Source organism: Dermacentor andersoni, chromosome 4, assembly GCF_023375885.2.
Source record: "Dermacentor andersoni chromosome 4, qqDerAnde1_hic_scaffold, whole genome shotgun sequence".
NCBI classification, from domain to species: domain Eukaryota; kingdom Metazoa; phylum Arthropoda; class Arachnida; order Ixodida; family Ixodidae; genus Dermacentor; species Dermacentor andersoni.
The window spans coordinates 130317571-130389659 of record NC_092817.1 but is presented as its reverse complement, the minus strand read 5'-3'; the positions used below and the strand labels follow the sequence as shown (position 1 = coordinate 130389659).

The 72089-nt window shown below is 45.0% G+C and overlaps 1 protein-coding gene across 2 annotated transcripts; it reads right to left on the bottom strand.

Annotated features, from left to right (window-relative positions):
• Window positions 1–27023: 27023 nt before the first annotated feature.
• Window positions 27024–67656, bottom strand: LOC126537703 (uncharacterized). 2 transcript variants are annotated; one of them, XM_050184794.3, is made up of 8 exons: window positions 67357–67656; window positions 66894–66952; window positions 56699–56714; window positions 47116–47205; window positions 44169–44258; window positions 40750–40888; window positions 32442–32718; window positions 27024–27300 (listed from the first exon to the last, which is right to left on the bottom strand). In XM_050184794.3, exons 2-8 carry the CDS (start codon window positions 66933–66935, stop codon window positions 27091–27093), a joined length of 864 nt encoding a protein of 287 aa, XP_050040751.1. In that variant the 5' UTR covers window positions 66936–66952; window positions 67357–67656; the 3' UTR covers window positions 27024–27090. The 2 variants fall into 2 exon arrangements, with proteins under 2 accessions (XP_050040751.1, XP_054930428.1); XM_055074453.1 differs by lacking the exon at window positions 67357–67656 and having other exon boundaries at window positions 66894–67163.
• Window positions 67657–72089: the final 4433 nt, after the last annotated feature.

Sequence of the window (72089 nt, the reverse complement as noted above, 5' to 3'; positions counted from 1 at the left end):
AAAAATGGAGCGCTAAATATGTTATACGCCCTAATGCATGTAGATGCTGAACGCTATTTTTTGAAACAGCAACTTACATTGCAGCCGAACGCCGGTATTACTGTCAATGCGATATGTATCATAAGCAAACAAATAATAATCTCATTTGCATCGAATCCTCTAATGAGGTCACGATGCTCCGATGTGACCGTTTGCTATCGCGGCTATATGTCGTTACTGGGGCCGTTAATGTGTCGAACCTGGCTGTGTGTGTTTTAGTCCATTTCGATTACCAATGCAAAAGGAGCTTGCTGGCCGGTAGGGACAGACAACATCAGAGAAAATGCGGGCGCCACTGCCCTGCGGTTATCTAGCATCAGCGGTTTCCTTCCTGCGCGTTTGTATAGCGTTTACGATTTCCTATACAGAAGCATGCCCGCTTACGGAGTGAATGTGCCGTGTGCATTGCCACCGGAGTCGTTCAGTTATAGCCACGACCATATTGCCTGTGGTTTGGGCAGACATCAATAGGTGAGCGCTTCCAGTGAATACCGGGGGACAGTTGTTAAGCAGATATCCTGATTTTATAAATAAATAACGATGTGCATCATACTACATAGGTGCAGTGCAACTGAAAAAAATCGTTAACATAGTCGCGCAAAAAGCCAGACAAGGAGATATCTAGTACAATAATAATAGGCAATGTTACCACACATTTCTGGCGACATGGCCAGTTGTTGGTAAAGAAAACCCTGCGCATGCACTAACATTCACAAGTCTGGGGCATCCCTTTGGCTTGACCTTCCATTTTTTTTAAAGAGTAGAGTGTTTCTCTAAAATTAAATTATGGGGTTTTACGTGCCAAAACCACTTTCTGATTATGAGGCACGCCGTAGTGGAGGACTCCGGAAACTTCAACCACCTGGGGTTCTTTAAGGTGTACCTAAATTTAAGTACACGCGTGTTTTCGCATTTCGCGCCCATCTAAATGCGGCCGAGAGTTTTTCTCTACTGAACGAGCTTGTAAAGCACGCATGATAGGTATAAAGATTGAACACATGCACAACAGAACTAAAGCTAGGGTGAATCTTTTGCGTTCAGGTTCTTGTGGTCAGTTCTATAAACTTGAGATTGTTTATTAGCGAAACATAATACTCAACAATTATTATTAGTAGTTTGTCGATACTTATAGTTCGTCCGCAAATTAATACCTTACATTACCGAAGTAATAAATCTACCATGTTATTTTACGGCAGAAACAAGTAGTTGTACATACTTGATGCCTTGTGTGCGTGAATAATGAGTGACCCTGAATAAAAGACTAACCAGCCTCGAAGCACGTATGTCTTAGCAAAGCAGAGAGCTAAAAGAAAGCGGATGACACTTAGGTGCTTCTTAAGAGGTACGAATGCGAAAGCATTAATGTGCAATTGAACGCCGCTGAGGGGTTCCTTCGAGTTTCACGCTGCGAGCGGTGTACCATAACGGTAGGTGCTACACGAGCAAGCAAGTAGCAGGAGCCCGTGGCACCAACGCAGCATGCCACCGACGTCCTGCGCACCGAGACACTAATGAAGCCGCAACGGCCACGAAGGCCGGCAGGCGCACTGCAGCTAAGCCCAGTGACCGTGAGAGAGAGAGATAGATACGGACTGCGCGGCTGCTTCCGATAGCGAGGCGCCGGCACATCCAAGCGCTTGTCAGGCCGGTTTCACATGATGCCATATTCGTCGCACCAGAAGTGTGATTTCCGTCGCATGCGATGAAAATAGCCACCGCGGTTCCTAACCCCTTCCCCCAATCCTAACCCCCTCCCGCGCGGCAACCGGTTGGTCGCCGCGCGCAGGCGCCGCGCTGTTGCAACGAGCACTGCGATTTTCCGGTGAAATTGCGCTGAGAACTATTTCGCAGTCATCATCATCATCACCACCATTATCATCAGCCTGGCTACGCCCACTGCAGAGAAAAGGCCCTTCCTAAGTTCTCCAACTACCCCGCTCATGTGCTTGTGTGGCCATGTTGTCCCTGCAAACTCCTTGATCTCATCCGTCCACCTAACTTTCTGCCGCCCCTGCTACGCTTCCTTCCTCTTGAAATCCCGTCTGTAACCTTTAAGAGGAAGCTTTAGCTCGGGCCCAACTCCGACGCGGCCTATTCAAATACATGTAAAACGCAAGAACGTTTTTCCGAGATAACGCCTGGAGAGATTTTAATAAAATTTGCTGCATTTGAGAGATAAATTGAAATTCTAGTGACTGCTGGAAGCGAAATTTCGATTTCGGGCCCGAATTTTGTTAAAACAATTTTCAAATATTCAACAGTTCGGAAAAAATAGAAGCACAAAGTTTACAAATTCATAGCTCTATATCAACAGCAGATGGCGCGGTTCTCTAAACGGTATCCATTAGATCATTCAAAGCGGACAAATTCCATACGTGAATTCTTAAGTGAATTTGTTACGTTGGTGTGAAGGGTTCTGCAAAAGCTATATTTCTATTTTACTCAATTTTTTTATATTCACCAATTTTGTCCGCTTTAGATGCACTATTAGATCCAATTCACATAATTGTATTACCATTTTTCGTGGTTGAGTTAGAGCTGTAAACATGATAGTATTGCTTTTTGCCAATTTTTAAGAAAAAATAGACGACCTAACTCAAAAATTCGAAACAACAGTCACTAGATTTTAAGTTTTTCCTTTAAATGCAACAAACCTCGTCAAATTTGGTGCAGTGGTTGCCGACAAAAACGAATTTTCCTTTTACATGTATTTATATAGGAGCACCCGAGCTAAAGCTCCCTCTTAATGACCATCGATTATCTTCCCGAATCGCAAATTACTATGGTATTCTCCATTAACTCTTATCCCCAATTCTTCCCAATCCAGGTCTCTGAATAACTCCAGTAAACACGCTGTGAATACCATTGGAGAGATCTTACCTTCCTGGCTGACGCCCTTCTTTATTGGGATTTTGTTGCTTTCTTTATGGAGGACTACGGTGGCTGTGGAGCCGCTATAGATATATTTCAGTATTTTTACATTCGACTCGTCTACACCCTGATTCCGTAATGCCTGCATGGCTGCTCAGATTTCGACTGAAACGCTTTCTCGTAATCAATGAAAGCCATATATAAGGGTTGGTTATATTGCGTACATTTCTCTATCACCTGATTGATAGTGTGAATATGTTTTGTTGTTGAGTAGCCTCTACGAAATCCTGCCTGGTCCTTTGATTGACAGAAGTCTAAGGGGTTCCTGATTATATTTGCGATTACCTTAGTAAATACTTTGTAGGCAATGGATCGTTCTATAATTTTTCAAGTCATTAGCGTCGCCTTTCTTATGGATTAAGATTATGTTGGCGTTCTTCCAAGATTCTGGTACGCTCGAGGTCATGAGGCATTGCGTGTACAAGGGAGCCAGTTCTTCTAGAACAATCTGCCCACCATCCTTCAACAATTCTGCTGTTACCCCAGCTGCCTCCCCGCTTGCATAGCTCCCAAGGCTTTCTTTACTTCTTTGCAAATGCCGTCTCACTCTACATGTGCAGCGCGCGGAGGCGTGGATTGCCGAATTCGGTAGGTACACGAAATGAGAATACAAAAGTTGTACCGTAGATTACATTCTCCCATTTCTGTGCGTTCGTTGGCACGCTACGTAGAAAATGAAGTGCATTTCACCTTTCCTTCGTAGGCCTTTGCGAGTTGTCAATACTACGAAGTCTTCGTTTCCCATTAGACGACTTGACCTTTTGGGGTCGTCACATCTTTCTTTTGTAGAGTAACATGCATGCAAAAATCGCCGTGGATGGAGAGGTTTAAATAATTTCAAACTCGGAAAGGACAAATGAGAAGACAGCAAAGTGGCCGAAGTTTCAACGTTGCACTGAACGCTGGACCGTTTAGTTGCATTCTTTTCGGTTTTCCCGGTTCCCGATGCATCTTGAAAAGTTATCTTAGCTCACTTAGTTATTAAATTTAACATGGAAAACGTGCAGGCTGTCGTAATGAATTTTGTACCACAGCATTAACACCGTGGCCTGAATGAACAGCGTCGTTAATTTGTTTTCGAATATTTCATGCACGCTATGATTTATGTCTTCTCTGGATAATTTTTTTCCTGCACAGAATCCATTGAATCTTGAATACGTTGCGGTCTTTGTATCCCTACTGCACCTATACTAGCATTTGTTTTTAACGCTAATGAGCTCTACTGTTGGTTAATTCTTGGCTTGCTATAGTAGCAAAGTGACAACGCGTCCTCATGCACCGTCATGTAAAACTCGTGCAACAATTTCAAAAGCAAGCAAACAGCCTGTACTTATGTAGACGAAATAATTGAAGACGACACATCATAGCAAAGTCAATCACAACAGCGCAGTCAATTGGACAGTTGCATGCCTTCCTGTGAACCTTTGAATCTTTTAAGAGAAACGCTTCTTGCATGTCCACAGCTAATCAATTGTGCAGAAACATCCATGCCTTACATGTTCTAAAACAGTTTCTTATAAGTTTGTGATCACATTTATTTGTGTGTACACCCATATAACGACATCCTCTGTGAGTACTACATTTAAAAGTAATGAAGAACCAATCTATTTGCAAGAACTTATCACTCTGGGATATTAAACTTCTGCATTTCATTTAAACAATATGCAATTTATTCAATAAAGGACCACAACTTCCTTTTTTCCAATAATTAACTTATTGCAATTTTCAGCTACAGGGAAGAAAAAAGAACAAATCTGTAGACAATGAATTTGTTGCTTAATTTATTCACCTGCAACTGTTGTTATGGCATTGTGCTACTAACACAAGGTAAGCGATTGAATTGCCAGCCATAGTAGTCGCATTTCGACGGGAGTCATAGGTAAAAAAAATAAGCTCTTGCACTTAGATTTAGTTCATGATTATTTGCTGAACCCTTAAACTTCCAAAGAATATTGCACAAGGGGGGCATGTATCTGCAAAATCGAAAAATCAATGTCTATTTTTCAACAGCACAGCACAAATAAGCATGATCAGGCACAGTAAGTACTCTATCACGAGCTAGTGCTACAGATGCATAAACATCAAGACATGAATGCTCATATTGCGTCACGCGTACAGCACAAAGAAAACCTTTTCATAAGTTGTCCTTTCTGGCAGATATGAGTGCGCCATAAGCAGCAGAAACTTTAGTAGAGGCCATTGTGTAAGACCACTTATGAAAGAATGAAGAAAGTGAAGATGATTTCGATACACTACCTCATGCTATTCTAATAGGAAGAATGATGAACAAGAAAATTTGTGGTACAGCGCTTGTGATCAACCGTTGTTTTTGAAAGACAGAAAATTCCAGGTGAGAGTCGGAGGTACATTTGGCTCACCCATAACAACAACACAGACATATTACAAGTACTACAGTCTATGGAGTACTTGGGAATGCTATCTTATACAGAACTCAGGAATGATGCAACAAGCTCTCAAAAACGCTACATACTTTCTTGGCCAATCTGGCCTCTCGCGTTCTGATAGGTCTGCTAACGTTGACGTCGGAAAAAGGATTAGAATCAAGAACTACCCCTGATTGCACGCTGTGCTCTGCATAGCTGGACAAATATACCTGCAATTCAACATCCACGAAACTCAGCAAGTAAAAGACTAAGACGGTAGAGTCGGCGCGTGAGCAAAACAATTATGCCATGCCTGGACACTAATTCTACACCTGGTGAAAAGAATTATCGCAAGGTCATGGGGGAGTCGACGAGCGGATACTATGGAAAATCGCAGATGCTGTTCTTTCTCCAAGGTATTGTACGGTATGAATTACCAGCAGCACACAAAAAAGACCACTCATCGAATACAGAGATCGCGTACTGACAGGTCTTTGCAACTTTACTAAGCTTGCTGATTAGACCACAAATATGATCGCTTCGGCGCGGAAAAGGGTAGGTAGGAAGGTAGCAAGGGGAGCGCCATCTTCTGGCTGTTTGTTTGTTGAAAAACTGTTAAAAGATGGCGCTCCCCTTGTTCCCTTCCGTTGTTCCTTTCCGTCCTTCTTTGTTTGCGCCAAAGCGATCCTATTTATGGTCTACTCGGCAGTATAAACCAACTGCCACATGTACTTCTGGTTTACCAAGCTTGACAACCTCTACGAGAAAGAGCAAATGAACAAGCCCATAGACAGAGCAGCATTGCAGCCTGCAGCCCAAATTCCTTGCCTCAATGCCTCCGAACCTGGTCCCAAGATACTATGCTAGTTAGCTTATGAGATGCAAAGACGACTACCCTTCCCTTCAGAAACGCAACGTCAGGAGCACCTGAACTTGAAAGACAACTGGCCCATACCATGCAATATCGGGATAAACACTTAGTCCAGGAGCCTACATGCAACTGCCAAACACACTGAGGAGGTTGCTAATCATAAAGATACAAGCAAAACTCAGGCACATTTAGTACACGGATGTAGTAATATTATTGTAAAAGTAGCATGAAACTATGTAAAATTAAGTGCCATACAAGCGGGGACATTCCAGAACGTTCTACACCCAGAAAAGCTGAACTAAAAGCAATCAAAGCAGCTCTTGCAGTGAAAATATGCAGAGTACAACATCCTGCATGCTTGCATGAATTCACCAGAAACTTCCGGGCCCTGCACATCACAAAATATTGTCAGGAAAAGGGAGATTGACACGTGACTTGCAAGCACTGGCCAAGGAATTAAACTACAGGATACATAGCCATGCATATATTCCAGGACACAAGTGGGCTCATGAGCCCGAACGGAAAACTGGGCGAGTTGGCATGTATTCATTATTAAATACAGTGCAACAGATAGACAACAAACAAGAACGAGGCATTCTGTGTGTTCACTTCGTTGTGCGTCGTTTGCGTTGCAGTTAATGAATTCATGAGGCTGCACAGGAGAAGAACGATGCCACCGCCAAAGCCCACAATTTACACACACACACACACACACACACACACACACACACACACACACACCACACACACACACACACCACACACACACACACACACACACACACACCCCACACACACCACACACACCACACACACACACACACACACACACACACACACACACACCACACACACACACACACACACACACACACACACACACCACACACACACACCACACACACACACACACACACACACACACACACACACACACACACACACACACACACACACACACACACACACACACACACACACACACACACACACACACACACACACACACACACACACACACACACACACACACACACACACACACACACACACACACACACACACACACACACACACACACACACACACACACACACACACACACACACACACACACACACACACACACACACACACACACACACACACACACACACACACACACACACACACACCACACACACACACACACACACACACACACACACACACACACACACACACACACACACACACACACACACACACACACACACACACACACACACACACACACACACACACACACACACACACACACACACACACACACACACACACACACACACACACACACACACACACACACACACACACACACACACACACACACACACACACACACACACACACACACACACACACACACACACACACACACACACACACACACACACACACACACACACACACACACACACACACACACACACACACACACACACACACACACACACACACACACACACACACACACACACACACACACACACACACACACACACACACACACACACACACACACACACACACACACACACACACACACACACACACACACACACACACACACACACACACACACACACACACACACACACACACACACACACACACACACACACACACACACACACACACACACACACACACACACACACACACACACAGACGAGCAGCATTTTGTCTTACAATTGTGCCTTTTGTATTCTTATATTCGTGTGTGCTTTACGCGATGCAGCGAATAAATCCAGTAGTTTCAAAAGTGTCCAATTCTCGTTTCCGGTGAAAAGATACCGACCACCAGCGAGGCCCCGGAGTACTTCAGCCAACAGATGTGTTGAAGTGGACAAAGTTGTTGAAGATGAGGCAGTTGCATCACCTGCAAAGCAGGCTTACAAAGATGTGCTTCACGTTTCTGAAGAGGAGATAACACAGCTCAAGGAGAACAAAATTCTGCAGCAAATGAAGCGGAGATTCCTCAAAAATAACGACGATGCTGAAAAATAATAAGATAATGAACGACCAAAATATCATGTTTGAGGAGGAATGGACGTGTTCACTGCAGCCTGTTAGCCTGGTGTACAGCAACTCCTCAACCGGGTAGGAAAAGTCCAGAGAGGCACATAGCCATCCGAGCTGCGTGCATTTGCGTTGACGCTGCACTTGCATTCTCCGTCAGCTTCTGAGCACACACGCTCGAAGTTTAATAGAGCACTGCCAACAGAGCGCACTATACGAGAATGGTACAGTTCAATCAGCAGGGATCCGGGCTTCCCGGTTGAGTCACTGTCTTTCTTGAAAAATCTTGTCTAATGCCGCACGGAGATCCTGTACTGTACTTTGATTGTCGGTGACATGTCAATCAGGAAACATATTGACCTTGAGGGCGACAAAATGGTTGGATATGTGGGCTTTTGGACTGGAATACGTGATGACAGCCTGCCTGAAGCCCAGAATGCGTTTTTGAATGTGCTCGTCGGCGTGAACTTGCGACTTAAGTTGCCAGTTTGTTATATTTAATTGATTCCTTGACAAGAGCAGATAGAGACGAGCGAACGAAACAATGTATTGAAGAGCTAACATCAATAGGCATTGAGGTTATTTCACTTACATTTGATGGCGCTACACCAAACATCACCATGGCAAAGTTGCCCGGTGCACACCTCCAACCATACTCTGAGCATTTTTCAACACTTGAGAACCCGTGCGACTCTAAATAATGTGTACATAATCTTGGATGCGTGTCACATGGTCAAGCTGACCGTGATTTCTTGGCAACCATCAGTCACGTGTTTGATGGTGACGGCAACTATATGAAGTATGGATACATAAAACACTTGAAACATAATTACAAAAAGGGGCTGTGGCTATGAAATAGGATGACGAATGTCCATTTGAAATGGGAAAATCAGAAAATGAAGCTGAGGCTCACGGTCCAAGCAGTAAATGCGTCAGTTGCTATGCTCGGGAGTTTTGGCATTGTCAACTAAAGATGCCTGAATTCAAAGGGGAAGTGGTTCTGCAAGATTTATAAGAATCTCAGCCAGCTTTTTGACATGCTCAACTTGGAAAATCGTCTCGACAGGCGGTTCAAGGCACCATTGAGTAAGCAAAATGAAGCTTTCTGGAGGCTGTACTTTTTGAAAGCCAAAGCCGACAAAATGGCTGCGAAAGACCCGTAAGGGCAACCCATCTTAGAAAGTGCAACGAAGACTGTATTTTCTGGCTTAGATGTGAACATACAAAGCACGCGAAAAATATTTCACAAGTTGTTCGGTGAAGGCGATCTCAAGTATATCCTGATTCACAAATTGAGTCAAGACCAGGAGGAAACGACCTTCAATGTGTCAGTGGAGGAAGTGGGTACAATAGCAACCCGACAGCAGCGCAGTTCATGGCCTCCTACAAGCGACTTCTCGTGCTAACTGAAGAAACGTCTTGAAGCAGAGGAAACTGCGCACAACACATCGTGTCCATTTTGTGTGGCACAGCAGCTCTTCAAGAAAGTGTTGGTGCAGCTGTGACTGCAGCAAGGTGGTCGCCAGTTTTACAGCCAGACGACCATGAGTGCACAAACCATGTAAACTATACTGAGAACCTAACATTTTTTGCTGCAACTATAATGCCTTATATCGCAAGCTTTGTTGCCAGAAAAATGACCATGGCCAACAGTTGTGAGGAATGCGTTGTGGGTCAGTAAGCTGATCAACAACCACCCCTAGTGAGGCAAATGAACCGGTGTGGGTTTGCCTCTCCTTCGCAGGACGCGAACGAAATTTGCACTGCTGCTGAGAAGGGGTTACGACGACTGCAAGCTGCAGTTATGCAAAGTGAAAACACTTGGTTTTGGCGGTTTGTTTTTATACCAAGACATTGACCACTATCAGACCAGGTAACTTTACTATTTTGGTCTCGTTCTATCAGTACATAATATCTCTAACAGCTGCTAAAAGCACGATAGTCGTTACTGTCCTATCCAGGGTGACCAAAATTAGGTTTTGTTGTTTTATTAAAACTAGGTGCCAGGGGAACACAATATGATATCCTAATAATGGCTGTCTGCTTGCCAATTAACTTGAATCGCGCAGATAATTTAAATTGCGAAATAAGAAGTGTGCCAAGTAAATGATATGTCGCTTCGCGGCATAACATCAATTCGGCCTAGTGGAACTGTGTCGAATCACGACTGCCTTTAACTGTTCAATACAAATATGCACGCTTACTGCACCTGCTATAGGTTTTAGTAACTGTAGCAAACGGATATGTTTGTATTGGAAAGATAGATGCATATAACGTTTTCTTCAAGAGTCTTCTAGTATACCCGTGTGTTGAGATATCCGGCTGCAAAGTTTAATTTCCGTAGGCATGACTATGCATCCAAGACAGTAAGGATCGGTCCAAAGCTCCTTCCCGATGTGATGCGGCTGTTACTTACGGTGTTTAGCCTGAAAACTGGACTGACGTATAAGCAAAGTTGATAACTCTACCGCTTTAACTCTCGGTTGGCGAACTGAAGGAACTACTGCGTGGAGCAGCGTACGAGGTACGCATTATCCTGTAAAAAGCGATCACGGAAGGTAATTTTCCGGCACTTCTTTATACAATTTGAGATCGCACCGGGAAATTATCTTGTCAAGGCGTTAGCTTCACTGCCATCTACCAAACTGCCTCCGCCATAGCGGCGCTTCCGGAAGGACAATGAAAAGAACACGTTGGGATAAACTGGGGCTCACAGGGCTGCTTCTACCAAGACTAGGTATTGTACCGAAAACAGCATAGACATGTCTCTTGCAATGGAAGAGATGAATGGGAATTAGAGATGGGGCTGTTAACAGCTTGCCACCCAGACCGCCCAGTTTCAATTAGGTTAACCTGTATAAACATGTTTCGGTGTTTTCGCTCAACAGGCGCAGTCCATCAGGGAGAGACCAAGAAGATAATCCTTGATGAAAACTTCGAAATTGACGTTCTCGCATACGTAACGTTGATACCAGAAAGCATTATCCCACATATTGCCGGTGAGTGCGGACGCGGCTTCGGAACAATCGCATAAATGCTAAAGAAGCATACGTTTCATCCATGCCATGTTTGCCTTCACCAGGACTAAAGTGAGGCAGGCTTGAGAGGCAGCTTGACTTCTGCGATTCGGACCTGATCAAAATTGAAGGAAAAAAGGAGCCCATGCAAAGAGTAATTTGGACAGATGAAGCTCGCTGTTGCCGGGATGACACCGTGAACGTTCATAGAGCCCATTATTACTCCCAAGGAACGAAGGAAAAAAGTGGAGAAGGAAAGGAAGGGAGATCAACCAGTTTAGCATAACCGGTTTGCTACCTTACACATGGGAGCGGGATGGGAGGATGGAAGATGGGGAGGCGAGAGAGAGAGCACATAGCACAGCACACACTTCGTCAGTTACAGTCCATCACTCTTGCGTGGTACGTGACATCACTATCACAGCCGCTTGATTAGTCCCAAGCAGATCCACACTCGCTTCGGCAACACGAGCACCAAGTTTGCTGCAGTGTGGATGCGTGGTGTGAGATACTCGGGGACAGGATTATTGGACCTTACGTTTCTGAGGACAACCTTAACGGAAAGAAGTACGGGCAAGAAATATTATGTATTGTCGTCGACAACTGTGTCTCCAGTCTTCCTGTGAATGACCTGCGCCAGGTATGCATGGTTCCAGTATGACGGAGCGCCACCACATTTCTCCACCTTTGCAAACAGCTGGTTGGACCGTCATTTTACACAACAGCGGATTGGGGGCGCAAGAGCGATATTTTGGCAGGCGAGATCCCATCATCTTTCACCACTCGAGTTTTTTTGGGGGATGCGTTAAAGATAACGTTTATGCAACAGAGCCCACTGACGTTAATGACATGAAGAACAGGATAATAGTTGCCTGTGCAAGCATCGGCCCAGAAGTACTTCTCAGAGGTATTGAGGCAACGCGCGAGTGGTTTATACTTTGTGTTGCTGCTGAAGGAAAGCATTTTCAACATTTTTAAAGCATTGAAGAGAAGAAGACGAAGTTAGAAGCGAGCGTGGACACGAACGCACACCTGCATTTTTTTAGTTTTTTTTTTTGCAAGTGTCAAATAAACAAGAAGTTCTCTACTTCGACTCCGCTTCCTGGTTTTCAGCATTAGGATGCCGTGACCAGGATTTCAGATCTACAGTTGAAGACCCCTGACGATGAAGTGAGCTTCTTGAAGAGGACGACCGACCGAGGCGATCAACGCGACGACGCTGCGACAGAATCGAAGAAGGATTCACGTCCTTAAGAGGCCTTCGATTCCTGACGTGACGGCATGGAAAGACTACGACGGACGCGTGCTACCATTCGAGCGGCGGTCACCAGGATCATCAACGACATGACCACTCTCATGGATGGATGGATGGATGGATGGATGGATGGATGTTATGAGCGTCCCCTTTGGAACGGGGCAGTGGGTTGCGCCACCAAGCTCTTGCTATTATACTGCCTAATGTCGTCCCTAGGTTAAACAATAAAAAAGAGAAAAAAATCGCTATGAACTACCCCACCCAAATTTTCTGATCCCCTATTTCGAACTATGCGTTTGTACGTCTCCGTTTTTTGTCGTTTCCCTACTTTTCTTCCACCAATCCTCTAATCACCTCTTACTAATGCCTATTGTGGACATGTTTACTTTTCCACTGCTCTTGCTGAACCCATGTGCTTCAAGGGGGGCAGTGGCGCCTAAATCGACCGCTGGGTAGACGTCTTAACATTCGAATAAAACATGCTCCATAGTCTCCCTAGCTTTCCCGCAGCAAGCACATGTTTCTTCTTCCGTCTTATATCTCCCTTTATAGGTGCGTGTTCTAAGGCATGCCGATCTCGCTTCGAAAAGGAATGAGCTTCCCTTTGAGTTATAATAAATCCACAAGAAGCCAGCGAGAAAACGACGATCCCGCCGCAGCTAGAGGCTGCAACGAAGATATATGACCAAGATACACAACTCAAGGCCGTCCAGCAGGTCTCGGCAGCTCTAGAGAGGCAGCGACCTCGCGAAACCGAGGAGAAAGGGGGCAGCACCCCGAGGAAGGGGGCGGCGGCCCTCTCGGATCCGCGGAAGTAGCGAGGAACCAAGACCTCGAGGAGCACAATGCACGAGATTGACGTAGTGGCCGCGTCGCGGTAAAAGCTTGTCCTCCCTGCCTGGAGGGAGCCTTACCGACTCTGCAGGCATTTTCACTAAAGTTGTTCTCTCTCTCTCTCTCTTTCCTGAATTCGTTTTTTCCTCTTAAGTAGTTACTCATGGCAGGTTTCTTTTCCATTGCCTCCACCCATGAGATTATTTCACCCTCTCTGACTTTCCGCTTGACCTTCTTTGTTGCTGCGTTGCCCACCCTACAAGCCGCATACTTGCTGGTAAGCTTCCTAGTTCTTTTCCTCCACTGTGAATCAATGTTCTTCCTGTACAGATACCTGAACACTCTCCCAGCCCATTCACTTTCTTCCATATTCCTCAGCCGTTCTTCATACTCAAGTTTACAGCTAGGTTCCCTCACTTCAAGACTAGTCCAGTCCGTATCACCCTGTACAGCTTCATTTGTAGTCTTCCCATGAGCGCCTAATGCGAGGTGACCCATTGACCTTTGGTTCCCGTCGAGTCCTGATTGTACCCCTGATTTAAAGCAAACAATCGCATTTCCAAAAGTAAGTCTTGGAACCATTACACCTTTCCACATACCTCGGAGGACCTCGTATCAATTGTATCCCCAAAGCGCTCTGTGCTTCATTATGGCTGCATTTCCCTTCCACTTCCCTGTTATTGCTTTTTCCGGTGTTTCCATATATCTATTACCTTCGTTTATGCATATACCAAGATACTTATATTCTGTTGCGCGAGGTATTTTCTGGCCCTATATCTGCACTGTCTGTTCACTGTTTTCATTGAATACCATAACACCTGATTTCCTAACACTAAATTTCAAACCAAAAGTGTTGCCTTGCTGCCCACAGATATTAGCCAGACGTTGCAAATCACTTTGGTTGTTAGCTAGCAACCCGATGTCGTCCGCATAAAATAAACCTGGGAGCTCCTGCTGTATTACTGTACCCGCCTGTTTGTATGAGAGATTAAACCCGATATTACTTCCTTCTAGCGCCCTCTCCATCCTCACCATGTACATCATTAACAGCAGCGGGGATAAAGGGTACCCCTGCCTCAGTCTCTTGTTCATATAAACTTTCTCGTCGCTCCTCATCCCTTCCCATTCAACGCAAACGGTATTTTCTAGTTAAATTTATCTTAAAAGCTGTTCCGCTTCCAGAATATCCCACAATATGTTACGGTCTTATGCATGCGGAAACAACACCATCTGGTGAGCAGACCAACCACCTTAACATATTGAAGTTAAAGAAACTATGCCTACGGACCTTGATAACCAAGTAGAAGAGCATGCCACCGATAATAAACTTGAGGAAGGGCTTCAAAGCATCAGGCAGTATCAAGAATTTATCGTCATCGCGAAATCCTGCGGTGAACCCATTTTTTCCGCTCTGCAAACGAAGACTATGCACGCATCTCCCGATGACTTTCATCAAGCGTACGCACACGTTAAGCTACCTAAGCTCGACGTGCCCAGGTTTTATGGTGACCCCATTAAATGCCAGAAGTTTGCGATAAATTTCAGTCTACCATTCACCAGAACCGGTATATCACAGACGTAGACAAATTGAAATATCTTCGGAGCTAATTGATGGGTAAAGCGAAAGGTGTCATCAGCGGCCTGTCCACAAATAACGAGAGCTATAGTACAGCTATAGAACTACTAAAAAAAAAAAAAGATTTGGTAAGAAGTCGCTGATTCCTAACGACCAAATGCGTCGTCTTCTATGCCCACGTAAAGATCGTTCTTGCGAAGATTTCGAAGGGCTTCAACGGTTGCATGAAGTGCAGACTCGCGTTAGATCCCTGCGTAATCTTGGCTTCGAAGAAAGAGAACATGGAGCGCTTCTGCAAACTGCTATAATAGAACATCTTCCACAAGAAATGGTATTCCATTATGCTCAGCGCATCTTGTCTTCAACAAATAAAGGCGTTACTAGTGACAGGCTAAATGAAATATCTGTTCTTCTAGACTTCTTGAGCCTTGAAGTAAGAAGCCGGGAACAGGCTATAATGTTGACCTTTGACAAGAGAGCACAAGCCTTAACCGCAAAACGACAATATAATGAGCATTTCTAAGGTTCTACATCTATGTTAACTGTGAAACTGACTTCAGAGAGTTGTGTACTATGTGGAGACAAAGATCACTCGGTGGATATCTGCCCAACGGAACTAACATTAGACGAGAAAATGGAGAAACTACGCAAATTAGGATGCTGTTCTATTACTGTACCCGCCTGTTTGTATGAGAGATTAAACCCGATATTACTTCCTTCTAGCGCCCTCTCCATCCTCACCTTGTACATCATTAACAGCAGCGGGGATAAGGGGTACCCCTGCCTTCTGTTTCCACCTGTTTCCGCTGCGCTAGACCATTTCACAAATCTAAGGAATGCGGAAGCTGGAAGAGGCTAAGCTGTGCGAAATGCAAGGGGCGACATATCACCGCGATGTGTGACCCAAAATGAAAGCAGACGAATACAGAAACGCAGACAGCTGTTTCCAGCTCATCAACGGACTCGCTAAAGTACAGAGCTCTTCTGCAGACCACCCAAGTTTGGGCTCTGGGCACTGGAAGCAAATGCTTTATAAGAATGTTCAGTGATGGTGACAGTCAATGCAGCTTCTTCACGGAAGAATTGTCTAGGAAACTTAAAGCCACTGTTAGCCGAAGAGCAGCTCACAATCTCGGAATTCGGAAACATTTCAGCACCACGGAAATATTATCGGAGAGTACGAGTCACGCTGCATAGCCAGTACTACTCAAGCTCACTTGAAATAGAGGCTATATAAGTTCCTGAAATATGCAATGACTTCTTAGCACTGACAGATACAAATGTACTTGCAATGTTGAAGAGCAAGAACTTATGTTTGCCTGATGTCAACACAGTTCAGGTCTCGCTTGAGCCTGGAATAAGCGTGCTTATAGGTGCAGACTATTACTGGCAGCTCGTCAGCTGAATAATTCATCGACTGGACAACTCCTTGACCGCCATCAAAACTATCATAAGATGGACACATCATGGAGATACCAGAAGTCCACCTAAGTTCTACAAGCCGGAAAGCGTAAGGAACTTCGACATTTGCCTAACGGAAGCCAATGTTTCTCAGCAACTGAGGTCTTTTTGGGAAGTACAACATCTGGGACTGAGTAACGAAGATAGAGGTTCGAAAGATGACGAATACGTCCTGAAGAACTCCGTGCATTCAACTATTAGAAACAATGGTCGCTATCAAGTTTAACTGCCGTGGAGCAGCAAATGTACCCAGCTTAAATATAACCGGGATGTCGTGTTAGAGGCTGGATTCCTTGCAGAGAATGCTAAATTGAGAACAAGAGTTTCAGAAGGAACATGACACTGCCATTAGCAGCTACTATAACAAAGACTTTGCTGAGAAGGTCCCAACGAACAGTACGAGTGAACATATCACGTACTATATGCCACACCGAGCAGTGGTGCGACGCGACAGAACTACGACTAAAGGACGGGTGGAATTCGACGCCTCTTCTCGTGCTTCGGACTCGCCTTCACTCAACGACGTCTTCTAGATAGGGCCGAATTGGAACCCCAACATCCTCAACTTACTGCTTAAGTTTCGCAGCTTCAGGATTGGAATTACCGCCGAAATCAAAAAAGCGTTTCTTCAAGTGTCGCTGGCTGAACACGACCGAGACGTGTTTCGTTACTTCTGGTTTGAAGAAGGGTCTTCCAATATTGAAGAACTGCGCCTGACAAGGGTTCCTTTTGGCGCCTGCAGCGGTCCATTTCTCCTTGCTGCAGCTCTGCTACACCACTTCGAACTTGTAGAAGACAAATACCCTCCCACTGCCAAACTACTGAAAGATCATTTCTACCTAAATGACTTGGTCATCGGGGCACAGAACAAAGAAGAAGCACAGCAAGTCGTTAGCGATTGCTTCAGTATCTTGAAAGAGATAGGAATGCACCCAACAAAGTGGACGACAAATTATGGAAACTTACGAAACTTTTACAATAGGAATAAAATTAATCCGGACTGCGGGATTTCAGTGTACTGTAGTGAGTGTGGGGGTTTGCTCCATTTAGAACAGATGCTTTGGCGTTGCTTGGCGTTGGCCGGTGATGGTTCTCGAGGTGAGCGGTAGTGGCAGCCGATGCTGCACAGTGAAGTGCTGGCGGGCCAACTCAGGGCTGTCCAGAGGATTCGTGTGACGGCAGAGAGGCTCGGCCTCTCTGTCCCGATGTGGGAGCGGCCCAAATCAGTCGCAGACTGATCGCTCACGACCTAAATAAAGTTCTTCATACCACAGATACTTAAAGGTATTGTTCGATGTAGAAAACGAAAAGGTTCTTGGTCTCGTTTGGCATATCGACAAAACCATCTTGGAGCCATGACTAACGAAGATGCTTGAATCATTGAGCGAAAAAAAAAAAGGTTGCGAAGAGACAGATCTTAAGCTTACACCTGGGATGCGCCACTTCTAAGTCCCTTCTTATAGAATGCACAGCGGGGACTAAGACCTCAGAACTATTAATCAGCTGGAAGTTAAGAAACATCTTGGTCAAACCTTCCTGGACAAGAATGTGCAGGTTATCATCCACGCCTATAGTGACGCTACCCCAGTTGCGTACCGCGCGGTGCTTTACATTCAGGTATGAGACTTCAAGGGAGCCACAACAGCTCAGCTACTGCTAGCCAAGTCGAGAGTCGCACCCGTACAAAAGATAACTGTGCCACGATTAGAACTGATGGGAGCCCTTGTTTCAGCTCGACTAACTGCAACAGTGAAACGTTCCCTAAATCTAGAGGGCATTGAAACAGTTATGTGGACAGATTCTATGATCGTGATTCATTGGCTACGCCGTTCAGCGAAACACTGGCAACAGTTCACAGCAAAGCGAGTTAGAGATACTCTCCCTAACTGATTTGAACATGCGGAGATATTGTCCGGGTGATGAAAACTCAGCCGATTTACTGCCTAGAGCATCCACTGCGGGGCCACTCTTACAAAGTTCAATTTGTTGGAAAGAACCAAACTTTCTCTACACTGAGACGACATTTGACGAGGATACATTTGACGCCGAGGATACAGTCTACAGGATACTACCTCTACAGCAGCAGCAATTCATGATACAATCGGCCTAGAGGAGGAAACTACGTGTTTGAAAGCAGCTGCTCGACCAGTGCCTACAATTGTAAGCATCAACGACTACAGCTCTTATAATCGACTGGTGCGTATAACTGCGTTGATACAACGATTTGCCAGAAATTGCAGGTACACAGACGGCAGAAAGAAGGGACCTTTAGACGCAACTGAAGTAGGAGAGGCTGAAATTTATTTGATAAGTAGAACACAAGATGAAGTATTTGAACCGGATGGCAGCAGAATGGACCTTGTACGTCAGCAGTTTAGACCATATCACGACGCATTAGGGCTTCTTCGCATCGGAGGTCGTCTTCAGTTCAGCAACCTCCGGGAAAGTTCCAAGCACCCCGTTCTTGTTCCTGCTTCAGACACACAAAGTTGTTGGTCATGAAGGAGCACCAACGACTTTTACACGCTGGACTCAGTTTTCTTTTGGCCGAACTGAGAGAAAACTTTTGCATAATGAGCGCCAGCCATGTTGTAAAGAAAATCATCCACGAATGCATAGTCTGCCGACGATATTCCTGCAAGCAATACTCGGAGTCATTCACACCTCTGACAGCTAAACGTGTTCCACCCACTCCACCTTCCTAAGTCAGTGGTATCGCTTTTGCCGGACCGCTTCTACAGAAAGATAACGGAGGACCAACGGAGAAGTGTTATATACGCATCCTCACATGTGCAGTCGTCAGAGAGGTCCATCTGGAGCTTGTCACCAGTCTTACAACAAATTCCCGTTAGCATTTAAACGATTTGTGGCACGATGAGGAATTTGTAAGCTTGTATTTTTCGACAACGCCAATACATTTATAAAGGCTTAGAGGAGATTCAGCGACTTTTTGAATTAATGAAATCACAGGAAGTACAATCGTATTTCGGAAGTGACAGGATTGTTTGGAAATGTATCACCGAACAAGCTTCCTGGTGGGGAGCATTTTGGGAACGACTCATTAGATCTGTGAAGTCTACATTGAAGAAAATACTGTGAAATAATTTCTTTAACTATGAAGAACTTTCGACCACGCTCTATCAAATTGAAGCGATGATAAATTCACGACCGATAACATTTGTGAATGCAGAAGCCTCTGAACCAATACAGCCTCATAGGCCAACGATTGACTATGCTTTCTCCAGACTTGTCGAGCACAGCATCAAAAGAGACACCATCCTCACGCGAATTACTTCAACGAAGATGGAAACACGAGATTATGTGTTGAACAATCTCTGGAACCGGTGGCGACAAGAGTACCTCCAAGAACTTCCTTCAGCTCACATTAGTTAAACTAGACACTCAGAATCAGTGAAACTTGGAGACATAGTACTGATAAAGGAATTAAACTCGCCAAGACAATTGTGGAAGGTGAGACAAGTGAAAGAATTAGTTCCGGGCAGCGACGACAAAGTTTGCTCATGCAAAGTACGCACTTCTAGTGCCAACACATTGCGGAGACCGGTACAGATGCTGTACCACCTAGAATCTGCCGGACAAACAAGCACACGCAAACTGTTCGGCCGGGAGCTGTTAAATATTATCCTCCGAAAAAGAAGAGAAGAAGACGTATTTTGAAAGTTTTTTTTTTACAAGCGTCGAATAAACAAGACGTTCTCTACTTCGACTCCGGTTCTGGGTTTTCAACGGACATCTTGATGGGCGTCGTTCTTGCCATGAAAAGTGAGATTTGTGCACGAGCTCGGCAACTCCAAAATTGCAGAGCGAAATATTTGCTTGAACGACAAAATGTGTTTTTTTTGGTAGTTGATGTCGTGAATGAAGATTACAACATTTAACTATTAGCAATCAATTTTTTGGTGTCACCCAGGCAATGACAATGCCCGCTCGTCTATTCGCTGATACGTATAGGCATTGCCCTTTAGCTCCTCCACTAGCTCCCTTATCTCGGCATGGCAGCTGCCACCATCGTTACAGGCTGCATGTTTGCCTGTTTCGACAGCGGTTCCGGGTTCTGGAATTTTTTATTTTGCCAGCCGAGTGCGAAAGGAGAAAAGTTATCATCTTTGCCAATGCCTCCCCCCCCCCCCCCCCCACCACTTTTCAGACCAAACGCCGTACGCAACAGCCGCTTCTCATCAGCGAGGTGCTTGTCGCCGATCCTCACAGTCTTGAATGCATAATCATGCGAACGGCAATTAAAACTCGAAGTTGGTTATCGCGGAACACGGGCATGCTGGAGGGATTCTGCGAAATGGAAGTGCGTAGAATCACGACTGCCGCTAACTATATAATACAAACGTGCCCGCTTACTGCAGTCACTAAAAATTTCATTATTCAATTTTAGGTAATTGGCCGGCAGGCAGCGATATTCATCGTCTTCCTTTGAGTCCCCCTGCCCATATAAGATACTTTCACGTACCTCCCAGCGCCTAATTTTAAGAAAACCGTAAAACGTAAGTTTTATCATCCTGTATATTGCGAGATGCTTTATGGGATATACTGCAACATGAGTCGTATTGTGGATTTGCCCACGAAGGCTGAAAACATTCAAGTGTCGTACCTGTAGCAACCGCGCGAACAAGTGCTTGCAGCTTTCAGAGGCCCGCTGCGCACAAACCCTGACTCTCTTTAAGCTCCGGCTCGCTTGAAAGGCTGTCTTTAAGGAAATCTGATGCGGCTCAGTGGCCGGACCAGACGTTTGCCCGCACAGTAAAACTATTCTCGCGATTTCCTTGTTGAAGTGTTTAACACCGATGAAAATAAGGGGATCGGCTGCAAGGTCCCTTTCGGTTTCCACAACACACCTCGATTCTGACGCCGCAAAAAGAAAAATGTGACCGCAGCCCTAAGCGACAAAAGCTGCCGTGAACGTCGATTTGGCCGCCATCTTTGTTATAGTTGGACAGTGTTTCCAGTTCAAGAATCGGAGCAGATTCTGGAGTTGCCCATAGTGTGCGCCTTGAATAGGGTGTCAAGTGTAACCGCTGTGCTGTAGAGCGAGGGTGACTGTAGAAAAGTGACTGACACAACAAGTTCTGGAAATTTACTATACTGACCACAACGCCCCCTCGCCTTGATAACACACAAAAGATATTGAAATAGAGATGATGCATCAATACATTTTGAGTCCAATATATTCAAGTAGTAAAACGTTGAACCATCTTCAATAATGCAAGAAAAACAAGATTGTCAAACACTACTCACCAAAAAGCTGTAAACAAATAAAGCTATACAATTACAAGAAATATGCCTAGCATACATAGATAAGGGGAGTCTGAGAGTGCTTGTGTCTGTCTATGCAAGAATTCAAATTTCCACAAATGCATTATTGTCATACGGAAGGAAAGTGGCATACATGATAAAGAAGAAAGAGTCTGAACCTATGTATCTAATTCGCAATTGTATTTTTGTGGTATCACAAAATATTATATATATATATATATATATATATATATATATCTATAGAAGTTTGTCTCTGTGTACGTGTTCATATGTTACTCGAACTTAATACATTTTTATAGGAATGCAACCGCTGGCATCTTGTCTTGTTCAGCGCAATTGGTGGATGCAATGTTTTGAGAAACAGCTAAGCAAATAAAAAAATAGGCTAGTGGTCTTCACTGTGGAATAAAGTTGTTGTCGCTTTAAAGTATTTCAGGGCTGATGGAATCGCTGAAAGTCTTGTGCGTTCTTTTAAAGCAAAGTTTCGCACTTGAGATATGAGCATGAAAATGACAAAAAAATCACTTTCAATCGGTTGAAAGGCATGCCGTACCGTGTGTTGGCAGCGTCTAGAAATATTTACGACAGCGCTTCTCGTTGTTGGGTAAGCATTTGGAATTTACAGCAGCGCAGCGAGAGAAAGGAAGAAAGAATACGTAGCCACCACTGGTTTGCCGTACTAATTCATTCCAAAATAACACACATGTATTAATCAACCAAAATAAAAACAACGTGATAATGAAACAAAACAGGTGTAAAATGATCTCACGGCACTACCGCCAAATATCTCAACTCTTTACTGGACAGTACCGATGACGTCATCCGAACGCACGATGGTCCTGAGCCACTAATCTCCGCTATCCTCCTGCAAGCATTCGATTGAGCAAACTTAGAGGTGTGCTAATAACAGGTTACCTGAAAATGAAGGCAAACTTAGAGTGAAAGAAGGTATTAGATTCGTACGGAATTCCCAGCACTGTAGCCGTGGCCCGGATTTTAAGCGCACTTCTGTTACTCTCAAGCAGCGGAATCAGTTGACACAAGCAAGTGAAGCGAGTGAGATTATTCACTCGGGAATGTCGTGCAGTTCGTTGACACTTGTACTAAACAGTTGCGTTATCTAGAATAAAGGTTTTTTTCTGTTGCATCTAAATGGTACATCAACTGTTCTAATGCATTTCACTATATCGCGAGGCAAGCGGAAACGCACACCCCAACCGCCGCGATTCTCCCTAAAGGTGGCAGTTGCACACTAAGCGCTGCACTATCGCTACCTATTGACGGGAACACAAAATGAAAGGCTTTCGTGGCCCTGGGCAACTGTAGGTGGCGGATGTAGTGCGCGAACTATTCAAAATTTCACGGCCGAAATATGAAAAAGAAATATCAGTCTGGCACGACACCTTCTGCACAAGCCACCGGTTGATCTGTCCTAGATTTGAGAGGTCGTCTGAAAGGTTGTGTAATCATGACAGCACCCTGGTTCCAGCATGGGCACCGCCAATGTATGGAAATGTGGCTTCGTTTTATTCTTCCGCAGATGGCGAGTGCATCAACAGCAGAAGTGACGCAAGTCAGTCTTGGGTATAAGTAAAGAAATATAACTGGCAGCCTTCGTAATTGATAAATCTTCACGTGTACTGTTTGAGCAAAATGTCTGATAAAATTTTGCCTCTTGCTATTAATTCTAGGATGCTATCATTTTCGAATATACCTGCGTGAATTGGTAATTACGAAAGCAAGAATTATTGGCCAGAAAAATCGACTGGGAGATGAGCACAAGTATGCAACGGGGCGCGCAAAACTATATCACAATAAAGATGAAGCAGAAGGAGTAGGAAAAGAGTCCTAAGTATCAACAAGCTTTTTTCGTAGTCGTTTATCAAAATGCGAATATAACAAGAATATTGAAGTTCTGAGACACGTAGAAGCGTCGAAAACATGAACAGAATAGTAGTCCTCTAATGTCAGTAAACAACGAAGCCACTGTACGTTTATTGATAAATATAGATGTGTATGGATGAGAATGTCGAAATTATCAGAAAGAGTGAAGTGAACCTGAGAAAAAAAGGCAGCCTGCGCTGATATTGCGTACGATATTCTACCAGTTAGTAGAGTACCACATAACTTTTCCTGTCGTGCTACTCCCTGATTACATAGCAACGGTTTGGAGTCGGGCAGCCTTCATAGTTTGATCTACGTAGGGTGGTTTAGCGGCTGATTATCTGCTCGTTAGACCGCGCAAACGTGAAACATGCGGTTATAAAGGATGTTGCAGATAAGCAATCATAACCATTAGTTGTACTTGAACATATCCTGAGGACTTGGTTTAGCAAACATGCAAGAAGTACCAGAAAAACTCAAGCGGGGACAAGTGCTGGCGAAGTTTATTGTGCACGGAGATTCGCGTGCGTCACACAAAGGTTCCAGGTTCAAGCACCGCCTACCGGAAGTTGTCCTATCTCTAGGGTTATTTCGGTTTTACTCACTGTGCGCGCACATTAGGAACACATTCCTTTCTCTGTGTTTAACTGAGGTCATTTCTTGCATTATACGGCAGTTACAAAAAAAAAACTAAGCCATGTATTTCTCCAGGGACTGCAGTTAAGACCTCAGGATTTAGCTTGCTTGGGACCTTATGTCCGTGACAGTGATAACAATCTTAATCGACGTCATGTTCTAGTTGTCTTGGCGTCGCCGTCTATTTCGTCATCGTCTATCACGTAATTCCCAGTTTCAACCTCGACATATAGCGAAAAAAAATAAAAATTTGCACACCACCGCTTCTAGAAAGAAACATGAAGTGTGTCTATAGAAGACTCCATGGGAACAGCGGGCCAAAAATTTTTATATCCGCCATTAGGGGACGAAAGTATGCAACTTTTTATACTGCGTAACACAGCGTAGCTCATACGTGGTTTCGGCAGAGGAATTCTTGTTACCGAAGCATTTGGATGGTGCTGAACTTTGTATAAACTGTGCTAAATAAACGGTGCTAATATTTATTGTAGGGAGAAATAAAGAGGCGCATTAGGTCAAGTGAATACCTATGCCAGAAATGCATTGCGCATAAAAGTGAAATAATAAAAAAAAAGCTAAGCCAAGGGTTTTGAACCACAGTGCCCCTTTTACGCTGCTTTTATTTTCCTGCTCGTTCACATTCTGCTCCCGTCGGTGCCAAAAAAATAAAAAATAATGTACGAAAGGGCATGTTGGTAATGCATGGTGTATTTGGAGTAAGACAAACTAAAGACAAGAAATGATAACACAAAATGCGGTCTCACCTGGCCTTGTCATTCCTCATTTTTTGTTTCGGCTATTCTTTCGAGGCTACAAAGACTACTGTACAAATAATTTAAATGAACACATTTACATGCCTGCTATGGCAAGAGGGAGATGGAACTGAGAGCTGCAAAAATTTTACCGCAATGCGATTTAAACAAAATCATCCGCCATCCTGCAGGGATAAGCGCAAAGTTCGAAATGTGCCAACATTGCATAGAACATTCGGGCAATGCTCTTCACCAGCTACGCGGGCAACTGAAGATGTCGATTGAACGACTCAACAGGTGATGGCCCTCACGAAAAAAAAAGCATTTTCGTTCTATAAAAGCCCGCGACGGGGAAGTTCGGCATCGTCCTACTGTCGTAAAGCTTGCACACAGGCGAATAACTTCACAGATTCGCGTAGACTTCTGCCGCATCTCCACCACAGTATAGCTTTTAAGGTGACGCGAGAATTGCTGGCAAGGATTGCAGATAGCTGCAGTCGAGGTTCCAGATAGAAGTGTACCTTGCACTTCGGGCTTAATTAGAAGTTGCAGCTGAAGAAAAAAGTGCGTGATCAACCAGAGCTCAGTCGTTCCATTATGTAAACGACAACCCCATGGGAAACTTCAGTGCAACAGGGAATTCTTAAACGACCCTGCTCCAGTTATTGTTCTTTTCGTATGCAATATAAGCATCGATGCATTTTGCGAAAGCTATATGGAACGAAATTAATAGTTCGTTGTATGTTTTATCTTTTTGTGAGCATCACCTACTTGAAGCGTACCGAAAATGCACGCCCTCAAGCCGCATCTCGCTGTCCCCCAAACTGCAATACCCTTTTGCTCCGCACCTCCGCTTCGTATCGTTCTTAGTAGTCCAGCGCAACGCCAGCTCCAATTAGCGAGCCCCTGAAGACGCAAAACTCACCCCCGTATTCTAGAATACTCCCCTTCTCCTAAACAAAGGGGGCTGGAAGAACTCTCTCGACAGAAGTGATGACTGCGCTCGACTGATACACCACAGCAACTATCTGGAAGCGCAGCAACTTAGTAAATCGAGCGGCAGCTCTGTGCTTTACTCGGAGGAGTTGAGGAAATGCTCCGAGTCGAGGTTTGTGAGAGAAGACGGGGATCAGCGTAGCTACTCGAATTTAGAATAGACAAACAAACAGACACAATTCGGGCAACATTTTCACAGGATCGCGTAGCTTATTTTTGGAGTAAGGTATTTAACTTGGGACCAAGACCTTGCCTTGCCTTACATATGCATTCCATGGCGTAGCGATGCTGCATATACGCAATAGAAAAGAGTGTTAGTGTGACAAAGCGATAATCCCTGTGTGGTAAGCGTCCCTGGTTCCAGAGGATCGACCTCGACAGATGAAGTAAGCTAAAGAGAAAATGTATTATTATGGCTTCTTCTGAGGCTTTCATTGATAGCGTTGAACTATGAATTATCTTATTTCATTTTTTTCCACCTTAAGCGCCTGTGGGCCATTACCATAAGGCGGGGCATGGATACATGTCTGGTCAATATAGTTTAACAGCGTGGGGAAAAACGCACTCGTGAAGCACTTTAAACTAATATATGGGACATGAATATGTCAAAAGGATAATACCGAACACGATCCGGTTGCAGTCAGTTATTGCTTTCAGGTATTGTAATGCAGGCGGGTAGCCAGGATATTTGTTTCGGGGGAGGGGAGACTAAGGGTTTCATTTGCTGGAGGGGGCGGGTCTAAGATTTCATTATTCTCTGTTAAGTTTACCATGCTTGCTGCATAAGACAACTGTTACCATGAGCAGGCCCTTGGTCTGCCTGAAAGCGTGTACCACACTGTACTTGTCCGGGGCAGGCATTCGAAGGCAATGCGCCTTTGCGCATAGCGACATGCCAGGCATAAAAGGGAGCATGACACCCCCACTGGAAAAATTTAGGGGTGGGGGTCGAAGCCTGGTCAGTCCTGCACCACCCCCTGGCTACGCCACTGTTCTAATGCGCAAAATCATGAGATCGTTATATGAGGCGTCACGGTGCGAGAACACTTAATACGTAGGAGCTTCAGTGACAACGATTTTCTTTTATTTAATGCAATGCAGTTTACTTCATGTGTCCCCGTTTTTCCAATATGTTATACGCTTAAACCATCCTCGTATAAGGTAGGACAATCGGTTGTGTTTTTGTCTGATGAGTCCTTTTGGCTTGTCGTGTAGGACGCCGACGCCAACTGAATAGAAGCGATTTCCAGACTCAGGGTCAGCCGTCTCGTACGCAAACCATCCGTGGAAGGTTACGTTCACGGTGAATGGACACATCTAGAATAAATAAAAGAGCCATAACCATGAGGTGTTTCGTCAAGAAAACTTCTGTTTCAGAGGCAAAGCGGTGAAGCCAGGTGCGAGCAAGAGAAAAAGGAGAAAAAAGCAAAGTGTAAGTAATCAATTTGACACGTTGTAGACAAAATGCAAATGCGCCACATGCCGGCACTTACGACGCCCTCGTTTGCTGGGACACTCGTAAGAAAGCACTGATTAATTAGTACTGCCCGTTGTGGTGCCAGAGAGGCCATTGCATTCTGCTCTGTGCACAACAATATTGTCACATAGTAGTGACGGTGAGGAAAACAGCAATACTGGGAATGACGAAACTAGCGTTTTATTGGGCGAACTTGCGCCCTCAAAAAACACGCTATACTCAAAGAACGGCGACAGCGGCGAACGCAGTCGGCGATCGTCGAAAATCTGATCAGTGGGTCAAACGCGTCAGCTTTTATACATCAGTGGCCGAATGCTCCAGTGTAATCGCTGGGACCTGCGTGTCTTCCACAAAGTTCTACATTATTCGCGTCCCGCACACACGCGATCGGATTACACAAGGTTCGGTGACAGGCAGCTGATGGAACCATCGATAACATTCCAGAAACTTCCTATATATGCAGGCGCGTCCTGCGCTGTACGATAACATTTGTTAGGCGGTGAAGCCTCGTCGCGCGATAAAGATAAAGAAGTACACGTGTCGATATCACAGCTTCCACTTAAGGGCATCGCGGCTCCGTAGTAATGGTAATAAAATTGGAAACGTGCAACGAACACTAAATGCGCCTGCAAGAACACCAGGTGAAAAAACGTGATCCTTAATCTCCTAACACAACAACTTTCCTATTCTATTATCTTTTTTGGGGGGGAGGGGGGAGGGAGAAGCGCCATAAATCATTCAATCAAGCAATGCCAGCTATTTGATAAGAGGCCACATTTAGGCAACGTTAAGAAAATTATATACGCTATCGACGCATGAAAACAACATTCGTGTCTGTGAAAGCGCCCACACTTGCAGTTCCATGAAAACGGTCATTCACTTAGGTATTTCGGTACCAAAACTGCGAAATTATGAGAATTGGTAAAATAAAATCAGGCAGCGACATGAATGTCCACTTGCTCGCTTGCAATGACATGCAGTGTGTATACATCAACACGTAACGTAGCCTCTCCTTCGCGTGAATAATTTGAATGTGAATCTGCGCATACAGGTACATTGCTTTGGCGTACAGCCCACCGCAGCATGGCATGGTTTTCGTGGTTCATTTCATTTTCGCGTCCTCTATCTACTATGCTGAACTTGGTGTCTTGCCTCTATGTGATGCTCGTCCCTCATAGATGCCGCCAAGGTTAAGTTGGATGCTATGGTTGCATGCACAGACATTGCGTGTGTCGGAGCAACGAAAACACAAGTCGACGACCTACTGTGGTTTCCTAGGCAGTGACGGTGACGATAATAACGATGATAAGCACATCAGTGAGGAACCATACCTACGACAATGGCATGACCACAATGACAGCCTGATTAGTATCACAGAAGCGGATGGCCTCTTTGAAAGTACTGCCTTCAGTTCCGCTGTATACCAAATGCAAGTTATGCCTTTGGCACTGATAGGTAACTTGTTTGGTATGAGGGTTCCTGCCTGTTTTTTCTGCTTATGCTGTTGTGCGTTTACGCGTAATATTTGTTTCCTGTCGTGTACAGCCGTGTCCCAACTTATTCTAAATAATGATTACAAATATGCCTAAGCCCACCAGGAGTACGTGACCGAAGGCATGTTGTTGGCTATTTTAGGGAACAAGCCATACAATTTTGAAGACACTGGGTTTTAGCGAGTTGCCGCTCTTTTTACGTACCAGGTATATTTCTTTCTAACCTGTTCAGCGGGCCGATCCCGGAGATATGGCAGTCTAATAGTGTCGCCCTTTCCCCTAGGTATGTGTAATTTAAATATGCGGGACGACCCTGAAAATAGTGCAGTCAATCAACTAAAGCAGTCCGACGTTCTTCAAACTCCCCGACCGCGAGGTGTCACGTTATAGAGCGCCGTGTACAGTGACAATGGCCCCATTCTCACCCTCATCTCGCCGAGGAAGACATTGTACTTGATCGACGTCTACCAAGGGTTGAATTGCCTTCCAACTTATTTGTATTTTGCTTAACTGCATAATTAGTCAGAATTGACGGTATTCAATTTTGCCATTATAGGAACCTTCATTAATTCGAACTCTGATATCTCGAAATATCGCTCAAGCAAAATTTTTCCCGGCCGTGATACAGATGTGTGTGTTTCTTTCCCTCCTACCTGGACAAGCAACCTAAATGCCGACTCCGAGAACACTAGAAAAAAGGCAACGGGGCAGCGTCATCAACGTCGCTTTCACTCGCTCTTATAATCCGGCATAGTTCGCGCGCCAGCGAGCGTCGAAGTCCTCCCACTCTCGCGCACTACGCTGCACGCTGTTCAACTGCCAGCGACGGATGTCGAGCACTAGCAGACAGTAGTCGTAAAGGCACAGATGCTAGGCGCGCAGCTCCGAACGGGGCTGTCGGTGCCGCGCACAACCGAGATGCGCCGGCTCGCCTGTCCTGCGCGTGTTTTCACTACGATTGTGCTTTGCGCATGCGAAGCTGCTGCTTCCTCCCCAGCGGCTGTGGTTACGCCGAGCTACAAGGCTCCTATTCCTGCACCCGGAGCATTCTGGGTAGCGGCAGCGTCGGAGTCTTGCGTCAAGATAGACCACGTTCTATCTCGACGCCGGTGCCACCGCGGCGCGCTGACTGACGTCGGTTACGACAGCCACGTTGGTGCTCTGGACTATAAAGGGTTCCCCTCTCCCTAGCGTAACGTAACGTACGCGCGATGCTGACGTTACGCCGGGCTACAAACTGTCCTTTACACGGTGGCGAATTGATAGTCAAGCCAAACGTAGAAGCAGAGAACGCGGGACGGCGCGCTATGCTTGTCTTTTCTACTTTTCCTATCACCGCTAACTTGCGCACACTTACTAGGCTGCTCGCTGTCACTTGGTTGCGGGCTCAAGCTGCAGAGGTGGGCTAGGAGTCGGTCTTCCTTTTACGCGTAAGCGTATATCCCCCAATTTTAAAGGTTCGCGATGGGGGTGTATGAAGCTCGGCGATAAATGTTGGCGCACAGTGCGAAGGATGCGGTCAGTGACGCAGCTGTCCCGGCGGATCATGGATGACCTAGATAAGAATAGGCAAGCGGCGCGGCAGATGACGTCATCGGCATAGCTGGCGCGGTGCCAACGCGCACAGGTAGCGCGGTAAGGAGCGGATCGTTTCAGCGTCTGACATAACTTGGCGCTCCGAGAAGCACACAATCAGGGGCCACTTTAAATTAAAGCTATTCCAAACTTTCCTATTGAAATTCTGCAATCAGCCCTCGACGGTCGGACAGAAAATTTTCCGGCCATCGCCAATGTACCTGCCTGTCATTCGACGTCACAAAAACCGTGAAAACAATATGTGCACAAGGATTATGCATGGTTACAAGAATGAAAGACAAATAATTTCTTATTCGACGCCTTTTTCGCCATTAGCGAAAAAGGCGTCTTTGATGAATTGTAATTGGTCAAACGTTTTCGGGCTGCGCCCAATTCACCTGTCTGCCACGCGACGTCACTAAACCGTGAAAACTCACGGGTTCAAAATGACGTGCGAGCGTTGAAGACTCAGTAATATACCGAACAAAACAGATTTTTTTTTTCTGAATAGGCTCAGACTGCCTCGTTCCGGAAGGAATAAAAGATGGCCGCTCACCGATCGATCTGGAATTGGCTACTCGGAGCTGCCGTGGAGCATGGATTTATTTGCGTAAAAAATTGCATGGCCATATATCATTATAGGACACTTTCGGTGTGCATACAAAATCGCTCTGCCAACTTTGCTGAATATCCGTTTTAGCAGTATTAAGCTTCAGTTGCATGCCACCGCAATTTCTTACCAGCCACCGCAAGTCAAGTAAGGGGAGCGGACAAATCGTAGACGCCGGCACTACCCTCCTCACCCGGTTATCTACTTTCACTGCGCTGTCTCGGCTTTACTGAATCTCCCACCCCTTGAGCGTGCTCCTCGCCTCTTTTCAGCCAATTAAATAACAAGAACTGCTCAATGTAGGCAATGCTACTCACTTTGAAAGCAAGAAAGAGGACACCCTATGAAAGTGAGGCGTGTTTGATTGGGCTTTTCAAGCAACGCTGGGGTTTACCGCCCGGTGTTTGCGTCGGCGGTTACGTAAAGTTGACGTCAGCAGATTGGTATAAAAACAGATTGAAAGAGTTTTACCATAGAGAAATAAATTCAACAAGAGGGGACACTCAGTGAAAATTAGTAAAAACGTTCTTTTTTTTACCGTTTAACGCTGTTCTCTTCTGCACTCAGGAAGTCAGTGCAGACTCACATAATACTACAAGTTAAATACCTTCCCCGTTTTTTTTTTTTCGTACCTTGAGGTCACCTATGTCTAAATAAAGACGTTTTCAGCACTGTCACCTCAATTCTTGTTTATTTCAACGTTGGAGGACGTGGCTTCAATATTTATTCAATATTTATTGAAGCCACGTTTGAACGTGGCTTCATTATCGACCAGTCATGACAGCTAGCTACATGAACGCGCTCTCCAGGCACAGTATATCCTGTAGTAGGATCAGTGGTGTAGCTTATTGATACAATGTTTAATTGATAACGCGTTGAGAAAGACTTCGAACGATTGCTTTGTAATGTCGCTTTTGCCTTCACATGCTTCTTATGAGGCCATTTCAATCTTCTGTGATGGTCAGAAATGAACACCGGTGACTCCCGCAGTCATTAGAGTGACTAGAGGAGCTCGTTTACAACCTTCATACCTGAAAAATGGGGCACCCTCTCCAATGTAAACTATGCCACTCGCGCATTTAATATTCACGTGTGTCTAGAACGCAATGTCGTCGTACATCGTATGCCCATTGTTTCGATGGTAATCTTTGACGATAGCCACAATTCTCGGCGAGTGACATTGGCTTTATATTTTAAGACGTGAATTTACAGTAAAGCTGAATATCCCGGATATATGCCGTGAACCGTGAATGAACCTTCAGTACGTTCCAGATTGTAAAGCATTTCCAAAGTGTTTTCTTACCTCAATAACTTTGTCAAGGCCTTCAGTTCGTACTTTCTTGCGCCGTGGTGACCTTCTTACTATTATTTTCCTATTATTGAAATTCAACGTAATGTTTTTCTCTTTAAATCCTTTCTTTGTGTACAGGGGGAGTGTAACGTTGACTTTGATTTTAACAGGGCTGCATATCTTCTGGGGGATGTACCAGACGAGTCGAGCCAGCTTGACATCGGCATCGCTGTAGTCATACAATATCTTGCTGCAGTTGAATTCTCCAGCATGCGCATGAATTGGGTGCCTAAAAAATGGAAAGTTAGCGGAAGTGTTAGATTAGAATATTGCATGCGTACAATCATTTAGATTTCGTACCGAAATAAAAAGAAAGGTGTCGCCAAAGCTTATTCGCATAGTTTATTTCTAACAGCCTCCTGTTTGGTTTCCTTTATTATAATCTCTCTTTACTTTATAGTCTCATTGACGCATAATGTTAAAGGGCGATACGCACAGATTTTTTTCATTGCTACTAAAATGGAAAAAACAAAGATTTAGTCACTTGATAATGGTGATGTCTATTTCTTTTGGATTATTAGTAACAATAACAAAGGAGAACATTGTAAGAGAAGACTAAACAATGCAAATAGTTCGAGAAATTTAGAACAAGGTTTGTTAAATCGAGTAAGTTCCTCGGTACAAAGTGAAACATAACTGTAGATTCGCACTTTGACAAGTAACGAGGCAACCCAAATATAGAACTGGATCGGCCCTTCAGAGAAGCAGAAATCGAGAGGGCCTTGAGCAAGCTTACCCGCAACACGGTGCCGGGGTACGACAGAATAAACAACAAGACACTCCGGAACCTTGACGGACCCTCTGTAGACGCACTCTTAAAATACATCAAGAGTGCATCAACACGGTAAAGTAGAAGCGGAATGGAAACATGCCGAGGTAACCATGATACCGAAACACAACGAGCCCATCAGCGTGCAGAACGTTCGACCTATATCCCTCAGATCGTGTGCTGGAAAACGCTATGAACACATGGTGCACAACCACATGATCGAACATCCCGAAGACAACGGACACGTCCCAAACACAATGTTCGGATTTAGAGCTCACCTGTCCACACAAGACGTGTTACTGCATATAAAAAAAAAGTCATCGACAAACTTGACACGCACAGCAAAAGAACCGTCCTCGCACTTGACGTGAAAGGGGCTTTCGACAACGTGTCACACGAAGCCATACTGCAATATCTCAAAGTATTTAATTGCGGGAAAATATATACATAGTTGCATCAAAGCTTTTCTGAAATAACGGTCAGCCACAGTGGGGATAGGTAACTTACGCTCTGAGAAATTCGACGTACCGCGAAAAGGAACGCCACAAGGCCCCGTCATATCACTGATGCTATTCAATTTGGTGATGAACTTGCTACCCAAACAACTGAAACAAATAGAAGGGATTGGTCACGCAATATATGCTGACGACCTCACCATCTGTACTACGGGAGGGTCGACAGGTAAACAGCAAGATGCTCTGCAAGAAGCGGTTGACACAGCAGAGAAGTACCTGGAAGCATGTGGACTGACGTGCGCGCCAGAAAGGTCAGAGTTCTTGGTGCTAAGAAAGAGCACAAGAGGCCGACAACCGCAGCAGATACCCGAACCGGAAGTAAAGTAGGAGGCATCATGATTCCGCAGGTAAACACGCTCCGCATCCTCGGACGCCTGATTTAAAAGGACAGGGCCGGGGGAGCAGAGTTGGAAAAAAAATTCAGAGAACAGTGCACCAAATAACCCCCTTGTCAAATGAGTGACGAGCAAAAGGCGCGGACTCAAGGAGGAAGACTGCACGAGAATGATACAAGCGCTGCTCACGAGCATCGTCACCTACGGCACCCCATACGTACACATGAAGAGACAAAGTAAACGCCCTCATCAGAAAATCCCACAAAATTGCGTTGGGCCTGTCCCCCTCCACGTCCACAGTGAAACTACTCAAAATGGGAGTTCACAGCACGTGGGATGAGCTCGTGGAAGCGCAGAACGTCAATCAACCGGAGAGAGTAAAACTAACAAAAACGGGAAGAGCCCTTCTCCAAGATCTGGGCTACGAAGTCGAGGGTGAGAGGCACCTCAGCGTATCCCACATGAAATCAGAGACAAGCTACACATAAGTACAATTCCCAGAAACATGCATCCCGAGTGCGACAAGGAACGGAGACAGGCGAGAATACAGGCGCTCAAGCACATGCTGGAACGCACCAGCAGCAAAGAAGAAAATGTGAGATACACGGACGCAGCTGCATACAGAACAAACGACCGATTGGCAATCAGCGTGATCGACGAGGAGGACGAACAACTTACAGCCACGTCTATATGTGCCAAGGACGCGAGCACAGCGGAAGAGCTGGGCATAGCCCTGGCCATCGCAACGTGCAAGAAGACCCTGGTTACCGTGGTGACGGTCTTGCAAGAAGCGTGCAGAAAGTATGTGAATGGAAGGGTTGGAAAGGCAGCACTTCAGGTCTTGACCAACACTGAAATGGAAACAGCACAAATCCTCTGGACGCCGTGACAGGAGTCTCCCGCGGGGAACCAGGCGGCGCACGCCGCGGCTCGAGGTCATGCACGCCGAGCCATCTCCGACATGCAGAGAACACGGACCAACGACTGTGGCGAGGATGATGAACGGATATCCAAGAAGTACTCGGATATCCTGGCGCACTACAGGAAACAGAGGCGTCGCTACCCGCCCCCGTGCATAAGATGACGAGTAGGTTACAAGTGGTAACCTGGAGAAGACTCCAGGCTGGAACCTACCCGCATGGAACACTGCTGCACGCCATGCATCTAGGCACCTACGGGCAAGACTGCAAGTTTTGCCTGCCGGACACGCCCAACACCTTGCGCCATATGGTGCTGGAGTGAAGGAATAACTGCGAAGTACCACCGTCATAATCACCACCAGGCGATAACATGTAGGAAGAAGTGGATTCAGAGGAAGAATCGGAAGACCAGTGGGAGGCTATGCTGGTGACTCAAGACCCTGACAACCAGCTACGGTTGTGAACAGGGCTCGGCCGGCGGGAGCGAGCCATCGCTACCTGGACTGAGGAGGCTACCCACTTTTGGGCTAAAGAAGCTTGGTCTAGCAATAAAGTTTATTTGTCTGTCTCTCTCTGTCATAGACTTTTACGAACATAGACGGCCAAAGGCGAGTACAAGTGGCGCTACACAGTACACTAACATAGTATGAACGTATGCAGAGTTCCAAATACGTACACGAACGAGGCCCCGATGCAGTCTAAGATGAGCAAGCGTAAAAACGATCCAGACCCACATATGAAATAACGCACACACAGAGACACTAGTCAGAAGCATGCATTAGCACGCAAGCCACAAGAAAATGAGTCAGACATGCATAATTGCAAGCACACATGACTTCAAATAATGGAAGTGGTTTGTCTTTCAATACTCTATACTGAGCGGCACCTATTGCACATTAGGCATTCTTGCGTCTTCGAGGTAATACTCAAGTATGTTCAATACTGTTTGGTGTGTGCGTGTGTGTGTGCGCGTTTCGATCGTCATCATTATCCTCATCATCATCAGCCTGGCTGCGCCCACTGCAGGTCAAAGGCCTCTGCCATACTTCTCCAACTACCCCGGTCTTGTGCTAATTCTGGTGATGGTGTCCCAGCAAACTTTTTGATCAAATCCGCCCGCCTAACTTTCTACCGCAGCCTGTTACGCTTCCCTTCCCTTGGAATCCAGTCCGTAACCCTTAACGACCATCGTTCATCTTGCCTCCTCATTACATGCCCTGCTCATGCCCATCTATTTTTCTTGATTTCAACTAAGATGTCATTAACTCGCGTTTGTTCCCTCACGCAAACTGCTCTCTTCTTATCCCCCTTAATGCTACACCCACCATTTTTCTTTCCAGAGCTCGTTGCGTCATCCTCAATTTAAGTAAAACACTTTTCGTAAGCCTCCAGGTTTCTGCCCCGTAGGTGAGTACTGGTAAGACACAGTTGTTATACACTTCTCTCTTGAGGGATGATGGCAACCTTCTGTTCATGATCTCAGAATACCTGCCAAACACACCCCAGCCCATTCTTATTCTTTTGATTATTTCAGTCTCATTATCCGGATCTGCGGTCACTACCTGCCCTAGGTAGATGTATTCCCTTACCATGTCCAGTGCCTCGCTACCAATCGTAAACTGCTGTTTGCTTCCAAGACTGTTAAACATTACTTTAGTTTTCTGCAGATTAATCTTTTGACCCACCCTTCTGCTTTGTCTGTCCAAGTCAGTGAGCATCCATTGCAATTCGTCCCCTGAGTTACTAAGTAAGGCACTATCATCACCGAATCGCAAGTTACTAAGGTATTCTCCATTAGCTCTTACCTCCAATTCTTTCCAATCCAGGTCTCTGAATACCTCCTCTAAACACGCTGTGAACAGTATTGGAGAGATCGTATCTACCTGCCTGACGCCCTTCTTTATTGGGATTTTGTTGCTTTCTTTATGGGGGACTACGGTGGCTGTCGAGCCGCTATATATATATCTTTCAGTATTTTTGCCTACGGCTAGTCTACACCTCGATTCCCTAATGCCTGCATGAGTGCTGAGGTTTCCACTGAATCAAACGCTTTCTCGTAATCAACGAAATCTATATGTAACGGTTGGTTAGATTCCCCGCATTTTTCTATCACCTGATTGATAGTGTGGATATGGTCTATTGTTGAGTAGCCTTTACAAAATACTGCCTGGTCCTTTGGTTTACAGAAGTCTCAGGTGTTCTTGATTCTATTTGCGATTACCTTAGTAAATACTTTGTAGGCAACGGACAACAAGCTGATTGATCTATAATTTTTCAAGTCTTTGGCGTCCCCTTTCTTATGGATTATGAATATTGGCGTTCTTCCAAGATTCCGGTACGCTCGAGGTGATGAGGCATTTCGTATACAGGGTGGCCAGTTTTTCTAGACCAATCCGCCCACCTTCCTTTAACAAATTTGCTGTCACCTGATCTTGCCCAGCTGGCTTCCCCCTTTGCGTAGCTCCGAAGGCTTTCTTTACCTCTTCCGGCGTTATTTGTGGGATGCCAAATTCCTCTAGGCTATTCCCTCTTCCATTACCGTCATGGACGCCGCTGGTAATGTATTAATCTCTATAGAACTCCACAACCACTTCAGCTATCTTATCCATATTAGTAATGAAATTGCCGGCATTGTCTCTTAACGCATACGTCTGATTCTTGCCTATTCCTATTTTCTTCTTCACTACTTTTAGGTTCCCTCCGTTCCTGAGAGCATGCTCAATTCTTTCCATATTATACAGTCTTATGTCGGCTATCTTACGCTTGTTCAATAACTTGGAGAGTTCTGCCAGTTCTGTTATAGCTGTAGGTTTAGAGGCTTTCATACATTGGCGTTTCTTAGTCACATCTTTCGTCTCCTGCGATAACTTAGCGGTATCGTGTCTAACGAAGTTATCACCGGCTTCCATTGCGCACTCCTTAAAGATGCCCATAAGATTGTAGTTGATTGCTTCAACACTAAGGTCCTCTTTCTGAGCTAAAGCCAAATACCCGTTCTGTAGCTTGACCTGGAATTCCTCTTGTTTCTCTTTTACCGCTACCTCATTGATCAACATCTTATGTAGCAGTTTCTTCCGTTCTCTCCTCAAGTATAGGCTAATTCGAGTTCTTACTATCCTATGGTCACTGCAGCGCACCTTGCCCAGCAACTCCACATCTTGTATGATGCCAGGGTTAGCGCATAGTATGAAGTCTATTCCATTTCTAGTCTCGCAATTTGGGCTTCTCCACGTCCACTTTCGGTTATCGAGCTTGCGAAAGAAGGTATTAATTCTCCGCAAATTATTGCGTTCTGCAAACTCTAATAACTCTCCCCTGCTATTCCTACAACCTATGCCATATTCCCCCATTGACATGTCTCCAGCCTGCTTCTTGCCTACCCTGGCATTGAAGTCGCCCGTCATTATAGTGTATTTTGTTGTCACTTTACCTATCACTGATTCGGCGTCTTCATAGAAGCCTTCGACTTTTGATCGTCAAGGTCATGGTAATCTTCAAGTGAGAAATGTCATTTAGCATCAATTGCGTCTAGCCTTTTTACTTGCTGTCCACTATGAGTAGCCTGTGTGGGGCAATCGAGCAATAGATGGGGAACCATCGCATCATCCTTGCCACCGGAACAGGCAGTAGAAGACGGCCGTTTTATGCGATACAGGAAATGTTTTCTGCAGGCGGAGTCCAAGGCGGAGTCCACCAGTAATTGTCTGTAGACTTCTGGAAAGGTCAACATTTAATTTATATTTCAGATGCGGGCCCGCTTTGTAGATGATACTTACCAAAGCATTTGATCGCACGAAATCTATAAGGTGCGAAAACGCATTCTGACTATGGCTCGATAACACGCCGAAGACGAGAATAGATATGCAGGCCCTTTCTTAAATTTCTTACAGAAGCCCTGCTGACTGTGACAATAGTGGACATATTTGAAAGTCTTTCAATACTGATCTAATAGGTGGAATACTGCTAATATTTTCTAAAATGTCCTAGTACTTAATTCTAATATGTTCTGCAGCTCAGGAGAAAATATTGATCTGCCAGAATTTCTAGGGTATTTTAAAGGTAGATGAAAACATTCCTTTGCTTTTTAAAGCTACCGGTTAGCTTAATTCTTTCCATCGCAAGGCCTGCTCTTAGAACAATCTAGGAAGTACCTAGCCCTACGTTTTTATATTTGCGGACAATATTCAAGGCAAAGCGGGTGCCGCATATTTTGTTTTTGCTAGTTTTATTTGTAATCATCAATTGCTTAGCACTGTCGCAGGCAGATTTCTTTTTTATGAAGTGTGGTTGTTGACCTAATGAACGCACTACATGTCTGTAGAATAACTAAGAATACGATAATGGAAGTTAGTTTTTTTTCCCGTGAAGCATGCACTACGCCATTGATGTTTATTTAAATAAATGTGGTTGGGCTTGTTGGTAAGCACTTACAATTATAGTACAAGAAAATTTAAATGGAAAACGACGGATAGACCGCACGAGTGCTGAATTGTTTGTAAAGGGTATCGTCTAGCAGTTTGCGTATTGTTTTTGTTTTTGTTTGGGCGGGTGCTGATAAGGGTGCCACAGCCGGGCTTAGCTTAGCAAACTTGGCCGGCAATCGTTCTTGCTCAGCATCGCATACATTGATAGCAAGGGTGCGTCACCCGACGTTGATCAACTCCGTGCCCCAAGGAAAAGCAAAGAACAGTCGTAGAAGTATCTTCCAGGTTACTGCGGGGCCTTCGGGAAAGACCGCGCCTTCTAAGCTCGCTCGCGGAAAACCATTAGGTAGTGATTTGTCGGAAATATGTTGTAGGGAGTGTAGCTTCCCCCCTGTCTGCTAGCACCAAAGGCTACCAAACCAACTTGCACTTATCTACTTGTGCTACATTGTCCAGCAAACCTAACTGAAATAGTGCACTCGGCGAGAAATAATAAAGCATATTTGGCTGTATTTACCTGCGCAATATCGAAAATTGTGTCTTGTGCCAAGGAATGACGGCAATCAGTTTATGTGTCTATAGATTTATATACATACATGTGCTACTTGTAATAGCGTTCTTATTTCAGTTGATTTCAGTTTTCTCCTTACTACCGCTGTTACGTGCAAACCAGCATGTATACTAAAGTATAGGTATTGCTATTATAGTGATAGCTGCAGACATCGTGTATTACTTTCAACAGAGGATGAGACAAGCTATGCGAACTCAGGCACGTGTCATAATATAACGCACTCTGTTCTGTAAATACGTCGTCGCAGAAATTTCTTTTAGTATAATGTCCAGTACAGATGAATCTATTGACAAAGAAATACTTGAATGATACTTAGGCAAAAAAGTCTGATAATACAAGGTGGCGAAATGAGCATAATGAACATTTAATTCAATACTTCCGTCTTATGGTCATATTCGAATTTGACGACCTCCTGATATTTTTCTATCTTTATTCTTCTATCTTTATTTTTCTATCTGATATTTTTCTATTTTTCGCGTAATGTTCAGCAAAAAGTCAAATTCCGTTACAAGCAGAGGAATGTTGTGGCCAATGATTCTATCTCTTTACTGCGAGCAGTGCGATACTTAAATATGACGTGAATGAATACAACACGACAGCAGGAAATCCACTTAAGCAGTTGGCTTTCGGCGCGAACTTCATCTAGGGATACACAGCCGCGACATAACATATTATCACAAACATGTCGCTAAATAAAAATAGAAGGAAAGCAGATTATCAGCTCACTCTCCAGACAAGTTGTGCTGGCCAGTCCAGTAGGCGTAATGGGGAGTTATACCCCAACTTATGATGTCGTGCCATGTCCGATTCAATTCTTGAATGAATGCGAGTGCGTTCGCCGTTATATTCACAGTAGTAGTGGCAGCTGGAATGAAACGAACACCTTTTCATATTAGCTTTTTTTTCTATTTTGTTATAATTGGGGATTTGGTTCAGCGATGCGTGTGAGGAAAATGCATTCGTTCCGACTCAGTGTTGGATATAGAAAAGTCTTTTATTTAGCAACTCCTTCGTTTTGAGACTAGAAAGCAAATACGCGAGCAGCGGCTAACACATTCGTTGTCTTCAACATTACGTTGTTGCCGCGCCATAAAGGCACCAAACATTTGAAGAAAAAGAAATTAACCTGTGTGTGCGCCCTTAACCCTGTCTGCACGTTGCACATTCTACCTGACTGGCCAAAAGATATTGCTGTATGTGGCTACTCGCAATAACACTAAGCGTTCCAGGGAAAAGAAACGCGCCTGCGCATGACCCATTAGCTCATTTCACGCAGAAAGTTGGATTAGTTGGTGTGGGTGCAGTTGCTGTGACATAGTTATTAGCGCGAACAAGATCAACGAAAAAAAAGGCGGGACAGGACACTGACGCTCGGTCCTGTCCCACCTTTTTATCATTAGTCTTGTTCGAGCTAGTAGCTACTCATTTCCTTTACTATTACGCTTGTGTATATCGGAGGCCGACAGAGTGAGTTTCCTCTGAGTTCCTGTGACATTACTCTGTACAGTGCCCAATCAATGGAAAGATGTGGCCTGAAAAAGGACAGGGGTGACATATATGAGCGCTTATCTGACAAGAACGATCACCCTGGCATGCCCTTTTAAAGAATGTCATTGCTAGCTACTTTGCACCAATGTCTTAACGTGGGTCAGCACTTACATGTGCCATTTCGTAGATAATAAATTGATTCGAGCTAGTTCAAGTAATATTGCAATTCTTTATGCGCACTCTGCAGATATTATTGACATGTCTCAAATATTTACTTTAAGCATGAAATGCTTTTAGCTCCCATTGTCGGCAACCTGCAAGCCACCTTGAGCTGAAAGCCATCACCGTTGTTCGTGAACTTAAACGAGTACATACGGGCAAGATGCGAGAACAAAACGAAATGACCCGGGCTACCAATAAAAACTTAAGAAAATGCAGTCGTTGGCCCCCAACCTTTTGTGAAGGCCTGCATTACATACGCTAGTTACTGCCCTAACAAGTTACAAAAATATTGCTTCCGAGTTCTTCCTAATGTTTGTTCACAATATCACTCGAGGTGTAACTTCTAGTGAGCTGAAGTTTTGTTTGTCATATCCAATAGGGCGACGTTAAAAAATTAGCCATATGCCGCCATACATTTCATTGTCATCTTTTGGCCCTGAGTGCTCTTTTGAGCACCAGCGGTACCGCGGTGTGGGTACTGCGTCGCCTCGAGAGTTGGCACCGCGCAGCGTCACGCCTGCCTCAGGCGCTTCAACCCGCCACGGCGGCTTAGCGGTTATGGTGGGGACGCTGCGAAGCCCGAGGTCGCGGCTGAAGCATTTCGATGGTGGTTCAATGCAAAAAGGCCCCTGTCCCATGCATTGCCGGCACGTTAAAGATGCCTTGGTGGTCAAACTGAATGCGGAGTCCCGCACTACGGCGTGCCTCATGACCGAATCGTGGTTTTGGCACGTGAAACCTCACATTTGTTGGCGGAAAAGTAGTTAGCACAGACTTTTCAAGAAAGAAGACACACGCAAGACAGATGCCGATTGTAGCTGCGGGAACAAAATAAGACCCGAAGGAGGTGAATGATGTTTAAAGTGTAATATTGATTAGGCCTGTCTTGCAGCAGATATATTGCTGTCTTGCAACAATATATATATATATATATATATATATATATATATATACATATACATATATATAGTCATCTCATAAGAAGCCAACAAACACTGACACCAAGGACAACATAGGGGAAATTACTTCTGCTTAATAAATGAAATAAGTAAACGATGAATTAATGCTAATTAAAGTGGATGAAAAAAACAGCATGCCGCAGGTGGGAATGCGAAGGTTGTGGCTTCAGTTCCCACCAGCGGCATGTTGATTTTTCAGCCACTTTAATTACCTATAATTAATCGTTTCCTTATTTCATTTATTAAGCACAAGTAATTTCCCTTATGTTGTCCTTGGTGTCAGTGTTTGTTGGCTTCTTATGAGGTGACTAATAAAAATCGGGCCCCTCGGTTAACCCCCGTTCTTCTCGTTTATATATATATATATATATATATATATATATATATATATATATATATATATATATATATATATATATTTATATAAATGCCTCAAAAATATCGCAGATCCTGCCTCCATGAACTGCAAAGACGTTTCTTTTTGGAAAGGCATCAGTGGGGTTGTTGACATCACGGAAACTGCTATAACAAAAAAAAAAAAAACAAAGATGGTTGCTTGCGGGCCATAGTGGACCGGACTGTGTGTAAAGACCACGACACTAAATGTAGCGCACCATGCGTACTGCATAACTTGCGCAACAGCAAACCACAATTTCCAGTCTCTGCAGATGATGACGCCGCGCCACAAGCTTGATTCGTTTGGTCGTTTTAGAAGCCATTTTGAACATTTAATACTCATAGTAATCAGCGTCTTCATATGCACTGAAGTACATCATCACCTTATTGAGCTACCACTAGTAACCACCACCTCTTACACCTTTCTGTTTTTTTCATACCCTTCAAACGAGGCTTCAAGTGATAAGACATTTTGCACCTAAATGTACGATGTATGTCGCAGATGTGCTCTTGTAGTGAATGTATCGATCACGTACACACAGAGAAAGAAGTCTAGAGACCGCGGTAATACGATAAAGAAAAAGAAGTTTTCATTTCTTCTATCACTGTCGTGTACGGAGCAGCTCCACTAACGCACTGCGTTTGTGAAACAGGGGCTCGAAGACTGTACATAACCTGCACAGGGATACGTAACCTGCACGCCTAGGATGCGAAGCAAAAAAAAGAAAGTTGCCATACATGTGATTTCTAGGTTTTCTCACGACTTACTAGTAGGGCAGTGTGGTTAAAACGAACCAAAAGTGTTATTGAAACAAGAATGTCACAGGGACAAGCAAGAATACACTTGTGTGCCCCGGCGGTGGTGACTGTATGACTGCGGCATACAGCTTCTAAGTGCGATTTCGCACGTTTGATTTCTATCCGCGTCTGGTATGTTAAAATAGAGACAGAATAAAAAAAAGAAAAACAACGCTTGTGCACGGCTCTGGGTTTGCGCTTGAAATAATCGTGATTAGTCAAAATTATTTGACTAATCACGAACACGGTAGCTCAACATACAGTCACCAGGAAGTTACTTACTTTGTTGGGCTAAGGTGGCTGCAGGCAAACGTGTCGAAGTCGAAACATTGGCAGGTTTTGCTTGCAGCGTAGCATTGTCAGTGGATCCACCTGTTGGGTGTCATGAAATGCATAGATGCCCGATAGCGGACGTTCTTACGATGACAGGAAAAAATTAGACGCTGTAGGATCCCTGACACATTGAACCACGTGCGTATATTAGGTACGTGGGCTAAATTAGGCGTAAGTTAGACCTTAATTAGCCGTAACATTAGGAGCTGTGCATAATGAGAAATGAGGAAGCGAACGCTTGCGTACGTCCTTAATACGATGTTTACTTAAAACAATTCTGCACAAGCTACGGTCATCTCTCAACATTTAGATGGTTGCGTAGAATCAGAGAATGGGGATCGACTGAACTTTGAAATGGAAATTTAGAAGCAACATGCTTAAGACAGCACGAGCGTGTTTCAAACTTCACATCTTATTGATTCCTAGCTCAGCCACATTTCAAGTGCTGCACTAAATGGAGGTAACACAAAAAAGTATATATCCTAAATTCCACGCCCTAGGTTTATACTCTGTTAACTATGTACTGTGGTCACATCATATTTTTATAAAAACAATGATTTGAAATGTTTCTTAAAAGTTATTGCTAGAATATGATGACAAACGGAGTACTACTGAGTTGCCAACAATATTTGCGCCCGTTTTCACAGTTGTAATGTAGGGTGAGAACTTTATTGGACGTTGTTCAGTAAAACAAAGTTACCATAAACAAGGAATGAAAATGACGTAAAGACCGGCTACGGCATTCCTACTTGATTTCGGTGGCATTGAATTTACAATTTTCTGTTGTACCAAGTGTTCCGTTCTCTAATAACTAAGCCAAATGCGAATAAAGGTTACGTCCTGTTTTTCACTCCTCACGTCTTCTGTTGGGCAGCCTAGACCAACCATTAATCTATTTGCACTCGATAGCTATGCCCCTTGGTTTTTTCGTACCGTTCACTTCCTTCACTCGTGGTTCTTTAACATGTTCACGCGCAGGCCATCGAATATTTAACATTATGAACTGGTTTGAACACCATGATATCATTGGCGATCTATTAATACAGCTATTCTTTCTATATAGACATACACACATCGCTTATTATTTGTTTATCATTTTTCCATGGACAGCTTCTGACCAGCTAACAAATTAAACTTACCGTTGAGGCAAGGTGGGCCTTGCATGCATTGTAAATTTTTCGGATGTCAGCATTCATTCTATAATTTGCCCTTGTTGTCGCAGAACATTCAATAATCAGACTGCATACATGGCGCGAATAAGGTTGTACTTTATGGAAGCCACATGGGCCCGATGCGATTAAGCTAGAACCTTCGAGAAATCATATATGCGCAGCATATACGTTTGACCCGCCGATAAGGTTTGGACGATCGACGCACATGCTTGTCACTGTCGTTCTGCCCAAGTGTAGTTTCTTTTTGTGGACCCAAGTTCGCCTAATAAAGAGCTAGCTGTGTGACTCGACGTGCTGCCAAAGTGTAAATCTTTACCGTCACGACAACAGGATATTATGCGGGGATCAGATTTTCATTTCTGATTATAACACCCGCCTTAGGAATTAAGTACCAGTGTTGCGAGACCGGCTACGGTTGCGCAACTGCTTCAGTTACGATGAAACTTCTGATTCCACCCTAGTGCTGTACGTATTTTCTATTGAGAGAAACGCGAAAATCATTCATGGCATTACTTATTTTAAGCAGGCACTGCCGTTTAATTTCGTTCTGTCCATGAGTCACGCAAAAATGTATGTTCTAGTTTGAAAATTATATTCGGCCTTGCGTTCTAGATACGAAAGAATTCACAAATATTTTCAGCTTGGCCCATGATCAGCATTAGCCGCCTATTTTATATCCACTACGGTAGGAATCCTTCATCGCGCAATAGCACTACGTGATCACACCACCAAATCAGCTGAAAGTTTCAGCGTTCCCATGTCGTAATCAGCGTTCCCATTTCTTTGGAAGCAATCTCCGCCTGATGGACTTCAAGTTGTGTGCCCTATGCAACCATTGCTTTTTGCTAATCTAAACTAGAATATCACCTTTCTACTTTTGTTTGTATTCCTGCTTTATCTCTTAAATTTAGGCTCATAACTTCTAGTCTTCTCGCTAGTAGCGTGGCTACCAGGTTGATCTCAGAAACTGGTTACGCTCCAATTTTGAGCTGTTTTGGTTAGTCTTGGAAGAATGCAATGAACGCTTTTTTATTTTTTTCTATGATATCTTTATTTTAGTCACTACATCTCAGGTCTGTCAAACACTATGGTAATTATCGTCTAAAGTGCATCTCTCCTGATTAATTTAGCGAAGCATGAACCATGGAAGTAAGCACTAGGCCCAAAATTTAGATTTCGAGCTATCATACAGCCATATACTCGAGCACAACTTTCTGTAGCTGTGAAGGGAAATCTATGGAGGCAAAGGGCGTACAAGTGAGAGCGCTTCTGAAGAGAGTCCCGCGTTTTATTTCATGTTAGGTTAGGCTGGGGAAGGGAAAACATAAAGACCTTATTAGCAACGCCTACGAAGCGAAGCAAAAAAAAAAAAAGTTGCTATACATGTGATTTCTAGGTTTTCTCCTGACTTACAAGTAGGGCAGTCTGGTTAAAACGAACCAACAGTGTTATTGAAACAAGAATGTCACAGGCACAAGCAAGAATACACTTATGTGCACCGGCGGTAGTGATTGTATGACTGCAGCATACAGCTTCTAAGTGCAATTTCGCGCATTTAATTTCCATCCGCGTCTGGTATGTTAAAATTTAAAAAAAAGAAAAACAACGCTTGTGTACGGCTCTGCGGTTGCGCTTGAAGTAATCGCGATTAGTCAAAATTATTTCTGAGACGTCTTTCAGAACAACAGAGTAGCTCAGCATGGAGTCACCACGAAGTTACTTACCTTGTTGGGCTAAGGTGGCTGCCGCAAAGCTTGTCGAAGTCGAAACGTTGGCAGGTTTTGCTTGACGCGTAATATTATCAGCGGATCCACCTGGTGCGTGTCATGAAATGCATAGATGTCCGAAAGCGAACGTTTTTGCAATGACAGGAAAAGAATTAGATGCTATACGATCCCTGACACACTGAAACAGGTGCGTACATTAGGTACGTCAGCTACATTAGGCGTAAATTAGAGCTTAATTAGCCGTAACATTAGGAGCTGTGCATAAGTAGAAATGATGAAGCGAACGCTTGTGTACGTGCTTAATACAACGTTTACTTGAAGCAGTTCCGCAGAAGCGACTGTCATCTCTCGACATTTACATGGTTGCGTAGGATCAGAAAACGGGGATCGACTGAACCTTGAAATAGAAATTTAAAAGCGACACGCTAAAGACAGCACGACCGTGTTTCAAACTTCGCATCAGATTGTTTTCTAACTCGGGCACATATTAAGTACTGCTCTCAATGGAAGTAACATAAAAAATGATCTATCTTAACTTCCACGTCATAGATTTATACTCTCTTAACTATGTACTGTGATCACCTCATGTTTTTATTTAAAAAAAACAATGTTTTCAGACGTTTCTTAAAAATTATCGCAAGAATATGATGACTAACGGAGTACAACTGAGTTGCAAACAATATTTGCACCCGTTTTCACAGTTGTAATGTAGGGCGAGAATTTCATTGGGCGCTATTCAGTAAAACAAAGTTACCATAAACAAAGAATGAAAATGACGCAAGGACCGGCAACGGTATTCTTACTTGATTTCCGTGGCATTGAATGTACCGTTTACTGTTGTACCAAGGGTTCCATTCTCTAATAAAAAAGCGAAATCCGAATAAAGGTTCATCCAGTTTTTCACTGCTCACCTCTTCTGTTGGGCAGCCTAGACCAGCGATAAATCTATGTGCACCCGATAGCTATGCCCCTTGATGTCGCAGAATATTCATTAATCAGACCGCCTGCATGGCGCGAATAGGGTTATACTTCATAGAAGCTACGTGGGCACGATGCGATTAAGCTAGAACCTTCGACTAAATCATGCGTCAGTTGCCTACACGTTTGATCAGCCGATAAGATTTGGACGAACGACCTTCGGGTCTGTCGCTGTCGTTCTGACCAAGTGTAACTTCTTTTTTGTGGGCACAGGTTCACCTAATAAAAAGCTAGCTGTGTGACTCGACGTTCTGCCAAAGTGTAAATCTTTCCTTTCGCGACAACAGGATAATATGAGGGGATCAGCTTTTCATTCCCGATTATAGCACCCGCCTTAGGAATTAGGTACCAGTGATGCGAGGCCTACCAGTGTTGCGAGGCCATTTTTTCTATGATATCTGTATTTTAATCACTACATCTCAGGTCTCTCAAACACTATGGTAATTATCGTCTAAAGTGTATCTCTCCGGATTAATTTAGCGAAGCATAAACCATGGAAGTAAGCACTAAGCACAAAATTTAGATTTCGGGCTATCATACAGCCATATACTCGCGCACAACTTTCTGTAGCTGTGAAGGGAAATCTATGAAGGCAAAGCGCGTACAAGTGAAAACGCTTCTGAAGAGACTCCCGCGTTTCATTCCACGTTAGGTTAGGCTGGGGAAGAGAAAACATAAGGACTTTATTAGCAACAGTTAAATAAGACAGAACACACCACTGAGTCTAAGCGTTTACTTATTTTGCAACTTTTCCATTTAGCATCTGGGAAAACGCGGAAGCGTCGCACGTGAAAGCTGCATCGATTCAGCATGTATTCTGAGCAACCAAAAGCACTCTCAACCCTGCCGGACTTCTTGGCGCAGTAGCACATGTGCAGAAGCTCCTCCCTCGTAGCTCTCCCTTAATAGCCGCAGAAAGTCGTCAGCAACTATAGCTGCCATCATTGTATAAAATAAACAAGTTTTTTTTAAAGTTAGTATGAATTCTTTTCAGGCCTTCATTGAGGAATATATGCACTTAACCAGCGTGCATAAGTAGAATATAATAAACGATAGACCCGACGCACCACGGTGTCCTAGCGGCTATGGTTTTCGGCCGCTAAGCACGAGGTCACTAGATCGAATCGCGACCACGGCTGTCGCATTCCGATGGGGAAAAAATGCGAAAATACCCATGTACTTAGATTTTGGTGCACCTTAAGAAAACCCAGGTGGCCCAAATTATTCCGGTGTCCCCCACTACGGCGTGCCTTATAATCAGACCTTGATTTTGGCCACGTAAAACCCCATATTTTATAAAGTAAACGATGCACCGGCTGCCACTGGGACGTATAAACGCCGCAAGTAGAAGAAATAATGGGCCAAATATAGGTCCTGCTGCAATCGATTGACGTGATGCTTTACCTGGCGTTTGCGAAGAAAGAACGAGAGAGAAAATTAGGGTGCCAAATGCAGTGAGGTCAACTGGAAGACATTCTTGCTTGCTACGCGGCACTAGGGCATGGGGAAATGAAAGACAAGAGGAAATATAAAGCAAAGGCACGACAAAATTGAGGAGGTGGGGAATGTTCGTGAGAACAGTATTTTCTCTATTAGGTCTTTGGAACAAAAAAAAAAGAAAACCTCAAGAGTGCCTTCGCCGACTTGTGATGTGACAACTTTGTAGGCCGGAGTTCCAGGGCTGTCGGCTCTGAAAGCCGCCGGTCGTCAAGACAGGCCAGTGCTGTCGCGAATGACTCTCTGTGCACGCTGTATCGGGGACATGGGCTAAGAGCCTGTAAAATAGTTTCCTCGATTCCACGTTTCTCGCACGTAGCGCTACCTTCCGTTTTGATGAGGAGAGCAAAGGAAGAACGCTGTTATTGTTAAGCAACCATTTGCAAGAAAAGCCTCGCTCAACAAAGGGTTCCAGTGTTCGAGCAGATGGATTACAAGGATGACGACGATGGAAGGACGACAAGGGAAGGACGACGAATATGCGAAGATGAGAGAACGACGACAATGAAATGAAAACGCTGGATTGATGGTGAGGGCATGGTGACTGTAGGATGACGAAGACGGTATGAAGACGGCCGCTGACGACGATGGCACGACGACTTAGGATGACGATGGTACAATCATGGTGACGACATGACGACAGTGAGGCGACGACGTTAGAATGACGACAACGGGATGACAAAGCTGGAATGACGACGACGGCATGTAACTGATAAAATGACTACGTGGTGTGACGATGACAGTATAAATGTGAACGCTTGACAATGAACGCTTGACAATGTCGCAATGTCGACCATAATATTGCAGCCGAAGAATGACGATGGCATAATGACGATTGAATTTTGAGAGCAAATACCCACTAGCATGACGAGAACTGCATGATTACAACGACAAAGTGACAGAGCAATGGAATTGTGGAAATGACAAAGACAAGTATGGCTTGTGATGACGGTGTGTTAAGCATGCAAGACAGAGGATCCGCGCAACGCATTTTCTTGATGTGACACGGTTGCTGCGTGCGCCGTTTAGTCTGAAAACGAGGCGGAGGCATAGTCAATAATAACTGCTGTGCTTTGACTATCGGTTGGCGAAATAAAAAATTGGAGAACCAGGAACCACTATCGAAACACGCACCGCGCAGCCTGTAACGATGACGACAGTTGGTACGCCGAGACAAGGCCACTAGCGGAGAAGCCGGAGGGCATTGCGCATGCATAGAGGTGATTTGACAAGCTGACATTGTTCTTGCCTGGGTGACGCAAAAAAAGTGACTGATAAGTTCAAATTTCGCAATTTTTATTGAAATCATCAACAACAAGAACAAGAAGAGATTTAGCCGGGGTAAAGAATATTTCGTTCTCCTATTTTAAGGTCACCGTGCCCATGCAGAGGAGGAGGAGTAATAAAATTTATTTTAGGACAGCAGATTTGAGACCTAGGCCTCTCTACCTAGATGACAGCCGGGAGCCCTTGGGACCTGGCGGCATCTTCGGCCTGCTGGATTGCCTTCAGTTGGTCTTCCGGTGCACCAGCTGAGCAACGCGGTGTACCACTACTATCTGGTCTTGTGTGTTTTATTCTGTTTAAGCGTTCGAGGGCAAGCCCAAACTATACGCTGTATGTCTGCCCCTTCTTGACAAAATGTACGTCTGTCCGTGTAAAGGTCAGGGGAGTAGCTGTGGTAGGCCACCAGCTTCGGATATGTATCTCCTTGTAAGAAGCGCCATGCCGTCGCTTGCCGTCTACTTAGTGAGGATTGTGCCGAGGGGAAATGGTTACTTCCAAATTAATAGTGTTTGGTGATCTGATTAAAGCTGGTTATCCGGGCTCTCTCCATTCCAAGTATTTGCATGTCACCTGCTCGGCCCATAAGTTCTCGAGCCAGGTTGTGCGCTATTTCGTTCCCAGGAAGGGAGGTGTGTGCGGGTGCCCATAGAATGTGAACGTCTCGATCTTCACGAAAGTTGTTTAAAATTGTTAGCGCTTCCGGCGAGATTCTTCCTTTGGCATAGTTCTTGACGGCTGCATTGGAGTCGCTGACTGCGATGTTAGCCTCTGGGGAGGCTATTGGCAGCACCGAAACAGCTTCCTCCGCCACCTGCGCCTTTCCTGTTTTTCTCACCCCCTGGACTCGTACCAACTATGGACATACTCTCTTTATTTACGTACTCCACCACGTCCACATAGGCCGTGCCCCTGGCAATACGGAATCTTTTGTGGAGAGCTCTCACTCTTGCGATTCTTCTGTGTTGGTGATCCTCCCGTTGCATGTTTCTGGGGATTGGGGGTATTAGGAAATGTTGCCTCATTTTCCTTGGGATGTCTCTCCAAAGTTCGTGCTGTGCTTCGAAGTTTATTCCGATGTCGTCTAAGATGTGTCTCTAAGATGTCTAAGATGTCAGTCTTTCATACTGCGCATCTCTCTGGCCCTCAATAAGTTCGTCTAGTGAGTTGTGAACGCCGACCGCCAGGAACTTCTTGTTTTACGTATTTGCAGGAAGTCCAAAGGCTTGCTTATTCGCCCGTGTAGTAATGCGTACTATCATGGCTTTCTCTGCAGCGTACAGTTTGAGGTAAGGGACCACATATACAATCTCACTTTCTAGAAGAACACGACACCCGCCGAGATGTCAATGCTTTAAACAAGTTCACAATGCTTTCTTGCACAGCAACGCAAAGCATAAACCGCTCTCGCGTTGACTCGATAACTCTGCGTAGTACTTCTCGGCCGACGCTCGCACATCATCATCATCATCATCATAATCATCGTCGTCATCATCAGAGAACAGCAGCTTATGATAGGTAGCGAGGCAGTTGAAGTGGTAAGGGAATACATCTACTTAGGGCAAGTAGTGCACCGCTGATCCGGATTATGAGACTGATGCAATCAGAAGAATAAGAATGGGCTGGGGTGCGTTTGAAAGGCATTCTCAGATCATGAACACCAGGTTTACATTATCCCTCAAGAATAAAGTGTATAACAGTTGTGTCTTACCAGTACTCACGTACGGGGCAGAAACCTGGAGGCTTACGAAAAGAGTTCTACTTAAATTGAGGACGACGCAACGAACTATGGAAAGAAGAATGATGGGTGTAACGTTGAGGGTTAAGAAAAGAGCAGATTGGGTGAGGGAACAAACGCGAGTTAATGGCATCTTAGTTGAAATCAAGAAAAAGAAATGGGCATGGGCCGCACATGTAATGAGGAGGGAAGATAACCGATGGACATTAGGGTTACGGACTGGATTCCAAGGGAAGGGAAGCGTAGCAGGGGGCGGCAGAAAGTTAGGTGGATCGATGAGATGAAGTTTGCAGGGACAACATGGCCCCAATTAGTTCATGACCGGGGTAGTTGGAGAAGTATAGGAGATGCCTTTGCCCTCCAGTGGCGGTAACGAGGCTGATGACGATGATGATGAATGCGGCTGTGGAATTTCTGTAGATGTTTTCTAGGGTGTTTACTTAAGTGGTCTGTACTCCTTGATTACGCAATGCCTCTATGATTGCTGGTATCTCTACTGAATCAAATGCTTTTTCGTAATCTATGAAAGCCAAATAGAGAGGCTCATTGTACTCTGCGGATTTTTCGATAACCTGATTAATGACATGGTTGTGATTCATTGTTGAGTATCCCTTCCTGAAGCCAGCCTGCTCCCTTGGTTGACTAACGTCCAGTGTTGCCCTTATTCTATAGCAGTATTGCTCAATATTCTATATAATACTGGGAGTAAGATAATGGGCCTGTAAATTTTAAGTTCTTTAACGTCTTCTTTATTTTTGTGGATTAGTATATTATTTGCATTCTTCCAGTTTTCTGGGACCCTTGCAGTCGATAGACACTTCGTATAGAGAACCGCCGCTTGTCCTAGCATTATGTCTCCTCCATCTTTGATTAAATCGACTGTTATTCCATCTTCTCCTGCCGCTTTTCCCCGTTTCATGTTTTGCAAGGCCCTCCTGACCTCATCTCTAGTTATAGGAGGAATTTCTGTGTACTGTTCATAATTGTTTCGAATAGAATACTCCTGAGTCCTCTGGGTACTGTACAGGTCAGTATAGAATTCTTCCGCTGCTTTCATTGTACCTTCGAGATTGCTGATGATATTACCCTGCTTATCTTTCAGTGCATACATCTTGGTTTGTCCTATGCCCCGTTTCCTTCTCACTGATTTCAGGCTGCGTCCATATTGTACGGAGTCTTCAGTCTTTCTCACGTTATAATTTAGTTAATTAGGTAAACAGCTATTATCCTGTTCTTCATGCCATTAACGTCAGTGGGCTATTTCGCTTGAAGTTCATCTTTAATGTAGCCCCGAAAAGACGTCGAACTGAGAAAGGTCAGGGGATCTCGGCTGCCAAAATATCGCTCTTGCTCCTTCAATCCACTGTCATGGAAAATGACGGTCCCGCCAGCTGTTTGCAAAAGTGGAGAAATGTGGCAGAGCTCCGTTATCCTGGAACCATGAGGGAGCATAATAATACCTGGAATACCTGGAGCAGGTCATCCAGAGGGAGATCGGAGACACAGTTGTCGACGACAATGCTTAGTGTTGAGCGCCTGCACTTCTATCCGTTCAGGTTGCCCTCAAAAAAGTTAGGTTGAACGATCCTGTCCCCGAGTGTTTGACTCCACAAATTCACACTGCAGAAAACTTGATGCTTGTGGTGCCGCAGTGACTGTGGATTTTTGGGACTAATAATGGGCGTTGTGAACGTCCAGGGTGCCATTCCAGCAAAAGCGAGCTTTATTTGTCCAAATTGCAATTTGAAGGAACCATGAACCCTGAGTTCCACAAAGAGCGGTGGGCGGCGAGGGCCAAGGCGCTGATCGATATCCACGCTAAAGACAGGGGTGCCGTGTTTGTGGACGCGCCAGAGTATCCACATCACAGAAAGGCAGTCGCCGCTGCAGTCGTCGGGGCATCGACCGGTGCAACGAGAACAGCAGCGAGTGTGGGGCCTCGAGGGGCGCATCCAGCCGAGGAGGTGGCCATTGCCCTGCCCACCGCCGACCCCGAGTGCACAACTGTGCTCTGTGATTCTAGGACGGCAGTGAGAAATTACGCAAGAGCAAGGGTGTGTCGTGAAGCCGCGCGTGTGTTGCGTGCTGTCGATCTCGCGAGGGAAAATCGGTGTGTCGTCATAAAGTGGTTTCCGGCCCATATGGGCAGTGATGTGACGGATCGCGGCAACGGAATCCACAACGAGATGGCGAACGCGGCGGCGCGAGGACTAACCAACCGTGCCGCTGCTACTGCGGTCGACCCGTCGTGGTGGTGGAAAGCCAAGGACAATATGACTTCCTAGAACGAAATTGTCAAGTGGTACAGACTAGAGCGAAGGACTATGCCGCCACCTCATCCGGGCTTGACCCGTAAGGAAGGGGTTCTATATCGACAACTTCAAACAGGGTCGTTATTCACCCCGGTGCTGATGAGGCACGTGTGTCCAAGTGTTTATGTAAGTGACCTGTGTTGTGTGTGCCAAAAGGAAAGAGCCACTGCAGCTCACAACCTTTGGGACTGTGCTAAGAACCCGCACGAAGCTGCAACGATAACAGCGATCCCGCTGCGGCTCGAGGCCGCAACGAGGTGCTATGATCGAGATGTCCAAGCCCAGGCCGTCCAGCGGATCTCGGCGGCCCTCGAAAGCCAACGCCCGAGCGAAACCGGAGGGAGGCTGCCACCCCAAAAGAGGGGCAGGCGCGGTCGACCAAAGGGAGTAGTGCGACCGTGACCGAAGTAGAGGCGCCACACGCCACGAAGATGTCATGGCCGCGTCACGGTGACGCCTCCCTAACAGGGGACGGCTAACTGTTCTGCAGGCATTCATAACAAAACTTCTTCACTCACTCACTCACTCACTCACTCACTCACTCACTCACTCACTCACTCACTCACTCACTCACTCACTCACTCACTCACTCACTCACTCACTCACTCACTTTGAAGGAACTTCTTTTTTCCTTCAATTTTGGTCAGGTCATTATTGCAGAAGTCAAGCTGCCTCTCAAAGTCTGCCTGTTTTAGGTCCTGGGGAAGGAAAACATGGTACGGATGGAACGTATGTTTTTTTTAACGTTTTATGTGACTATTCCGAAGCTGCGTCTGCGCTCATCGGCAGTCTGTGGGATACGGCTTTCCGGTATCAACTTTACGTACGCGGGAACTTCCATGTCTACGTCTTCATTGACGACTATTTTCTTGGTCTGTCTCTGACGGTGAACTGACCATGTTGTGCGAAAGCACCGAACGATGTTTATGAAGGTTGGCTTAGATGGAAGTGGATGGTCTGGGTGGCGAACCGCGTACAGCCGGATTGCTAATGAGGCATTGCCATTCATTTCAGTGAATGCAAGAACCACTTCTATCGCTATTTTAGGGGTACAATACGTCGTTTAGGTGGAATGAGCCATGTCAGCGCCAGTGAATCCCAACATGGTTTTTCTTGATTGTCCTTCCAGAAGCGCCGATGTGGCGGAAGCAGTCTAGTAGATGGCAGGGAAGCTAACGCGTATACAAGGTGATGCCCCGGTGCAATGTCAAGAAGGGGAAAATTATCGTCCTTGATCGCCCTTAATAGGATGACGCGGACTGCGTATGACACACCAGGACGTCATTCGTAGATTTCACTAGCCGAGAGGGAAGAGTTATCATCGTTGCTTGTGCCTCCTCCCATTTTTAAGACTAAACGCTACGCACAACAGCCAAGTCACGTCAGGGAGGTGCTTTGCGCCGATCTTCACTTTCTCGCATGCGTAGGCATGCGAAAAGAAATTAAAATTCACAGCCGGTTATCTAGGAACACAGGCATGCTAGAATTCCACCAAGTGGAACTGTGTAATATCACGACTGCCTCTAACTTTTCTATACAAACGCGCCCGCTTACTGCAGTCCCTAAAAAGTTCATTATTCAATTTTATTTAATTGGTCGGCAGACAGCGATATTTATCATCTCACTTTGTGTGGCCCTGGCATCATAAATCTTTTCTATAGGTGAATTTCACATACTTTCCCGCGCCTAATTATAAGAAACCGTAAAACTTAATTTTGACCACCCTGTATAGCACGAACGGAAACCATTTAAACAGCCTTGGTCAACTCACCTTGGGCGACGACTATCTGGATAAAAGAGAGAAATAAACGAAATATGTTACTGTGCATCACAATATTGACTTCATTAGACACTTGAACGTAATACAGCATTTCTTTACGAAAAGTCATAAAGTTGTAATGTTCACTCCTTGTTTTGTTTGCACCAAAAAAGCGATTGCTACGAATAAACAATGCTTTTCGCTCAGAATATTGTAGCAATTGCAACCGGATTCAATGTGGTGCACACAAAGGGGTAATTTAAAGCAACAGCAACTGCAACAATAGAAAGCAACACCCAACTATTTTGCTCTCTAGCAGGGGACCCTGCATGTTACATTCAATTCTGCAGCGGCGACTTTTCGATGAGCGCGAAATGAAGAAACATGTCTCACACAGTTTTGGATTCTCATTAAAGACATCCAGTGATGAATTCTACTCGGCTTCTTCCCCATTACGTGGTGTCGCAAATTTGTATTTGGATTTCTGGAGAAAAAGGGCGTAAAAGCCTTGGCGCACCTGCGGCGGATTCTAACGATCGTAAGTTCTATTGCGAGGACACTGATAACACCACAGTGTCATTGTCGCTGTGGTGACTGAGTTTGACGACCAAGTACGATAAGAACGCGACCCACGCGCCGTATACAGTGGGTACTAGGAAACGCATGGGGTCGTTAGACGAGAAGACGGGCGGTTTAACGCGCACCCGCTTCCCACATGCCCAATGAAGAAAGTCACGTGATTTTGCACGCCAGATGGTGAAGAGGTCAGCTAGCGCGCAGCAACGTGATGAAGCGCGCGCATAGGAGGGTTAGGCGGACGCAGGAGAGCGCGTCCCCTCCTGGAGCCGGGCCGTGGCTGCGCGTACCGCGTCTGAGCGCATACGCTGCTCGCGCTCCCTTTCTAAGAGGTAATCTCCGGCGGGTGCAAGTGCTGGGCGAGCCTATATGGCGGTGGATTCATGTGCGATGTGTTCAAGCGTGCTAGGTGTTGGAGGACGCGTATTCTTGACTTTCCGAGATGCGTTGAAGAGAGAAGCAACACGAAGCATTCACTCCACGCTACCAGCGCTTTGCTTCCCTCCAGCGTTGCGGCGGAGAGTGTTCGTTGTCATCGAGTGAGATCTCATGTTCTTTTGAGCGTGCATGGCACCATGCTTCATAATTTAATTAGTACGTGAATCTTTCAAAAAAACTGCAATGCCCCGTCGCTTGTATTTATATACGTTGATATTGCAATCAATGCTTCGCATTTCCGACGAGATTACGACGCTGCGCTTTGTATATTAAACCGCAAGAAAAGCAAACTGAAATAACGCAACAAAGCTGTAATACTGCGGACCGCTTCGTATGAGTTCGAGCAATTTCAACAGCCTCCCGCAAGGCTCTGCGGGTGAAGTCAGCATGTGTGTCGCGAAAGTTGAATTTGACTAAGGGTTGTTCACGCTCGTGAAATGTAGTGACAGCCGATGCTGACCGTGGCAATCCCATGGCCTTATCTATAACGCGTGTCACTGGGAAAGGAAGAAAAGCAAGAGTACTGCACCTCTTAGTGTTGAATGACAGCACGAGAAAGGCTTATCGATGTCTAGAAGTAAGAACCACGTTGTATATTACGATGAAGTAAACTTCCATTCGGCTTCAAACAGAAGTTCTGTCACGATACAAATGGAGGTCCCAAGTTTATCATCGTAACTTACAACTGATGCTTAAAAGGTAAAAGCCTTCCATGTTCTCACGGTTGCTCTAATAGCTGCTCGTGGAGCGACAAAAGTACAGTTCATCTTGGGATTGTTCTGACATACTTAGGTCCCCTCCTGATGTGTATCTTTATTTCGATTCAGACTTCGATGAGACAACACGCTGCAATTGTTTGCGCTGTAAGCACTTGCTGAATTCTCGGTCTGCTGTGGTGCTGTACATAAAGCATCCAAAATAATACCGAAGCTTAAGCTGCAATGTACACCGATAGTAATTGTAATTGTGAGGCTTCGCAGTGGACACATGATAATTCAAATTCTGCGTCATATATAAGCTAAGTCTGTATCTGTCACCTTGTCTAGTATCAACGCCACGCCTTGGAGAAAACTGCAGTTGCGTTGTACAAGCATGGATTTTTAATGCTAAGGCAATATATGTCTCATTGAGCGAAAACACGTCGTAATCAGCGCGACCAAATATGGCCGACTGCGCAAAGAGTTAAATGACATCAAAAATTGCTCATGTTGACGTAAAATGTCTTAGGGAGGTTCCTGTAAACAAAGTAAATTAGTGGCTTTGAAAGAGCATTTTGTAAATTTCCGTATGGCTGGGAATCGAACCCGGGCTTTCGGGGTGCGAGAGGAGCACGCTTCCCCGACGCCCCGGCGGCTTTTTCTTTCTTTATTGCCTGGTTTCGACATGTAACATTCGGCAGTCACCCTACCAACACACAAAGAACAACGTACATTTGCTAAAGGCGTCATCAACCAGCATTGTGCTGGTTTCTTCTAACTAAAATTCGCGCAAAGCCACCAGCGGCTCTACTCTTAAGAGCCACTCGGGATGCTGCGCTGCCGCTTTATGAATTTCGGCAAACCAATGCATGTACTCCCGGAAATACATTCGTGCTGGATGACTAAAGCTCTGCCTAGTGCGTGCGTACTTGCATACATCACATCGCAGCCACCTGGCGGACTAAAAGTATGGCCTAGTGCGTGGCTCATTGGGCACTTGATGGCGCAGCCAAAGGGGAGGAGATGATTCCATGTCGTGAGTCTATACTATGAGAGCAGTCATGGCGTTCCGAGGCCTGCAAACGGTATAACGCTTTCGCATTCCCACATATAAGAAGTCTTAAGTGTCTCTGTCGAACTTTCATTTCAGATATCATCAATCTCAATAACCTAGCAGACGGGAGTGGTAAAAACGAGGGAATGTACGAAAACAGTTCATATTTTCTGATGATAAAGTATTAGCTTTGAGAAAGAAACCCTAATACTCAACAATGTACGGAAGTCCACAAATACAACATAAGATATAACACAACGACAACTTCCTTGTTGTACAATGTTAGCTAAGACATTGAAAACATATTAGGTTGTCGACAACAGTTGCTAAGTATCATACCTTTCGACTGATGTCCACTGTATAGGTTAGAACTGATTGCTTGAAATTTGATTGCACAAGATGCCTCCTTCGCAGAAGCATATTGACGCACTGAGGAACCAAATATTTAGGAAGGGGAGTAGGAAGGCACCAGCCGGGCGCGAAAATTCAACTGTGTCCTCGAAGCTCTAATACGCGTCCTTTACTATTCAATAAACTCGCGTATCGGCAAATTTTACTGTCTTTCAGTTTGATGTCGCGATTACACATGTCCTACGATCACGGCCCGCCAGACCGCCGTCTCCTAGACAGCACAAGGCCAGTGCACATCAATCCATGACATCTTGCTACGTTGCCCGACTGCCCAAAAAATCTAGGGGGCATGCGCCCGGGTAAATCTTCGTGACTTTACCGTCATAACGTCACTGTGGGACTGGCAATGGAAATCTCAGTCCAAGCAGCCCGACGTCGTAACGAAGAGTGTGCAGGCCTGCTATCTAGGAGGCATGGGCCAGACAATATTCTTGCAGTTTAAATGTACAGGCGCCGACAAAAGTGGTATACTCCACGCAGCGGGAGCCGGAGCAGCGGCACACTGCATCGCGACGCCATCTACAGGCGGCATCTGGGATCGGGTGCCCTTTATTATCGGCAGACATGTCGCTTGACTCGTTTGACTCGATGCTGCCTGTAGATGGCGTTGCGATGCAGTTTTCCCTTGCTCCGGCTCCCGCTGCGTGGACACTTTTGTCGGCGCCTGTACCTGCGGCGTCACTGCGCAGCCAGATTTGCTTCGCTCACGCAGATAAAGCCACGGTCGGTCTGCTCCCTGAGTGTATTTCCTCATTGCACTGCACAAAACTAACAATGTTCGTCCACTTAACAAGCGGACAGTTTCGCTGTTTACTGCTGTTCCAGCTGAAATCCCAGCGCAAAAGCCCGCGACAGTCTGAGTAATACATCTTGAAAGTGGTAGCCACAAATGGTTAATACGGAGCGAAGAAAAGAAAAAAGAACGCTGTTCAGCAGCATGCACACTGACAAAACAGCAAGTGTTCGCTTCGGCCTACTGCAGAAAAGATAAGGGATATGGACACATTTCATATCTACCGCAGGTGTACAAATCTGCGGAGACACGCAGTGTGCGAGAATTGTCAATAGCTGCTCTAGCACTTGAAAATGCAGTTTTCTCAGTAATCAAAATTTTCTTAAATGAAGCAATTTGAACTTTCGTGAGATGCGGTCAATTAAGACTAGTAATAAATGAGCCAGGTTATCGCTTCGTGCAAGCGTTTAAGAGTAAGGCTTTTGTCTCAGCATGAATGACAGTTTGACTTGCAAATACACTATGCCCTTGCTAGAAAGAGTTTTCTAATTTTGATCTGCTGTACACACGCACACACAAAAAGCTTTAAAGTCATGTGTGGCCAAACACACCGTTTCGTGTTTTAACTGCACAATACATTTAACCCTGATTATAAAAAATAGCATGTAATATAAAACAAAGCGTTTTGTTTTATTACGGGAAAAAATCACTAATTCTGATCCTGTTGTCATAAAGCTCCTTGATGTCTCAAAGGGTGCCTGATTTTATGCCAAAGCTAATAGCAAGCAGGCGTTTTTCGATAACAAGCAGACCTTTTCTTGCGTTGTGCCGTGTGCACAAAATGTGATACCGGTGCCACACGACCACTTTCGATTGTGATAAAGCCCTGTCCGCATTGGCTTGACCGTGATTGGCTCCCTCGAGCAGCTTGCGCAAAGCAAGCAATCGCAACAGAGAAATTCGAACCAGATCAGGAAGAATAGCGATTATAAGGGCACCGTGTCGCACTCTTATGAGATACCGCTGAGCTGTCGCAGAGTGCATAATGGCCACACAGGATTTTGCACTAATTACCCTTTAAGAGAACACAGTTTATCAATTACGAATGGAGCAGTGTCAGTCCTGCACTTCCACTGTGCCTCATGCGTTTGCGTGCCGCAGTTTAGTCGCACGCGACTGCAAGGAAAGAATCGGAATGCATTGACTCGAAAATTGCTAGAATCCTTTCACACGAAGAAAAAATTTGATTCCTTCATTAGCGTTCCATCAGTTTTAGTTCGCAAAAGTGAATTTCAAAATTTTTTATTCAGTTTGTTGATGGTTTCTCTGGCTTGTGATAGCTATCTGGTGATTTGAACTATTTTCTCAGTATGCCTTCGCGTGCGGCCATTGTAATGGCTCCCCGAATGTATCGTCTGTGCCTCTGTATTGGATGCTTCCTGGAATAAAATTTGTTGCGAGTCTGGCGCTCTTTCTGTCTCCTGCTGTCTATTCCAGTAATTTGAATCCTGCACCACACATCATTGTTGATATATTCAATCGCTCTCTTGTAACGAAAGATTGCTTTCGAGTGCAACTATGAAACCAAGCTGATGTAGTTAAAAAATATCAGTTTCACCATAAGGGTGAGGCAATGAATGCGATTGCAATATGTTAGAATAATGCACGACGTAGACTCGTAGCTGTAATCGCAGTAGGAATTGAGGTAAACGTGAGGTAATCATAAACGAGTGGTTGTGCTAGTGGTCGTCGGTATGAATTCGCCATCGGACAGTTTCATTTGTTTCTTAATTAAAGCTAATGTGTTCCTTGCGTCACTACCACCACTTTTCCGTATTGGGTACGTTTGAAAAGTCCTTCCTGGGCCGACCGCGGGGGTCCTGCAGAGCCACGCCAATAAAATTTTAGCTCTTTTATTGTTTCGCACCAGTAATATTTAAGACTGTGAATATTTCAGATAGACGGCATCCGCTGTCGGTGTTTTGTTTCAACACATTTGTTTTGGGGCTGCCATTCTCAATATTCGGTGGAATTGTTTTGCAAAGAATGTAAGAGCGCTTATAAGCAACTTTATTAAGAGAATGGTGTGCCAGTATAACCTGTATATGCCGCATGTGACAAAGCATGTGTGGCATGTAGCATACATACGCAGAAATACATACAGATTCTCACAGCGATGCCGATGACAAAGATTCGCTCGGATTGTCCACATAATTGCTATAGCAATAAAATTGAGTGTTTTGCCCGAAGGTAGAGCATTGCAAGCGATAGCAAGGTTTAACATTCTACTGAAGGTGTTTCAGAAAGCGTTCGTAAAAATGGGGCACTGCCAACGGCGTTGCTAACATCGCATCCCGTTAATGCATGAGAAGCGACCGCAGGAAAACCATCGGCGGTCGTCAGAGGCCAAAGGAATGAATAGATAGTTACCTTGACGTATACTGAACGTCCTACCCAGATCACTGTATTCACAATGGTGTCGCCTGCACGCAGCTGTTCACCAGGAACGCTAAAGTTCGTGTGCACAGCAGCGGAAGCCAGCACGCTGCCCTCGCTCCGGCATGCTCGACTGACCGCAGGATGCACCCACGTGGCATCATCACTTTTGAAACCAAACGCAAACTGTTCGCCTCTGGAAACCTAACCCACCACGCGCGGAGTTGGCGTGTGCGTCGATAGTCCGAGAGAACAACAACGTCGACGGCAGCGCCATCGACGATGGCATGATCGCGCTTCGAGCGTTCGGGTATAGTAGGTGGTATCCAAAGGCCACCCTATAGGCCGCTCTCTGCGGATTCTAAAGACCATGCTGACTGACTGCAGTGACAGCAATTTTGAGAGCCGCAACCACATCATTGACGTTTATTCTCGGACACCGCCCACTGACATCGCAATAAAATTGTCGGTTTCGCGCACACTGAAAGCCATATCAAGGTGTAGCGTTGCGTTGAAGTTGTTCATGTGGTGGTCGTCAGGTTTGCGCGAAGCCGAATTCTGCGCAGCTGCTGGTGCGCAGTAGAAACAGCGCCCATCTGCCTCGCGACGTTGACACGGCGATTACCGCCTACGGTGTCTTTGCGCGCGTTGCACCTCGATGTGCGATTGCTGTGAGCGTTCGTAACTTGAAGAACCGTGGCTTGATTATTCCCGTTTCGCTCAGCCGGCTGTATGAACCACGGTGTTGCATACACACAGCTTCTCATCAAAGGGGCCATGTTTGTTGGCACAGAGCGCATGCCAACAGTGGAAAGCAGCACGGTGTCCTCGATTCGCTACACAGCTATGTCGGTGCGCCCACTTTACTCCTTCGTTTAATGCATTAGAATTTAAGCGTAAGGGGTGTCAGATTGAATAAAAGGGTGTATGTGTGAAGTGTGTAAAGCTGGCAACGTGGTAAAGGCGTGTGTACACACAAACACACACACACGCACACACACACGCACGCACGCACGCACGCACGCACACACACACACACACGAACACACGCACGCACGCACGCACGCACATACACGCGCAGCACAAACGCACACGCGCGCACACACACACACACACCAATACCAATGACAGTGGTCTGATGTAGTGCCAATGACAGTGGTCTTCGTACCACCATTAGGTGCACTTTGGTCCTCGTAGAGGGAAGATGTTTGACGGCTGAGCTGCATAGCAACAGTTCTCAATATGGTGAACGCTGTTTAAAACTTGCATCCGAGAATTAAAAGAGGTGCAACGCAATGCTAACGCATTTCTCTCGCATTTACTGTTGAAGTGAGTGCCAGTGAATTTTCTTAAGCCAAATCCAGTGTGGGCTGTTCGCGTCCCTGAAGACCTTCTAACCATCGATACCGGCCGAACTACTACTATACAGCAGAACCACTACTATCCCTATAATTGCTATTTCTGTAAATAGCAAGTGCGGCAATATTATCTTGGGGTATTCATGCCTACGTGCGTGCATACACGTCAGAAGAAACACTGACAGTTGTTTCTACATTATTCGGGAATGATCGATGCAATCTTCTGAAGCCTTTACTTTGAAACAAGACAATCGTTTCGTACGAAGGAGCATCTTACTATTGTCTTTCTGCGTAAAGGTGGCCTCGCAAAACTTTTCTGCGGGGTACAGCTACAGCGTCAATAAAACAAAGAGATTAAATGACATCTCCGAAATGACAACAGGAAGACATGTGCCCATATGTTGAGATGAAGCACGTACATGTTTTTAGCGACCACACAAAACTATGCATTGAGGCGTGCTTATATACCGGAATGGCAGGTGATGCAGATCACCAATGATTTTACTTCACCGATAAGAAGGACGGTAAAGAACTTTCGTCAAGGATTTCCTGCACAAGCGCACTTTCTGCGCCAGTGTGGACCAACAACTTCGCTTGCCACGTCCTGTCGCGGCTGTTCTACCCCTGCGAAGCTTCGTATCGCGAGTGCTCTTCAATCCCATGCAAGATAGCGGTACTGCCAGGCGGTCTGCCTCGCCGCAGGCGACGGCTGGGCATCGCCGTCTACGCGAATGCTGCTGCAGTGCTTCGGGCGAGGCAGCGGTTGTAGCTCTATGCAGCTGCTTCATAATTTTGCGGCATCTCGTCTACGCCCTCCTACGACTCGGATGCCCAGCCCATAAGACGGTTGCGATCCTGTTCCACCCTCCTATTATTGCGGCCCGGAGAATGTTGGCTACCTTAAATCTGGAGGTGGGCTCCTTCGTTGGTGGTGGTTTACGTCACTATGTACGAGTCGCTTAAGTTTGACCACCAGCTGACATTCAGTGAGGCGCTAGGATGCGTGATGTCGGTTGTGGCATAAGTGCGCAGATCCACAGCGTGCGGGCGCGACAGTCCATGGCGACCGGAGGTGCACTGTTTGAATGTTGCCGCCATGGGTGCCTCAACTGCACGTGCTGCCGCTTTTCACTTAAAATAACATGTTTAATGTCTCGTTTTTATTGCCTTAGCATTCCTTGGGTATTTCATACACATTCCGGGTGTTAACTGTCTATCAATGTGAGTATGTATTCATTTAAATATGGATCTAACTGTTGTCCCGCCTACCTGGGTCACTGCGTAGTCGATGGTCGAATGGTTAGCGCATGAGGCTGTTGTGCTGAGGCCACAGGGTTTCGAACCAACCATCGGATAAACTTTGGTCACTCAGTAGGTGTCGATGTGTATCTACATGCCACTCTTCCACGATACTCCTTCACGCAGACATGGGTCAATGTAGATGCGGGAGTGGGTGGGCACGGCTATTACAAGAAACTCTCTGACTCCAACCTGGAACGCTGGGTACGTGCCACTCGGTGTGTGCTGGTCTTCAATTAGCCTCTTTGATTCCATCTTGCGTCACCGGGTATGTTCCAGTAGCTCTGCGCCGCTCTTTAATGAACGTCTTTGACGCCAACCTGCGTAACTAGGGATGTGCCGCTGTACAGTGACGAAGAAGGTCTCTTAAACACATCGGATGCTGAGCGAGATCGAACCAACGTATCAAGGGTTCCCCAAGGAGAGCAATTTGATCCATTAGCAGGCGGCGCCACAATTTCACTGGGTGTGCGCCGCTTTTCAATGAACGCCTTTCACCCCAAGCGTTTATCGAGCTGCGGCATGAATGCAATGGTTGTGTGCCGCCCTTCAAAGAAACTCTCGCCAACATGGGTCATTGAGTATGTGTCGCTGATTCTGCAGCGAGCGGGGCAACAGTTCTCAGCGTTCGCAGGCACTGACGTGCCATGCTTCTCGTCTGTGAGGTGACACGCTAACTTCTCGGAAGTGCCACTAGATGGGGCAACGTGTTCACAAAGAAGTGCGAGAAAAGAGCCCGGTTACTGGATGACGCGTTTCTCGGCGCCCAAACGGACCGCTGCGCCATTTAGTTCGGAGGCCACGCGCAGGCGTCGTGGCGGCGGCGCTAGATGGCGCCCGTTAATCTTAGGGACGCGCGAAAGAGGACTTTCGATTCAGTACACGCCTCACACACAACTCGTTTAGGCGGTTGTCATTCGTTGAGTCGCTATATTGATTCAATGCTAACACATTGCCGCCCGCAGTCATCGTGAGATGGGTTCTGCCACTTTTTTTTTTCTTTCATTCATTTTTTGATTGTCTTAGCTAATAAACGATCAATCTATTCCTCATAAAGTTGTGTTGTGATAAGAAGTGTTTTCTTCCTCAAGGAGAACATTGAATAGTTGTACCTTAGTGCTATAATGTATGCAGGTAAGAGCAGCACACTAATACATAAAGCTAACCTAGCCTGGGCTGTGATTCTAAATGGATAAATACTCACAAAAAACCCAAGGTTGCCGATCACCATAAGCAGCGAGCCCATCTTGATTAACCCGCCAACTGCAGAAAGAAGAGGGCTGTCAGAGCGCATGATTTATTAAGTGATGTTTGGGTTATAGTGGAATCACGTACCAATCGTGAGAAAAAAAAAGCACATAACCTACCCACTAAACATGCCTCGTGAGTGAGTTTTGCATGTCTTGACATCAAGCTAGCACACATTTATTTATACAGGCCTTTGCTTCAATTACGACAGCTACTAATGTTCATACATCTATAGCTAAAAAAAAACGCAGGTGAGATATACATTTTCCTTTAGTGCCGAATACATGAGTTACCCACGAGGCAGCAAAGTATGCATTTGGTTGCAGGCATAGGAACGAATAAAAAATACAGCGTTTTCTTTTTCAAGCTGATACACCATGCGTTATGAGGGAGGTAATAACGATCTGAAAGCCACTCACCATAAATAGAGATATGGGTGTGCAGCCGGTTGTGCACGGTTTTGCGGACTACGCGTGGAGAACAAAGAACCCGGTGCACATTTGTTTACTTGAATCTTGTTGACAATGTTCGGGAATGCTGGGCAGCTTGGAAAAAACTTGTCTGATGCAGGGGAGCAGATATATATGTCATTGTTCATGCTATTCAACAGCAAATACAAAAACAACGCTTTGGAAAGACAGGAAGGCATGCCTTCTGGAACTCGCACCAGTTGTTGCGGAGCAGCTGAAGTGTACTTCTAGCAAGGCCGGTCTATGCTCCGAGCTGAAGATGCCCCAGTAAATGCAGCCACTGAAACTTTGGACTGCACCTTAATAATATGACTTCACTCGAACTTTCAGATAACTGCAGGCCGCTGATATTCTGGAACTTTTACCTATCGTCCATAGAGTGCGTAACATTGTGCAGTAACTCTGCGTGACACAGAGAAATGCAATTTTCGGAAAACTTGCTTTGTACATTAAAAAGCAAAACAATAAGTTTGACGAAAATGTAAGAGGAGATGGCTGTTCGCTTCATATTTGTGAATTGTCACTTTCGCTACCAGTGTCAGCTAGTTGTATGTTGTTTGATCTTAATTCACTTATTCCTTATTACAGCGAAGCTGCAGGTGTGACTAAGAGCGGTAAAAAACATTTTATCTGTTACGACGATTTAAAAGAAATAGATCACTCATGAAGTTTATACCTCGAGGAAATATTCCGAACATTAAAAGCAATCTTGAGGCAATTATTTATGGGCTTGTGTTACTTACTGTCTAATAGAGATTGCGACACCCTCGTTTTCTTCAGGTTTATAAGCGTTATATGAAACGCTTACAAATTTCCCCGTATCGATGCAAAAACCAAAAGCGAGAGCCATTTCATAATAACAGGAAATGGGTTACAGTCTACGTGTGACGTGAAGCGAATGAGTGGGTTGTGTAGGTGAGTTATGTGCCTAGAAAAATAATTACTTCATACTAATCTTCCAATTTCTATGCGTTACGCGGAGCGCGTAGTTGGTTTTATCCGACCCTTCGGTTAATTATGCGAAGCGCGTTATTTATATTGTGTTGAAATATACCATGTCATGTGTTACGAACAGTCAATGTCTACTATGCAGTGCGTATAATAAATACAGCCTCTGCAGAAACTAGCTTCTTCAATTCTTCCAGAAAGTCATACGGCCGTTATCTACAATATTTTCTAGAATCCCGGAAAAGATGTACGAGACACCAGGCTAAAATACACTGATAATGAGAGGAATGGTAATTTCAATGTGCGGCAAAACATTTACACTTAGGTTTTATTGGAATCGTTGTAAATACTTAGTGAGCACAAGCTCCGTTTTCCACTTTAATGTATTAGACGATGTTTGAAGTTGGTGTTTCTTTTGGTGTCCTGAGTGAATTATAGAAGATACCTTGTTATACTTGGTCAAAATGAGGGGCATGTTATGGGTAATGGGGAGTCAAAGTTGAAAGGGCATAGCTTACTTTCGGACTATTCAACGCATTAGGAATTTGTGAGCTCCGAAGCGCTGCGCGTGTGTGCGAAGTTAGGTCCATGTAGATGAAATTTATCCTTTGAAGAACTTTTCCTACGCCAGTGCGTGTGCTTGTACGTGTCATGCAACCTTTATATCAGCTAGGTTTCCTAATGCTTCGAGAAAACTGTGCGTTGAAGCAAGTTTATATTTGGCGCAGATACGGGTCGTGTTCACAAGTATTGCTGAATGGGCGAGTTGGTGCATCATATTCTTTGACTTGCTTTAGCGTAACTCAGTTTGAGTATGAAGGAAACAGGAGAGGCAGGTGACAGGATGAGTGCTATGCTGAGTATGGGAGCACTGCAAAAGCTTATGCATATTCCCTTTTCTTTTTCGGCAGGTCAATAGAATCGTCCAGAGTGATAAAAGTTGAGACGTGTTGAGAGCCTAAAAGCTGTAGAAAATGGTAACTGCACATAAAAACATAATTCTCGAACCTTATGGTGCCATATTCGTCAACAGTCTGTTCCACACCTAGTAATAGGTCTTTATGGGGAATAGAGTAACATAGCTCTTTCATGTCCGTGGAAAAAAACGTTGTGACTTTTTTCGGCGTCAGTTTACAAGAAAATGAGTACCTCCTCATAGTTCCTTATTAGGAAGGGCAAAATCAAGAATGGGGCTGACAAAGGGAGTAGCACGCTGTGTTATAAAGGTTATGAACAGATATAAGGTGCCCCAGGAAGGCTGGCCAACATTTTGATAGGAGGACCTGTCTTCTTCAAAGGCCGTCTCGTCATCCTCGGCAGGTTAGTTTTAACGGATTAGTAGAGTGACGTCACGTGCCGTTGATGCTGGTGGCAGCTGGCTGCAAAGGAAGAGACTGCAAAGAAAATGAGGGCTGTCGCCTGACATCTCTAAGCGTGGTCTCTAAGACGAGGGGACAAGAGCGGGAGAGGAAGGTGGGGGGAGAAAAAACGTAGGAAGAGAAGAAAAAAAACAAGAAAAGGTTGTGTGGTTGTGTGGTTGTGTGGTGTTTTATGGCACATAGGCAACTAAGGCCATTATGCGCCAAGCTCGAGGTATAGGAAAATTTTCCGTATAGTTTTATAAAAATGTAAATAGTCGTCGGTGGTGTTGTGTGCTGAAATAGTTAGAGTTACCTCATGATGGAGTAAGAAAAAGATTGTAACAATGGGTACTGATAAAAACTTTTAAAGGGGGTCGGGTAACCTCAGCGGCCATCCTTGCCAGGGCAAGGATCTCGAGGCTCCTAACCAATCAAATAAAGTCCTCAGCCTTTTTCTCAGAAATGAGAAGTGGCTGAGGTGTATGAGGTGAAGTACTGCGGGATGATTTACATATTTTTAAGAATACCAGCTTCTGTTAAAAATCTAAAAACGCTAGACATATCTACAATTGCATTATCACTCAAGAGCACTGCGGGGTGAAAAGGGATGCATTGGTTATAAAACGGGGAAAAGCACTTTTTCCGTAGCTTTTCTAGTTTACAGCATGAAATTAAAATGTGATTGACTGTAAGTTCATCTCCGCAAGTGCAAATTGGTTTGTCTTCTTTCTTCAGCAGAAAGTTGTGTGTAATGTGTGTGTGACCTATACGGAGACGGCAGATAATGACTTCCTTGAAACGCTTCTGGTGCACGCATGACTTCCATTCACCTAGAACTGGTTTTATTAATTGTAGCTTGTTATTTAGTTCGTTGTTCCAAGTGGACTGCCATTTTTCTCTTGCATTACTATGTAGTAAGTTCATGCAATCTCTATAGGGCATATTTACATTCTTAATTTGCTTGCCATAAGCTTGAGCAGCGCACAAATCCGCTCTTTCATTGCCTTTTATGCCGACATGACTTGGTACCCAGCAGAGCCTGATGTTTTGGCCTTGAGCTGTGGCTGCTGTAATGCTGTGTATGAGGTCTCCAAGCAGAGGAGCCGTTGCATTTCCAGAATGAAAGGCCGTGAGCACACTCAGTGAGTCTGTGTAAATAACACTGTTGGTAAGTCTCTCATTTACTATTTTTTCTATGGCTACACAGATGGCATAACTTTCCGCAGTGAAGATGGAAGCACACTGTGGAAGTCTTACTATTTTAGTCCAATTCCCCTGTACAGCTGCGCTTCCTACATAAGCATCTGTTTTTGAACCGTCTGTGTAAAAAGCTGCAAAATTACTGTACTTTTCTTCAAGTGTGAGGAATTCTTGTATTATATGTTGTTGCGGAATTTGTTTTTTACGGAAGCGTGTCAGAGTGAAATCACAGATTTCAGGAAAATTGTGCCATGGCGGCAGTGGACCTCGCCTTTGGGCAATGTTTGGCAATATATCTAGCATGCCGAGGTTTTGGCACGTCTCTTCGAAACGCAGGAGGAGTGGCCTAATAGCTTGTGGTTTGTTATTAAACAGTGTTCTTGATGGGCACTTTGTGACTATGGGGTAACATAGGTGTTTGGGAAGCGAACGGATTTTTAGAATGTACGAGCATGTAAGCATGGCTCTTCTATCTGTAAGTGATGGCTCATTGCTTTCTACATGGAGACTGTTTATGGGTGATGTTCTGTATGCACCAGTGGAGAGACGCAAACCTAAATTATGTACTGGATCTAGCCGTTTCAGGTACGATGGTCTTGCTGACCCATACACTATACATCCGTAATCCAGGGTAGAGCGTACTACAGAGCGGTAAATTTGTAAGAGACAAGTCCTATCGGATCCCCAGTGTTTTCTCGACAGCACTTTGAGTATGTTCAGGGACTGAGAAGCTTTCTTTTTCAAAGCATTTATGTGAGGCAGGAAGGTGAGCTTCCTGTCAAATGTTACACCTAGAAATTTGTGTTCATGTTTTACAGGTATATCTATTTCGTTCAGGTGTAGGGTGGGGTCTATTTGTATGCCTCGTCTGAGTGAGAAAAGAATGGCCACCGATTTCTGAGGGGAAAAACGGAAACCATTTCTGTCCGCCCATGTTGCTAATTTGTTTATTGTTAGCTGTATTTGTCGTTCGCATGTTGATATGTTCGAGGATGTGCAAGCTATCTGGAGATCATCTACATAGAGAGAGTACATAACGGATCTTGGAATTATTTTGCTGATAGAATTCATTTTTACAATGAAGAGTGTTGTGCTCAAAATACATCCCTGAGGTACTCCATTTGCCTGGATAAAATTCCTTGAAAGGGTTGAGCCAAGGCGGACATGAAATGT

Excerpts from the sequence above, each read along its gene's own strand:
- LOC126537703 (XM_055074453.1), bottom strand. The coding sequence starts at position 66,983 with ATGCGCTCTGACAGCCCTCTTCTTTCTGCAGTTGGCGGGTTAATCAAG. Across the intron at positions 44,259-47,115 it reads AGCCACCTTAGCCCAACAAG|GTGGATCCACTGACAATGCT; the intron begins GTAAGTAACTTC and ends GACACCCAACAG. Across the intron at positions 27,301-32,441 it reads GCCTTGACAAAGTTATTGAG|ATGTGTCCATTCACCGTGAA; the intron begins GTAAGAAAACAC and ends TATTTATTCTAG.